The sequence below is a fragment of the Oncorhynchus keta genome, unplaced genomic scaffold, assembly GCF_023373465.1.
Source record: "Oncorhynchus keta strain PuntledgeMale-10-30-2019 unplaced genomic scaffold, Oket_V2 Un_contig_12340_pilon_pilon, whole genome shotgun sequence".
In the NCBI taxonomy this organism is placed as follows: domain Eukaryota; kingdom Metazoa; phylum Chordata; class Actinopteri; order Salmoniformes; family Salmonidae; genus Oncorhynchus; species Oncorhynchus keta.
The window spans coordinates 1-72,089 of record NW_026277836.1 but is presented as its reverse complement, the minus strand read 5'-3'; the positions used below and the strand labels follow the sequence as shown (position 1 = coordinate 72,089).

The window sequence follows — 72,089 nt, the reverse complement described above, 5'->3', positions numbered from 1 at the left end:
GTTTGGTGATAAGATGAACAGTTTTCTTTTGCTCAAATTTCTTGACAAATAAAATATTGGACAAACTAACTCGCTAATTCTGAATACAATACAATTTATTATTTTCAAATATATGCAGGGCCATTTAGTTAAAGAATTATCCAGACATGCCAATAAAATGCACTAGAGGGCAGTGTTGGAGTGTTGAGAAAAGAGGGCTGAGTAGAGGAGCTCTAACACACACTTGGAAAATACTGATATTCTGTTCTACTTAGTGATAGTTTGCCACATTCGTTATAAGGATCGGATCAAGGTGCAGCGTGAATAGAGTTCCACATATATGTAATCAACTGAAACTCACCGAAACAAAACAACAAATAACCAAACGAGCCGCTACTAGTGTGCACACAGGCACCTAGTTGTAGACAAGATCCCACAAACACCAAAGGGAAATGGCTACCTAAATATGATCCTCAATCAGAGACAATGATAAACAGCTACCGCTGATTGGGAACCATATCAGGCCACCATAGACATACAAATCACCTAGACCTACAAAAACCCTAGACATACAAAAACTAGCGTTCCCACCCTAGTCACACCCTGACCTAACCAAAATATAAAGAAAACAGAAATATCTCAGGTCAGGGCGTAACATAGTTGTTGTAGAAGGACCTTTTACAGATCGGTCCGAAAAGACACTAGGCTTCCCCTTGTACTCTGTACTTATCTGAGGGTGTTGGGCTACTGACCTCAGGATGTACCCAACTTCAGCACCATGGACAGAGTTAGAAATTCAGCTGTTTGAAATCCCAGATGCCAATCAGTGTACTCATTAATTCCCTTATGAAATAGCATGTATTTAGTATATCTGGCTCCAACTGTACTCTGAGAATAATAAGAAGCAGGGATCATGAAAGTGTTTTATTTTATATAGCTATGTTTTGTTACTGTGAAAATGAATCTGTAATGAAAAAAGGGATAATGATCTCAGTGACTGTAATGATCAGTGGGTTCCTCTATCTCAGAAAGCCACTTCTGAATCTCACTGCTCTTCTCTGTCTCCTCACTGCTCTTGTTCCTCAGCTCCTCTGCCACCCTATTTCCTGCTGAGAAGCGATTGACTCTCTTGGCTGTGGTCTCCAGAGAGATCACCTGTATCCTCTTCATGTCGTTCCTGCAGCGCAGCTCCTTCAGCTTCCTGTAGTAGACCCTGCAGCTGAAGCCCTCCATAAAGCCCAGGGTGATGTGTGTCTGCAGAGAGGACAGACTGGGGTAGTACCACAAGCAGCTGGCACACTTATACAGCAGTTCCCCATTGAACTTCTCTAGAGCAGAGGAGGCTCTGAGGAAGCAGAAGTCCAGCTGGTCTGTGTACGACGGCTCCTTGGGCTCCACTGACCTACTGCCTCCCTTCCTCGCCGTGTGTCTGATGTCTGCTGGCTTCAGGGGAGGGCAGAGAGTGTGAGGTGTTTTGGAGCCAAGTATACTAGGGGGTTCTGCTGCTCTTAATGCCTGAGCATGAGAAGGACTCCACTGGGTACCTGGTGTTAGAGAAAGAATAGGGTCCTGCTGTCACGCTATGGCAATCCTAATTCATATTTACTGTAAATCAAATGGGATGTAAATAAATATGTAATGATAGTGCTACGTTTGCCAAAAATACTTCAGAGCGCTTACCCGTTCTCTTCCTTAGCCTTTCAGTGACAAAAGGTTCTCTTAAGAAAACTTGTGAGGACTTCATTTTTTACAATAAATGGATCATGGAACCATGGAATAGAACCTAGCTAAGAAAATGGGTCAAGTGGTTTTACAAATGTTCTAGAATGGATTGGAATTCCAAATTCCAAAAGCAATGATGTCATAATGATCTCTTTGTGTATTATTATATTATAACGATGAACTTCAATTCATTCATGGTTCTGGAGATTAGTAATAATAATATAACATGTATTTAACTGTTATAGTGCTATTCATTACATAAATACATCTCAAAGCGATGCAAAGCAACAACAACAAAAACAAGCAATTTAAAACAATCAACATCATTAATCATCATGAGTAGATTGACATCAAGATACTGAAGAATTATTAAAATGCTTTAGTTTAATTTATTAGGATCCCCATTAGCTAGCTACTGCACATGTAGCAGCTATTTTTCCTGGTGTCCACATAAAAGTGTACAAATACATTACAAAGTACACAACAGAAATAGACAGGAACAACATAATATATTTCTTTAAATTAAAAATATTTGTTTACAAATAAAATAAGAGTTTTATATAGGAAAGATACAAAGAGACAACAAAAATACTATCTACACACTATTTATATATCCATATTCATTCTTATATACAGTATAGTTAAATTACAATATATCTTTAGAAAGAGGAGAGGCACTTTGATGCAAGATGTTTTCTGTATCTGTTTTTTAAAGCTGAACTTGCTTTTTGCCTGAGTAACCTCTGGTGGCAGGGCATTCCACCATGACATGGCTCTATACAAGCCTTTTGCTACACCCGCAATAACATCTGCTAAGTATGTGTATGTGACCATACAATTTGATTTGATACATAACTGAGCGATGCATTACATTTGTTTTTCGTTTGGATACTGTGAAGATACACCATAAAGGCATGTATGGTGGGGTTTGTAAGTCTGTTTGAAGTATATGAAAAAATATTATACAAACATAAATGTTTCTTAAGAAGATTAGAAGAGAAGTAGTCCATTTCTCCTCAACCCTTAACCATGAAAGACTATCATGGTATCCATCTGCAGAGTGGTATTCTATAATGGTATCCATCTGCAAAGTTGTATTGTATAATGGTATCCATCTGCATAGTGGTATTCTATCATAGGATCCATCTGCAGAGTGGTACTCTGTCATGCTATCCATCTGCAGAGTGGTATTCTATTATGCTATCCATCTGCAGAGTGGTATTCAATCATGAGACCCATCTGCATAGTGGTATTCTATTATGACACCCATCTGCATAGTGGTATTCTATCATGAGTACCCATCTGCATAGTGGTATTCTATCATGATACCCATCTGAATAGTGGTATTCTATCATGATACCCATCTGCATAGTGGTATTCTATTATGATACCCATCTGCATAGTGGTATTCTATCATGATACCCATCTGCATAGTGGTATTCTATCATGATACCCATCTGCATAGTGGTATTCTATCATGATACCCATCTGCATAGTGGTATTCTATCATGATACCCATCTGCATAGTGGTATTCTATCATGACACCCATCTGCATAGTGGTATTCTATCATGATACCCATCTGCATAGTGGTATTCTATCATGATACCCATCTGCATAGTGGTATTCTATTATGATACCCATCTGCATAGTGGTATTCTATCATGATACCCATCTGCATAGTGGTATTCTATCATGATACCCATCTGCATAGTGGTATTCTATCATGATACCCATCTGCATAGTGGTATTCTATCATGATACCCATCTGCATAGTGGTATTCTATCATGATACCCATCTGCATAGTGGTATTCTATCAAGTTTCCCATCTGCATAGTGGTATTCTTGGATCACAAACCTATAAATAGGCAGCCAAGACACATCAGAAACACATTTGGCAAGATTACATTTTAGGACAGAAAATCAATCCTGTAATATCCTTTTCTGACATTAAATTGTAGTGTTGTGTAATCACACAAAAGGATATATCCCGTTATCTAACCCGGAAACACGGAACAGAACATTTCAACAGAACAACAAATCAATTGTTGTTGATGTAACACTGACAGCTTGGTTCACTTGCCAAGATTATTCAGGTTCAAATAGGACAGCCTGTTCATAACCCTATTGGTTTTGTGTGGGGGTTGTTTCAGACCCTAATCCACAGTCTAGAGTATAGATTATGGCTGTAGGCAGGAATCATGTATTGGTGACATCCTTAAGAAGCAGTGGGCTGAGATGTCATTTATTTCATCGCCCCTGGCTCCACCCACATGTAGGATGACAGAGCGTTTTGTGTTAGAGGGACTGTCACACATTGTGACTCTTGTGAAGAAGAACAGAAACAGCACAGCATGGCAGCCTTTGTCTCGGTGAGTTCCTCTCTTCCAGGCATTTACACAACTTTGTTGACTCTCAATGCTTTGATACAACATTGTTTGTGAGTTGATCATTTGGGAGTGTGGTAGCAGATTGTTGATTTGTGCTCGGTAAAGAATGTATACTTTGTTTGATCGTTTCCATGGTAAATTTAAGGAATGTCTGATAGAAGAGGGAATCATTTAGGGCTAGTCTTATAATTTAGCGGTGTCTTTCTCTTTCCACAGAGACAACATATTACTGTTGGCTACTGTAACAGTTTCTGAATGTATCATGCTTATCCTTGCTTAATTTATGTGTGACACAAATACTATGCATAGAACCAAAACATATAGTTATTATAAAAACACAAGTTATTGTCGCTACTATTTTTATAAACTAAGCAGAAAAAGAGTGAAACACTGTTCTCCATAGAAATGTCATAAGAAGATTTGTGGATAACATAATGTGATGATAGCCATTAATCCAGTGTGCGACATACAATAGATTCAATGTACTTACTATGTTGTCCCACCTAGCTATCTTAAGATGAATGTACTATCTGTAAGTCACCCTGGATAACAGAGTCTGCTAAAATATTAACTTGTAAAATAAATAAGCATGTTCTGGTTTAGAAGTGGGGCTATGATGCGCTTGATGCTCTCAGACTCTAGAGAGCTGTCCTGATATCCTATTGGTGGAGGGAAGTAATTGACAGTGTGCTAGGGCCAACATGTGTGTTATCACATCTGAATTTAGCCTTGTGTTCTTTATGGAGAGAGGCCTCTAGGGTCTTGGTTTACTTTTAACCAGGTCTACATGACTTTCATTATTACAGGGAGTAGCGTGGCCTGGTTTTAATGATTTGTTTATCATCCTTACTCACTTACTTTCCTCAACGTCCTTCTTTGAATCTCTTTGGGAATTGTCTCAGCATGTCTGTAACGTTGAATAGCTAACCCCTATGGCAGTGTCTTTTACATTGACCTCTGCCCTTATTTTACCTCTCTCTCAGTTGGCCACGTGTCACCACTGCAGCATATCTTCCAGACATGGCCTTGTCTACAGGGAGTCCATGGCAGCTCTATCCAGGAACGTCATGGCTCCCAGTTACACCAGGAGGCATAGTTCACAGGCTAGAACCCTGCCACTGCGAGCTAGGGGAAGACTCATCACCCAAAGGCCTGTCGGAGAGGCCAAGAATCGGCCTAGAGCTCCAAGGTAAACATCTTACTCTATTACCTAGTAATATACAGATGTTTGGAGTTAATGGCGCATATTTTGAATTGTTAAATGTAATAGAACTCATTTACAGTGTATCTTTAATATCACCATTTTTTGTCCACCATTAAAATGGCATCAAACCTTTAAACTCTCTCTTCACAGGCCCAATCCTCCAGAGTTCATTGCCATATCTTCCTCCAAGCTGGCCGGTGTGAAACATTTTGTATTTGTCCACCTAAGGAAGCTCTTTTCATTGGGTGACACCCATAGGCGCAGAAAGAGTGGCCTGAAACTTTTCTCCTGAAGTTTTGCAAATATAATTTGATGGTAAACATCAATGGGCTTGATGATCCACAAGGTGGCGCTCCAGTAATTCAGTAGGAAGAATCAGTGATAGAGGAGTCAGCAGGAAAATGCTCACTTGTCAAGGCTAAGACATGCAGGTACTCAGACCTCCCTCACCTGAGAGATTGAAGAGGTCTATCTATACCTTTGGCAGGAGTCTCTATGGCGACCAGTAGCCATGTGGGTGAGATGGTTCTGGGTGGAATGCAAGGCAATATTTTTGCAACACTTTTTAGCTTTCTACATATTTATTGTTCTGAGGTATGATGTGCAAAATCAGACATACTATTTAATTTAGTCACATGGTACAACACTTGTATCAGTATCAACTTTTAATGTGATTAGGTTTTTGAAATACAATTTAAAGTCTGTAGAGTCATATGATATTGTTGCCTCCAGCTCAGGCCAAGAAGGAGCCATTGCATGTCCTGTTTAACAGTAAGTTGTATTGGATCAAGTGTGAGCTTAATGACTGTATTATTATTGTTGTCAAATGTTTAATGCAATGTTATAAACATGTACAGCAGTATAATATACTCGCTTGTTTAGAAATAATATACAGAAACTAATCTAATAAAGGCTTAAATGCTATTTGGGTAAAAATATGTTTTTAAATGTTTCAAGTTTTGTTTCAAATTATTACTGAATCTATTCAGACAGGAGGGGGAGCCATAGAATAGATGCTAAAACATTGATTTGGCTCAACCAAAATCATAAAATCAAATCAAATGATATTTGTCACACACACCGAATACAACAGTGAAATGCTTACTTATAAGCCCTTAACCAAAAATGCAGTTCTAACAAAAATAAGTCTTAAGTAAGTATTTACTAAATAGTCAAACAAAATTAAATAGAAAGATATCAAATAAATAAAGAGCAACAATAAAATAACAGTAACGAGGCTATATACAGGGGGTACTGATAGAGTCAATGTGCGGGGCCACAGGTTAGTCGAGGTAATTGAGGTAATATGTACATGTAGGTAGAGGTAAAGTGATAATAAATAGAAAGTAGCAGCAGTGTAATTTGGCAATTCTTAGGCCCTTCCTCCTGACACCACCTGGTATAGAGGTCCTGGAAAGAATGAAGCTTGGCCTCAGTGATGTACTGGCCGTACGCACTACCCTCTGTAGTGCCTTGCAGTCAGAGGCCAAGCCGTTGCCATACCAGGCTGTGATGCAACTCGTCAGGATGCTCTCGATGGTGCAGAGGTAGAACATTTTGAGGATCTGAAGACCAAATATCTTTTTTTTTGCATGTTCAGAAATTATATTTTTCCTAAAATGTTAAATAATTGTTTTAACTAGGGTCAACAGGTGGCTGAAATATACATTTTGATCCAACTAAGGTCACCTTTGATGTTCAGAGAGCTAGCAGGTATTAAGTCACCTCCAACCCCTAGTGAGCGTTTCTAATGCCACAGCATCACTTCCAGTAACAGGCTATAGAAATAACCTGAGACCAAATTAAGGGGATTACAATGTTTAGACTCTGAACCTTTGGTCCCTAGAGGGTTGCCCTCCAGCAGTCTTATTAATCACACACACACACACACACTTGTTTTGCCATCCTGATTGATCATTGGGAATGCATGTGGCAGCAGACATCTACGTCTGACACGTCTGAAGTTCCATGTCAGGGGTTAATGTAATGACGTTCTTTTTCCTTATCTGGTGCAATGGAATGGAACCCTATATCACAATATCTAAACTACTCTGTTTACAATGTCCACGAGAGGAAGATGATGATGACGACAATGATGAGGATGATGATGGGGATGACAACAATGATGATGACGATGATGGGGATGAGGATGGTGATGATGATGAGGACTGATGACAATGATGAGGATGATGACAATGATGATGGCGATGATGATGAGGATGGTGATGATGATGATGAGGACTACGACAATGAGGATGGCGATGATGATGGTGATGATGATGATCAAAAGTAAACATGCATGTCTTTTCATGGGACTGAAAATGCTCAGATGACTTTGATATGTAGGCCTATTTTATGCACCTACCTTTTAACTTTCTTAGAACAGCTGTGTTTACTCTGAGGTGACACAGCAATTGATTGTTTATTTGTAAGCCACTATGAGCAGATATTTCATAACAGAGTTTAAAAATAAAAAAAATTCTAATTTAAACCTTGGGAACAATAATGATCTTGAAATATTGAGGTAATCTGTCAGAATTATGCTGCCAACACAAACATCAGGGGGCAAACTCTACATGAATATGAATCAGTTAATCTCTAATAAGCTCCTTACAGGCACCACATACATGTAGTTACTGATGACAGATTCCCACCATACGCACCTTGTTAGAGTGGCTTTAGGATGCATACTTACAATAAATTCAATGTCAATCTTGGAAAATCAAATCAAATTAAAGTTTATTTGTCACGTGCACCGAATACAACAGGTGAACCTTACAGTGAAATGCTTACTTACAGGCTCTAACCAATAGTGCAAAAAAGGTATTAGGTGAACAATAGGTAGGTAAAGATATTAGACAACAGTAAAAATACAGGCTATATACAGTAGCGAGGCTATAAAAGTAGCGAGGCTACATACAGACACGGGTTAGTCAGGCTGATTGAGGTAGTATGTACATGTAGATATGGTGAAAGTGACATTACTTTTAATGTATATAAGAAAACCAATATGAGTTCACTATTTTGCTTACCTTCAGATAAACTCATGGGCCAAAAGGATTGACAGTAAAACCAGAGATAGGCTATATAGCTAAATCAATAGCCTTGGCATGGCTTTGGTGAAACAATGCTTTTGATCAAGCAAGAAGACCATTTGTGGTTATTTGCTGGCAGAATTCTATTAATCTGTTGAAAGTTCACAGATACAGCATCATACCTTTGGCGCAAAGTAATGGCCAGACAATCAACACAGCATCCTTGCTCTTTCACCAGCCCCTCCGGAATAGGCGTGTCGTACACGCCCATTTGTCTTTTCTACTCTTATCATTGGTCAAAGGAAACCGGCTGCTTGGATATGAAAGGAGAACATAAACTGTCAATCAAAATAGGGCGGGTTATGCTCTGTATGTAAAAATCGCTACGTTAGGTTAGTGAAAATGCCAGTCAGTCGAGTTAGTGTCGGTGACACGTCAAAAAGGTTATTTCGGTATTCGATATTCAAATTCTCCCAGAGGATAGGGGACAGAAATTTGGACAAATGGAAGAAGAGGCCAGTGAACAGATGCGACCCCTCTTGACATCCGTAAGTAACAAGTCGTGGTCACGTTTTTGTTTTGTTCACCTTTTTTAAAGTTTCTGTAAATTACTTGTTAGCTTGGTGGCTAGCGGTTCATTTGAGGGCGCATTTCTCAAGAGAAAGGAATGGGTACGAAATGGGGTGGGGGTTAATTTATGCTTTGCTACCAAGGCATATCGAGATGGAAGTGACAATAAACATGTAGTTAGCTAACTTACAATAGGAAACAACTTCATTGCTGTTACTTAATACGTGGTATAAACGTGAGACAGGTATGCACATACGTTTTCCTTTGTAACTGTTGTTGGGTACCATGTGTGTGCCAGGAAGTAGCCTATATGTCCCCGGTCTCTCTAGCGATGATTCAGAGGGTGTTGAAACTGAGAGGAAAACCTTTTATTGTTAAGAGGACATGTGCGCCCGCCCGGGGTGGTCAGAGGGTATCACCTCGTGGACTCCCAATGTCTCATGTCTCCCCCTCTCTACCGTAGCTACAGGACGTTTACTGTAGCTAAAACTTTTATGGTTTTTATTTCAATGATTAAATCCACAGTTTCATCACTATTGGATCCCTGATCCCTTATTTTATTGAAGATACTGAGTTCTCTTGAATAGCAGTTTACCATTGTGTCACACGGGGGTATTTCCCTGTTCTCCTCCTGACATTCGAGTTCAGCAGTGTCATATTCATTAATCGTTTTCTGTTGCAAAAACGTTTTGCTAGTGTGCCCTAACGAATAAGACCCTGACGATTGTGCAGTTGGGAGAGATGGTAGTCCATATCCGGGCCAGAACTTTGTTGAGCTGACTGGACCACATATGCGAGCCTCAAATGGATAATTGTCTGTGCCCTTCTTTTCTGTCCCCTCAATATCAAGGCTCAATATTTCCCAAACTCTGTCATGAGTCTGTCTGTCTGTGTGTGGTCATGAAGTTAACCTACCAAATATTATCTAGATTTACAGTTTTCTAACAGGGAACTAGTATTCCTTTAAGTCCTCTCCCTCTTGCTCAGCCTGTGTATTTTATTGCTTGGCTGTATCACAAACTGATGTTTACATTTAAGTCATTTAGCAGACGCTCTTATCCAGAGCGACGGACATTCATAAAGCCTCTCATAGAACAACACATATAACATCTCCTTAACCTGTGTTTGCAACAGACCCTTCGGCGTTTATTCACAAACCCTCTAAAAACGCCATTCAATTCCCTTACAGGCTTTGTTGAACAAACCAATGGCAGAGTTAGTTCCCACAGAAAGATGCAATTACCATTTTTCTAAGTACAGCCACATATGGGCTCTTTTTTTTTTGGGCTATAGCCCACCTGGTAACATAACCCCACTTGTACTAAGTAAGCCAAGGCCTAGATTGTTTCACCTTTATTTAACCAGGTAGGCAAGTTGAGAACAAGTTCTCATTTACAATTGCAACCTGGCCAAGATAAAGCAAAGCAGTTCGACAGATACAACTACACAGAGTTACACATGGAGTAAAACAAACATACAGTCAATAATACAGTATAAACAAGTCTATATACAATGTGAGCAAATGAGGTGAGAAGGGAGGTAAAGGCAAAAAAGGCCATGGTGGCAAAGTAAATACAATATAGCAAGTAAAACACTGGAATGGTAGTTTTGCAATTATAGGGTCTGATGCAGAACAGGACCAGACTTGTTATAGACAATAGACATTTTATTTTCACATACAAGGTGCAATTGCAGTGAATTGTGTTATCAGGGTCAGCCATAGTAGTATGGCACCCCTGGAGCAAATGTAGGTTAAGTGCCTTGCTCAAGGGCACGTCCGACATATTTTTCATGTTGTTGGCTCGGGTATTCGAACTCGCAAGCTTTTCGGTTGTGGGACCAACCCTCTAAACGCTAGGCTAGCTGAGTGGGTGTGGTGGGAAATTATAATCCCATTTCCAACACTTTGCCATGTGAATGATGCAGCACCTTTCTTAGAGTATATATTCACCTGGTTTGAATATAGGATGCTATTGGTACAGTAGGCTGTTGTATAGGTGGCAGGTAGCCTAGTGGTGAGAGCGTTGGGCTAGTAACCGAAGGGTTGCTAGATTGAATTCCCAATAAAAATCTGTCGTTCTGCCCCTGAACAGGCAGTTAACCCACTGTTCCTAGGCTGTCATTGTAAATAAGAATTTGTTCTTAACTGACTTTCCTAGTTAAATGAAGGTTAAATAAAAAACATTGCAGACATAGATAGTAAAACAACGCTGTAGAGTACAGGTAGTTGGTGAATAAGTATAGAAATCCACTGTGTTCTGCCTTCATGGTGATGCTTTCTGATGATGTTTTGTGGGATGCTTCCTGGCTGTGTAGACTCTGGAGCGTCAAATCTTTCTTATTGCGTGTGGACCCTGACCTCTAAACAAAACACAATAACATGACAGCGTGTAGGGCATGTTATGTCGTATCACGGTGATTGTCTTTAAAGTTTGAAGTGCTGAATTCTGTCACGTGTAAGACAAGGTTCCATTACAGACACTGTCTGGACTAGAAATTGAATTATCAGACTAACTCTGAGATTTGAAGTAGTCCATCTCTTGACATTTTTGATATGCTGACTAGTTACTAGCTAATTACTAGGCACAAGGCTGATTTATTGTAGTGGGCATAATCTGTGAATGCTAATCCTATACTACAAAATTGACCCTTTACACCTCTGATTTGGGTCAAAGGTGTTGATGTAAATGGTTGGGTAAGTGGGCACATGTCTAGCCCTTTCTAAAGGGAGCTTTGACACCAGGAAGCATCATTGTGTCTGTCTGGAGACTCAGCAGCTCTGGTGCTGGCAGGGCTGAGCAGACAAAGGCAGGGGTAAAGCCGGCTGACTGACACAGGCACACACTGGGAACGTCAGAACTCACTCCCACACACTGGGACTGGTGGACACAGTCATGAGCTCAGCAGGTTGAGGCCTACCGCAGTCTGGTACCCTGGGCTCTGGGACCTCCCCTTGCAACTTGTGGCTGTTAACAGGATAATAGCAAGGACCTCCCCCCTCCTGGTTCAGCTACACTCCTGACTGCACTGGAGCTGCTCTATTCGTCACCATGAGAGAGAACAGCGAGCCAGAAGCCTACCATTTGTGCATAAACTGTCATAACATAGGCTACACGCTCAGTCACAGACAAGTCATATTAGGGGTCAAGTCCTCTGTACTGAACCATGAACCATTTGATAAGCATTTGTGTTCTTAGTCCACACTTCCATGTCAAGGAGCTAGTGAAATGTGAATGAGTTCTTAGTCCTGTGTGGAAATGGAATGATCATGACATCACCTGTTTACCATTTGAACACTTTGTTTTCCAAGCCTTCCAAGTTCCAACCCCTTCTGTGAGGACAGCTAGGGGTTCATGAACTTTGATTTCTTGTCCAGTCTTTTCTGCCTGAGAGCTTTCAGGAAGGACACTAGAGCAGGGCTATCCAACCTTGTTCCTGGAGGGCTACCCTCCTGTATGTTTTTGCTCCAACCCTGTTCCTGGAGGGCTACCCTCCTGTAGGTTTTGCTCCAACCCTGTTCCTGGAGGGCTGGAGGGCCCCTCCTGTAGGTTTTTTTTTCTCCAACCCTGGGCTACCCCAGTTGTAACTAACCTGATTCCTCTTAACAACCAGCTAATTATTAGAATCTCAGGTGCGCTAGATTAGGGTTGGAGAGCCCTGCTTTAGAGAACTTAACTGAGACAAATCAAAACCAAACATTAGTCTACTAAAAGGTCATTTGTGTAAAAAAAAATAAAAGCTTTTTCAGAAAAGTGAATGCACAGAATAATTTCTACAATTACATCTATCTTATCAGATGTAAATTGGCTCTAATGGAATTTCTCTGACTCACACAGACATGCCTCATTCAGGATGTCGCTATGATCGGAGGCCCCTTGACCTGTTATTACACTGTAGTAGAGGGCTGAAGGGGACATGTTTGTCTTTTCAAGGTCTATTGAGTTACGCCTGGTGTATTAAGGTTAGGCTATGTTTCCCACGGTGGAGGCTGATCTCCATCTGTCTCATTTGGTTTTTCATCTGACTGTTTTCACTTCCCTGTTGAGTACAGTGAGTCATGCAAATGAGTCTTACTGACTTCCCTCTCTCGCAGACGGCATACAAACACTTAGAACAGAGTGGGAGATCGGTAGCAATTGTATGGTTTTCTGTACGACTCATCAGCAAGTTACCGAACCTGCTAGAAGATGATTCACTGTATTTCTATTTTAATCCCTTTTTTTGATGCGTTGGCAGTGTTTAGACAGGCAGCTAATTCTGACCTTTTTTTTCACTAATTGGTCTTTTGACTAATCAGATCAGCTCTGAAAACATGTGAAAAGATCTGTGATCAGTCAAAAGACCAATTAGTGAATAAAATATCAGAATTGGGCTGCCTGTGATATTTTTGCTCCTTTCAAAACACCAAAAAGAGCTGTTTCTGACTCTTTTTTTTTCTGCATGGTGTTGAACATCTCCCTCACACATACTGTGTGTCTGCCGGTCGGTATGACCGTCCCTGCTATCAGGAACTGAATAATTAAGCTATTGAGACTGGACCCTGAGGAACTCCATCAACCCTCCCCTCTCTCTTGTGCTTTCTCTCCCTTTGACTTCCAAAGCCCCCCTCTTTTCATCTACCTCTTTTTAATGGCCAACCCCCACCTTTATCTCTCCCTCTTTCTGGTGTGCCAGACCGACAGCGATTGGTTGACGGGGGACATTAGTAAATCATAGAGCCTGACTGGATTGGTTGCTGAGCGAGCAGCCGGTTAAGTGTGCATCAGTCTGTCCCCTTTTTTCCATGCACCTCTCACTCTTTCTTTCTCCACTTCTTCTTCGCACTTGTGGGATGGTCTTTGGGAGATACATGGCTATCTGGAGATGCATAGATTCTGAAACGCACTGTGGAAGCTTAAAACCTAGGATACCCCTCCAGTAAGAACAGAAGTTACCCTGCCTGCGGTGATTCTTCCAAGTTATGGAGAAGGGGGAAGGAGAGCATGTGCTGCAGACGGTAAGTCTGTTTACATCTGTGAGGAGAGATGAAGAGCAATCGGGGGAGACAGGAAGTAAGATGGGAAGATTAACAAGAGGCAGTAGTGTGAAACGGAAAATAGTTTCTATTCAGCGTTTGGTAGGTTTAGCTACATCCTTGAGTCTGTTTCACTACCTTTTTTTTTAAATTTCACATTTTATACTCTGTGGGTGTCCTCACAAGGATAGTAAAACAAGGACATTTTTTTCAGTCCCTATGAGGAAAAATGCTAATTTAGGGTTAGGCATAGTGTTAAAGGTTAGTTAGGCATAGATTTAGGGCAAAAATGATTTTAGATGGGAATCAATTCTTTGATCCCTACAAGGATAGCAATACCAAACTGTGTGGCCTCAATGTATTACTTTATAGGTCTAGATTGCAATCTACAAGTAGCCAGGGGTTTAGTGGGTTCATGTTGCGTTTGTATCCATTTCTTTTCAGCTGGTTGTCCTAAAATGGAACAGGGGATTGAGTGAGAACAAGAGAAGCAGTTTTAGGAACTTGGTTGGTTTACTGACTAGCGTGATACACCACTTGTTTCACTGTGAATGGTTCAATGTGAGAGTTTGAGGATATTACAGTAGAGATGACAGGTTGTGTGTTTGTGCTCGCCATTTGTTCATAATCTGATATCTCAGATGGCTTGGTGGTGATGGGGTTTTTCTTTGCGTGCCTGTATATCATTATCCTGATCAAAACTAGGTTAAGTGGCGGGTTCACAGAACGTTCAGATTAGGCATCAGGAGACTGTCATCAGAAAATGGAAGGGATAAGGACACCTAGTCAGTTGCACAACTGAATGCATTCAACCGAAATGTGTCTTCAGCATTTATCAGAGAGGTGAGGGGGCTGCCTTAATCAACGCCATGTCATCAGCGCCCGGCGAGCAGTTGTTGGTTAATTGCCTTGCTCAAGGGCAAAACAGCAGATTTTCTTCCCATTTTGCTGGCTCAGGGATTCAAACCAGCAACCTTTCTGTTACTGGCCCAATGCTCTTAACCATCAGCGTAGCAGTAGAGTAGAACGACTTTCCTGTTTTCTTCTGCTGTTTTTTTAATCAGAGGGGTTTAGACCTACAGTTTTGTGTATAGGCCTCTTCAGTGTAATTGCGATATGGGTGTGTGTAGGCCTATGAGTCGTATATCACCCAGGCCTACCCAGAGCGGATTAAGTGTCAGCAATAGCAGCACCGGTGGGTTGTAGCCTGGAGACAGAGCTAAAGAAAGCCCCATGGGTTGTCCTCCTGACTACTTAACTGAAACAGAATAGAGGGATGTTACAGGGGCTAGTATCTCATTCATAGGATGTTACATACACTTTATAATCTCTCATTCGTATGGCACTACATGCACTCATTCATAGGGCGCTACATACACTCATAATCTCTCATTCATAGGGCGCTACATTCCCTCATTCATAGGGCGCTACATACTCATAAGCTCTCATTCATAGTGTGCTACATACACCTCTCAGCACGAGGACTTTACATAACATACGGGAACCAATGGGCACTAAAGTGACATTCATAGCAGCACATCAAATTTGGTGTCAAGTGGAAGCTGAGTAATTTATTAAGGTATATATTAATTGTTTGGCCATTTTCCGCCCTGAAAATGTGGAATAGGCAAAGGATCTGATTTCTGGTGAAACAGATGGAAAATGGGTCTTAGAAAACATCTACCAGGAAGTCTTAAAAAGGTATTAAAATACTGTGTGTTGCATTCAAAAACTATTCAGACCCCTTGACTTTTTCCACATTTTGTTACGTTACAGCCTTATTCTAAAATGGATTAAATGTATATATTTGTATCGTCAATTTACACAAAATACTCCATAATGACAAAGCAAAAACAGGTTTTTTGAAGTTCTTGCAAATGTATTCAGACCCTTTGCTATGAGACTTGAAATTGAGCTCATGTGCATCCTGTTTCCATTGATAATTTTTTATTTAAATATTATTTAACTAGGCATCATCCTTGATGTTTCTATAACTTGATTGGAGTCCACCTGTGGTAAATTCCATTGATTGGACATGATTTGGAAAGGTGTGCACACACCTGGTGTGTTTGCATACACACACAGACAGAAGTATGTGGACACAACCCTTCAAATAAGTTGATTTGGCTATTTCAGCCACACCTGTTGCTGACGGGTGTATAAAATTGAGCACACAGCCATTAATTTCTCCATAGGCAAACATTGGCAATAGAATTGCCTTATTGAAGACCTCACTGACTTTCATCGTGGAACCGTCATAAGATGCCACCTTTCCAACAAGTCAGTTTGTTAAATTTTTGCCTTGCTAGAGCTGCCCTGGTCAACTGCAAGTGCTGTTATTGTGAAGTGGAAACGCCAAAGGAGCAACAATGTCTCAGCCGTGAAGTGGTAGGCCACACAAGCTCACAGAACGGGACCGCCGAGTGCTTAAGCACGTAGCGCATAAAAATCGTCTGTCCTCGGTTGCAACACTCACTACCGAGTTCCAAACTGCTTCTGGAAGCAACGTCAGCACAAGAACGGTTCCTCAGTAGCTTTATGAAATGGGTTTCCATGGCCAAGCACGAGCTAGCATGATCCCATTGTAGCATGTATTTGCATATTTCCATTAGGGAGCGCCTCCTCTGAAGCACGTGTGTGCACAGATTCAATTTGACCTTGCACTCCAATACGATGCCATTTTTTTATTACTTTGGCAAAGCGACAAGTCTATACAACTTAGTGCATTTTGTAACAGATTTTGGTTTTGGCAACAGAAAATGGTATTGTGATCGGATGTTTCATCAATGAGAATCTGCATACTGGCAGCCCAGTTTCACCTAGTTCCATCCTCTCCCACTACCTGCAACTGGACTTCCTCTCACTATCATTTGATGAGAAATCTAAATGAATGCTTCAGCCTTATAGCCCCTGTGACATGTCTGTGTTTCTCCTTCTGTCTGTGTTTCCCCTTCTGTCTGTGCTGATGGTGTGTGTGGTTGCAGTCATGTCTTTACACACAGGGGAGAGCGCATACATTTGCACATCCATATAATGGGAGTGAATTTGCTCGTCCCATATAATGTGGTAACGATGAGTCTCCTGGGCTAGACTTTTCAGTGTATTTTTGCATTCCAGTTAAACATTTACCTGCTCTGCTGCAGTCTACCATTGAAGACTAGACGTGTAAATGTCATGCTATTTGTATTTGAACAATATGATTGGCTGTTCATTTCAAGCTCCAGCGAGTCACAACTTCTCGAGCAGTCGGCGTCTTGATTAGTACATGAGTACATTTCTCTACACTCACAAACCATGTGTATGAACCAATAACATTTGAGTTGATGCCTTCACACAGCACATGCGTGCTCTCCAGAGCAAAATAAGTGCCCATCAATCTACTTGCTGAGTTTATTTATTTTAAGGAAAGTAATTTACAAAAGTAAATTTAATAGTGAACATACTAGCGATACACTTGCCACTGTTGAGTCTACAAAAAGGAAGTTACAAAATACACCTAGCATTCGTCTTGGCTAGCCTACTGTGGACCTGTGGCAACATCTCTTCTGGAACATCTGTATTAAAGGGGTAGCGTCCTATTTTCAAATCTCCTCAATTACACTTCAGAAACAAATGCATGCAATTACTTCAATGCAATTATAAAGAATAGAGTAATGATTTGCATTGCTAAATTATACTACACCGCTTTTTAATACAGGTCTTAATAATCCCCAAAAGGCCAGTAATAGCTGAAATACAGAGAACATACCAACCTATAGGCCCTGCATGACCTCAATGTATTGAACTACACCATGTCCAGGACAGTATATATTCTGTTCGGGACAGTAGATGTTTGACCAACAAGGAAAAAGTAAACGGCTGTTTACAGTGCTTTGATTGATGAACAGCAAGCTTGACTAGTTTATAAAAGGTGACGAATTAACTGATTAAAGTTGATCTTGTGTATATCCCTGCCATTTATAAATCCTATAACATAGTTCTATATCTATGGTATTGCATCGGGACAAGTCAACTAAACATCTTGTTTTTATTATCAATATGAAGTCCATTAGGACTTGCCAGGCAGTGACGTTTAAAGCGAGTGACACGTCAGTATCCTAACAAATTGCATTGTTAAGAGCGCTGCTCATTTGTCTCCCTAATTTGCATACTGGTATGCTTTTTGAGATGTATGTTCAGATAAATTATGAAACATTAGATGGTGTATCCTCCTCACTGCAGGAACAATAGGCTAGTGGAGAAATGGCCTCACTCTAGTCCAAATGATAATAAAATCAAATGTATTAAATGGTTTTAAAAGTGAATGATACCTAAATGGTATTTTCTAAGATTCATTATAGGTCTATTAATTTGTGTCAACAATGGAGTCGTCGACTGCTGCTTTCCACTGCCCATGTTTAACACCTGTTTCATTCTCCAATCATACCTGTATTGAAGATGGCTGGGAATTTTCTAAAAACCTGTTTTCGCTGTGTGTTAATATATAATCAACATTTGGAAAGTCGAGGGGTTTGAATACTTTCCGAATGCACAGTATATCCACCAATCCCCCACATGTCAATTGCTAATGCTGACTAACCTTCACACAAAATACCCACCCCCAACAGACACCCATTAGTCACCCACACCAACCCCTCCTTACTAATAACTCTGCTTTTCTCCCATTTAGACTTAACAATCAACTAATCCTCCATAATACAGAGAACTACAGTAGAAGATGTAGCCTACTTCTAACACACCAACTATGACAACAAAACACAGACCATGTTTATGCCTAGCTCCAGTATATTTATTTTCCCATCATGGAGTCATGGAAAGATTTAGCAAAGGAGACTTACACTAGTTCCTTGTGCTGAGCTTGATGTTGTTGATGGGATTGGACTATGTAAATAGAACACACAGTGCATTTGGAAAATATTCAGACCCCTTCACTTTAGCCAGATTTTGTTACATTACAGCCCATCTAAGATGGTTTAAATCGTTAAAAAGATTCCTCAATCTATACACAATGCCCAATAATAACAAAGTGAAAACAGATTTTTAGAAATGTTTGCAAATGTATTAAAAATATGAAGGATACCTTATTTACATAAGTATTTAGACCCTTTGCTATGTGACTCAAAATTTAGCTCTGGTGCATCCTGTTTCCATTGATCATCCTTGAGATGTTTCTACAACTTCATTGGAGTCCACCTGTGGTAAATTCAATTGGTTGGACATGATTTGGAACGGAGCACACACGTGTCTATATAAGGTCCCACAGATGACAGCGCATGTCAGAGCATAAACTAAGCAATGAGGTTGACGGAATTGTCCGTAGACCTCCGAGTCAGGATTGTATCGAGGCATAGATCTGAGGAAGGGTACCAAAACATTTCTGCAGCATTGAAGGTCCCCAAGAACACAGTGGCCTCCATCATTCTTAAATGAAAGAAGTTTGGAACCACCAAGACTCTTCCTAGAGCTGGCTGTTCAGCCAAACTGAGCAATCTGGGGAGAAGGGCCTTGGTCGGGGAGGCGACCACGAACCCGATGGTCACTCTGAAGGAGCTCTAGAGTTCCTCTGTGGGGATAAGAGAACCTTCCAGAAGGACAGCCATCTCTGCAGCACTCCACCAATCAGGACTTTATGGTAGAGTGGCCAGACGGAAGCCACTCTTCAGTAAAAGGCACATAAAAGCCTGCCTAGAATTTGCCAAAAGTCACTTAAAGGACTCTGACCATGCGAAACAAGATTCTCTGGTCTGATGAAATCAAGATGTGACGCTTGGCATTCAGGCCAAAGAGTTCAATCTGGATGAAACCAGGCACCCATCATCACCTGCGGTGAAGCGTAGTGGCAGCATCATGCTGTGGGGCTGTTTTCAAATCAAACAGACACTTACTAGTCAGGCTTATGGAGGTAGTATGTACATGTAGGTATTGTTAAAGTTACTATGCATATATGATGAACAGAGTAGCATAAGTGTAAAAAGAGGGGTTGGTGGGTGGTGGGACACAATGCAGATAGCCCGGTTAGTCAATGTGTGGGAGCCCTGGTTGGTTGGGCCAATTAGGTAGAATGTACATGAATGTATAGTTAAAGTGACTGCATATAAGATAAACAGAGAGTAGCAGCAGCGTAAAGGAGGGCCTGGGGGAGGCACACAATGCAAATAGTCCGGGTAACGGCAGGGACTTCAGCGGCAGGGACTGGGAAACTAGTTAGGATCGAGGGAAACTTACCTTACAAAGCTTACCTTGGAAGAGTTCCATTGTTGGATAGCCAGCTAGCTAACATAGCTCCCGTCTTTGTTTGTTTGTTTGAGCCGGCTGTTTGAGTAGGCTAAACTAGCTAACTGCATTCGCTAGCTAACAAAATGAAAATGCAACAAAATATAGCTAGCGTACACTCTCTCTTGCTCTTCTCCTTCATTTTTGAAGACATTAATTTGTTCAAATGTCAAACTACTGTCTTAATCTCTACTTGAGTCAACTGCTCACCTCCATTTTATGCACTGCTATGCTAGCTAGCTGTAGGCTATGCTTTCAGTTCTAAATTATTTCTCTGATCCTTCGATTGGGTGAACATGTCAGTTCATGCTGCTAGCGCTCTGATGGGTTGGAGGACGTCTTCCGGAAGTTGTCATAATTACTGTGCAAGAACCATGAGCCTCCTAGGTGTTGTATTGAAGTCAATGTACCCAGAGGGGGATGGAAGCTAGCTGTCCTCTGGCTACACAATGGCACTACCCCAGAGTGCTGTTGAGGCTACTGTAGCCCTTCCTTCATATAATTTTGTGACGTGAATACATTTAGTATAGTTTTATCTAAAAAGGATAACTTAATGTTTCACTTTTTATTCGATCTTGACCCAAAACGTATAGCAGGTGAATAGCGCGCTATTGTCATGCTTAAGTTCAAGGTCAGAATACTCATAGAAAAAAGTGCATTAAATAGGGAATTGCATTCCATTTAAGCGCACTTCAGGTTGGAATCGGGCCCTAACGGAATGACTGCAATTGAATTGGCTACAATGGAAATTCATAGTAGTGACAAACCAACTGTGGGTCACCTGCCAACTGTCCTCCCTTCCACTGGCATACTGTTATGTTAAGCTCAAATGTTTTTTCTGTCACTTGGTGGTCAAAGCACGAGTGTGAAAAACAATCTGGACAACCCTCTCATTAATGCCACCTCTCCCAGCTCTTATTGACACCTACCCATAAGCCCCCCTTTCCATTCAATGTAACCAACCGTCTCACCCACTGCGGACCGATGTCAATGGACGTTGAAAAGTAGTTTTTAAAATTTGGTCAGTCTGAATCAATCAGATATCCGTTTTACATGTTTATAGAGTAGTGTACAATTTACTGTACTGAACTACACGGTGTACAAAACATTATGAACACCTGCTCTTTCCATGAGACTGACCAGGTGAATCCAGGTGAAAGCTATGATCCCTTATTGATGTCACTTATTAAATCCATGTCAATCAGTGTAGAAGAAGGTGAGGAGACGGGTTTAAATCATTTTGTTAAGCCTTGAGACAATTGAGACGTGGCTTGTGTATGTATGTGTGCCATTGAGAGTGTGAATGGCCAAGACCAAATATTTAAGTGCCTTTGAATGGGGTATGGTAGTAGGTGTCAGGCGCACCAGTTTGTGTCAAGAACTGCAAGGTTGCTGGGTATTTCACGCTCAACAGTTTCATGTTTGTATTAACAATGGTCCACCACCCAAAGGACATCCAGCCAATTTGACACAACTGTGGGAAGCTTTGGAGTCAACAGGGGCCAGCAACCCTGTGGAACGCTTTGGACACCTCGTAGAGTCCATTCCCCAACGAACTGTTCTGAGGGCAAAAAGGGTGTGCAACTCAATATTATGAAGGTGTTCTTAATGTTTTGTACACTAAGGTGTGTATACTGTACTGAAATATGCTGTGCTGTAGTGTGATGGCCAAACTTAGCCGTCTATGATTTGTACAGATTTGGGCCGGACCAACCAAATTTGGTCTTGTTTGGGGGCAGAGTTTATTAGAATAATAGTGTGTACAGTAATACCTAAACATGCTAAGGAGGATACTACATGTTTCTACCTTTTTGGTACCTATTAAGGATACATCACCATGAAGAATGGCAATTTATAATTCTACATTTCTGTATAGTATAGATCAGGGACTTTCATTCTGTTGCCGGGTGTTATTCCACTTCACTTACTGTAGTTGAAACTCAATGTATCATCAGAGCTGACAGCCCATTCTTTCTGCAGACATCTTTGAATATTAATTCTGAGGGGATATTTAACGTGAGTTTCTGGAAAACGTGGTAAAAATAAAGATTTTACTGTCATTCTGTTACTGACCATTTGCACTTTTTTCTCTCTCAATGTGTTTTTGTCAAATTGTCAGTGGAGATTAGGGATGTACAGGTATTCTTATCAAACCGTTCGGTCCGCTGTGAACCCGAATCAATACATTATTTTTTTGTTTATTAATAAGTACATTGAGTAAATCTGAGCTCAAATCGTTTCAGGCTCTTCCATTAAAACAACTAGAGCCTATATGCATGTTGTAATCAAAATTCTTATCTTAATTGGCGCATTTCAAACTGTCCTTTTGTGAAGCGCAGCTGGGGACTAGTTCTGTATGATGTTGAGTGGTGGGGTCAATTTAAACCTGAATCCTCCAGTTTGGGAACATTTTGGCTGTAAACGTTAAAGGTAAAATAATAAAAAGTTAACCGTATCTCACCACGCTCAACAAGAATAGCCTAGCTGCCAACACTTCATATGTTGACAAATGTATGCCTACATCACCCCAGTACACTGGAGCAAGACGGAAAAGGAAATAAACCACAACACAACATCGCTTCCCTTCTGTATTCAAGCAGCCCTTGGCAGCTGACTGACCAGGCTAAATAAATGAGAAGAGCCATAGGTAGGCTATGTTTATGTTGTCCTCGGTTTATAGCTGTGGATATGCACCCATTTTTGGTGTTTGAGAATGGGGGGTTTCAGCACCTTGTCCTCGACCCTTGTTGACCAACTTCCTTTTTTCCCCCGCCTTTCTGCAAACTGGTAGGCCTAGTACCCTCTGTATAAGCAAGCCAAAGTTTTCAATGAATTGGCTAATGCATTGTGTGTTGCGCTTACTTAACAGTGACAGCCCATCACATTACCCCGGAAAGGGTGCTTATCTGGCACTAATGGAGGCAGTGACATGGTGCTGGGGGGTGACATGGTGCATTTTGTAACCAAGATGGAAGTGAGAATTTGCCACATACGACTGGGGGAAAAATACACTTAAATGGCGCCGGACAAGAAGGCAGACGTTTTACGTGCCCCCAACGTGTTTTTAAAAAATATATATTTTTATTTGCGTTTAACTTATTTATAAAAAAAAAAACATTTTGTACATAATGTTGCTGCTACTGTCTCTTATGACCGAAAATACCTTCTGAACAACAGGACTGCAATTACTCAACACTGACTAGCAGAATCCTTTTTTTCCTTTAACGAGTCTGACGATATATTGCTTTCTTGGGAACAGACCCAGATCCCCGTGACTTGTATGAAGAAGAGGCAGAGAAAAAGGGGCCAGAGGGCGGGCTGCCTTCTGAGAATTCATAGGTGATCGAATAAACCCCCACTTCCTTCCATTCTGCTATCAAATGTGCAATCAAATGTGCAATCTTTGGACAATAAAATGGATGACCTAAGCAGAAGATTAAGCTACCATGGGACATTCAAAACTGTAATATCTTATGCTTCACAGAGTAGTGGTTGAACGACGACATTATCAACATACAGCTGGCTGGTTAAAAGCTGCAGGATAGTACAGCGGCGTCTGGTAAGACCAGGGGCGACAGACAATTTTTGTAAATAACAGCTGGTGCACCATATCTAAGGAAGTCTCAAGCTATTGCTCGCCTGAGGTAGAGTATCTCATAATAAGCTATAGACCATACTATCTACCTAGAGGCTTTTCATCTGCATTTTTCGGAGCTGACATACCACCACAGTCAGAGGCTTTGAATGAGCTGTATTCCGCCATAAGCAAACAAGAGAACGCTCACCCAGACGTGGCGCTCCTAGTAGTCGGAGACTTTAATGCAGGGAATTTTAAATACGTTTTACCAAATTTCTATTAGCATATTAAATGTGCAACCAGAGGGAAAACAACTCGGGACTACAGAGACAGAGACACAGACAAAGCTCGCTCTCCATTTGGAAAATCTGACCATTATTCTATCATCCTGATTGCTGCTTACAAGCAAAAATTAAAGCCGGAAGCACCAGTGACTAGATCAATAAAAAAGTGGTCAGATGAAGCAGATGCTAAGCTACAGGACTGTTTTGCTAGCACAGACTGGAATATGTTCTGGGATTCCTCCGATGGCATTGAGTACCACATCAGTCATTGGCTTCATCAATAAGTGCATCGACGACGTTGTCCCGACAGTGACCGTATGTACATACCAGAAGCCATGGATTACAGGGAACATCCGCACTGAGCTAAAGGGTAGAGCTGCCGCTTTCAAGGAGCGGGACTCTAATCCGGAAACTAAAAGAAATCCTGCTATGCCCTCCGACAAACCATCAAACAGGCAAAGCATCAATATAGGACTAAGATCGACTCGTACCTCACCGGCTCTGACGCTCGTCGGATGTGGCAGAGCTTGCAAACCATTAGACTACAAAGGGAGGCACAGCTGAGCGCTGCCCGGTGATACGAGCCTACCGGACGATAAACAGATCTTCTGTTTTAATGCCTTCTGTTGTGTGACTAAGCTCACACACACACAGACAGATTGCTGGGTCACTCACGCTGTACGTCGTTGAGTAAGGCCTTTCAACAGGTCAACGTTCACAAGGCCGCAGGCCAGACGGATTACCAGGATGTGTACTGCACGCATGCGCTGATCAACTGGCAAGTGTCTTCACTGTCATTTTCAACCTCTCCCTGTCCGAGTCTGTAATACCAACATGTTTTAAGCATACCACCATAGTGCCTGTGCCCAAGAACGCTAAGGTAACCTACCTAAATGACTACCGACCCATAGCACTCACATCTGTAGCCATGAAGTGCTTTGAAAGGCTGGTCATAGCTCACGTCAACACAATCATCCCAGAAACCCTAAACCCTCTCCAATTTGCATACCGCCCCTACAGAACCACAATCTCAATCTCTATTGCACTCAACATTGCCATTTCCCACCTGGACAAAAGGAACACCTATGTGAGAATGATATTCATTGACTGCAGCTCAGCGTTCAACACTATAGTGCCCTCAAAGCTCATCACTAAACTAAGGACTCTGGGACTAAACACCACCCTCTGCAACTCGATCCTGGACTTCCTGACGGGCTGCCCCCAGGTGGTAAGGGTAGGAAACAAGGATCAGCATGGCGGATGTGCTAACACGGGCCCCTCACTGGTGCGTGCTCAGTCCCCTCCTGTACTCCCTGTTCAATCATGACTGCACGACTCCAACACCATCATTAAGTTTGCCCGATGACACAACAGTGGTAGGCCTGATAAACAACGAGACTGCCTATAGCGAGGAGGTCAGAGACCTGGCCGTGTTGTGCCAGGACAACAACCTCTCCTCAACGTGATCAAGACAAAGGAGATGATTGTGGACAACAGGAAAAACAGGGCCGAGCACGCCCCCATTCTCAACGACGGTGCTGCAGTAGAGCAGGTTGAGAGATTCAAGTTCCTTGGTGTCCACGTCACCAACAAACTAGCATGGTCCAAGCACACCAAGACAGTCGTGAAGAGGGCACGACAAAACCTATTCCCCCTCAGGAGACTGAAAAGATTTTGCATGGGTCCTCAGATCCTCAAAAGGTTCTACAGCTGCACCATTAAGAGCTGGTTGTAATCATTGCCTGGTATGGCAACTGCTCGGCCTCTGACCACAACGCACTACAGAGGGTAGTGCAAATGGCCCAGTACATCACTGAGGCCAAGCTCCCTGCCATCCAGGACTTATATACCAGGCAGTGTCAGAGAAAGTTCCTAAAAATGGTCAGACTCCAGCCACCCTAGTCATAGAACAGTCTATCTGCTAAAGCACGGAAAGTGGTACCGGAGCGCCAAGTCTAGCCCCAAGCCATAAGACTCCTCCACACCTAATCAAATGGCTATTTGCGTTGCCCCCTCTTTTACACCGCTGCTACTCTCTGTTGTTATCATCTATGCATAGTCATTTAAATAACTCTACCTTCATGTACATATTACCTCAACTAACCGTTGTCTCCGCACATTGACTCTGTACCAGTACCCCCCTGTATATAGTCTCACTATTGTTGTTTTACTGCTGCTCTTTAATTACTTGTTACTCTTATTTCTTATTCTTCTTTTAAACTGCGTTGTTGGTTAGGGACTCGTAAGTGTGCATGTGACTAATAAAATTAGATTTGAATGGCCCTCCAACTGGTAATTACTAGTGTGAAACTCGTCTTTAATCCGGAGCACCCACTTACATACATTTTTGTCATTTAGCAGGAGCTCTTATCCAGAGCAACTTACACTAGTTGACTCCATACATTTTTCTCCCACATGGTGACCTCTGTCACCCAGTAAGGAAATGGCCTCTAACAGCATTTTTGGTAGTTAAGTAGATTGCTTTTTATTTTTTTTATGGTTTGGTTACAATCATAATAGCTGTAGTTTATGGTTGACGCAGCTTGTTAGCCAACCAGCTTTCTCAACCAGTTCAAATGACATGAATGCATTCAGCTGGTATTTACAACATCACAACTGATAAATTCCCCACCTCCCACATGGTTACAAACGCAGCATCACAGTGGAAACTTGAGAGGCCCAACATAACAATCCTGTCACAAGAGACAATGCCAAGAACATTGTGAATGGCATTTCATTTTCCTGCTTTACTGAAACCGATCCAAACCGTGACCCCCCAAAACCACAATACGTGTACCGAACCATGGGTTTGGTGAACCGTTACAGCCCTTATTGGAAATTGTTAAAAGTAGTCCTTGTGCATAGAGTTGTATGGTTTGTTTAACTTTACAATCAATTTCATTTTTTGGCATCCTTTTAAAGTAACATCCGAGTCTGTGTCACTATTACCGTGGCATTACCCAGACCCAGACTTGTCAGCCCTCCAGACATTATTCCCAGAAGAATGCTCTGATTCCTGGCCCTCGCCCTCCCATGGATTGTCTGACTGTTTGTTTTGTGCCACCATGGAGCCTAGAAATGTTTTTTTTCTTCTGTGAGATATTTAAAACCGTTGAATAGAGTCGCCTGTCTTGATTATCAACGCCATCTGTTTCCTTCTACATTGTGTTATATAAAATAAATGTTTTTTTTTTTTTTAATTTAACCTTAATTTAGCTAGGCAAGTCAGTTAAGAACAAATTCTTATTTACAATGACTGCCTACCTCGGCCAAACCTGGAGGACGTTGGGCCAATTGTGTGCCGCGCTATGGAACTCCCAATCACAGCCGGATGTGATGCATCCTGGATTCGAACCAGGGACTACAGTGACTCCTCTTGCACTGCGATGCAGTGCCTTGGACGGCTCTGTGTTTGGAGGATGACAGATGTCAGCGTCGGGTCACAGGGCACTTGAGGACACTTTGGATTCTGACGGTAGCTCACTGTAGCTTATTGCTTTCACTTTCCTCCTAGGGTTGGGTGGTATCCAGATGTCCATACCTTTATGCCATGCCTGTGCCATCCCGGGATGTATGGTATTACTGGTAGTGCACACAAGGGGCGGTATTTAAAAATGTACGTAGAAAAGACCCAAAACGTCACTTACCAGAAGGCTATAAGTACTAAGGAATTCTTATAGAGGATGCTAGGTAAGTGCTAATGAGCGCATGCAAACATTTACTACTAGGACAGACAACCCAGCTCATAAAGTTATTTTCAGCATGCACAAAACAAATGTTAGGGAGCAGGGATCTTAATCCCGGAGGAGATGTTCTCTGCTGCTCTTACCAAGAAGCTTGATCTTGCAAGCTAACATGTTAGCCACTTAGCTAACATTAGCAAGTTAGCAACGCCCAGCTGGAGAGACTTTATTTGGCACATATTAGTTAACTTCATTGTTATATATTGCACCAGTAAGTTTGGTCACACCTACTCATTCCAGGGTTTTTCTTTATTTATACTATTTTCTACATTGTAGAATAATAGTGAAGACAAGCTATGAAAAACATGTGGAATCATGTAGTAACCAAAAAAAGTGTTAAACTAAATATATTTGAGATTCTTCAAATTAGCAACCTGTTGCCGTGATGACAGCTCTCCATATGTGTTATTTCATACTTGTGATGTCTTCTATTATTCTACAATGTAGAATAGTAAAAATAATGAAACATCCTTGAATGAGTAGTTGTCCAAACTTGACTGGCGGGATGTGTTTAGGCTGATTGACAGACTCACTTTTTTATTTGACTGGCTCGCTGGTGTTTCATAGTTTACAGTGCCTTCAGAAAGTATTCAGACCCCTTTTTCAACATTATGTTACAGCTTAATTCTAAAATTGATTAAATAGTTTTTTCCCTCATCTACACACAATACCCCATAATGACATAGCAAAAACAAGTATTTAGATGTTTTAGTAATTTTTTTTAAATAATTTAATCAACCACATTTACATAAGTATTCATACCCTTTACTCAGTACTTTGGAGCACCTTTGGCAGTGATTACAGCCTTGTCTTCTTGGGTATGACACTACAAGTTGGCACACCTGTATTTTGGGAGTTTCTCCCATTCTTCTGGATGGGGAGCGTTCCTGCACAGCTATTTTTCAGGTCTCTCCAGAGATGTTAAAGTTCAGGCTCTGGCTGGGCCACTCAAGGACATTCAGAGACTTGTTCCGAAGCCACTCCTGCGTTGTCTTGGCTGTGTGCTTAGGGGTCATTGTCCTGTTGAAAGGTGAACCTTCTCCCCAGTCCGAGATCCTGAGTGCTGTGGAGCAGATTTTCATCAAGGATCTCTCTGTACTTTGCTCCGTTCATCTTTCTCAAATCATCAAATTTTATTGGTCACCTATATATAGTTAGCAGATGTTCATGCGAGTGTAGCGAAATGCTTGTGCTTCTCGTTCCGACAATGCAGTAATCTCTAACAAGTATTCTAACAATTCCCAACTACCTAATACACTAATCTAAAGGGGTGAATGAGAATATGTACATATAAGTATATGGATGAGCGATGACCGAGCGGCATGGGCAAGGTGCAGTAGTTGGTATAAAATATGTTATATACATGTGATATGAGTAATGTAAACATTATTTAAAGTGGCATTGTTTAAAGTGACTAGTGATCCATTAAAGTGTCCAGTGATTGGGTCTCAATGTAGGCAGCAGCCTCTGAGTTTGGGATTGCTGTTTAGAAGTCTGATGACTTTGCTATAGAATATCGATCCTGACTAGTTTCTGTCTCTGCTGCTGAAAACCACCCCCACAGCATGATGCTGCCACCATCTTTCACCGTAGGGATGGTACCAGGTTTCCTCCAGACGTGACACTTGGCATTCAGGCCACAGAGTTCAATCTTGGTTTCATCAGACCAGAGAATCTTGTTTCTCATGGTGAGTCCTTTAGGTGCCTTTTGGCAAACTCAAGCGGGCCGTCGTGCCTTTCTGAGGAGTGGCTTCCGTCTGGCCACTCTGCCATAAAGTCCTGATTGGTGGAGTGCTGCAGAGATGGTTGTCCTTCTGGAATCCCATCTCAACAGAGGAGTTCTAGAGCTCTGCCAGAGTGACCATCGGGTTCTTGGTCACCTCCCTGACCAACGCCCTTCTCCCCTGATTGCTCAGTTTGGCTGGGCGGCCAGCTCTAGGAAGAATCTTGGTGGTTCCAAACGTCTTCAATTTAAGAATGGAGGCCACTGTCTTCTTGGGGATCTTCAATGCTGCAGAAATATTTTGTTACCCTTCCCAAGATCTGTGCCTTGACACAATCCTGTCTCGAAGCTCTTCCGACAATTCCTTCGACCGCATGGTTTGGTTTTTGCTTTGACATGCACTGCCAACTGTGGGACCTTTATATAGACAGACGTGTGCTTTCCAAATCATGTCCAATCCACTGAAGTTGTAGAAACATCTCAAGGATGATTAATGAAAACCGGATGCACCTGAGCTCAATTTCGAGTCTCATAGCAAAGGCCTACTAATACTTATGTAAAATAAGGTATTTCCTTTTATTTCTAAAAACCTGTTTTCTCTTTGTCATAATGGGGTATTGTGTGTAAATTGCTGAGAAAAAAACAGAATTTAGTCCATTTTAGAGTAAGGCTCTAACGTAACAAAATGTGGGTTAAGTCAAGGTGTCTGAATACTTTCCGAATGCGCTGTACATAAGTGCACACATTTTTGATTCTGGCTAGTGGTCTAGCAAACTAGCATAAAACACCCTAAATATCCCTCCACGTTGGATTTGATAGGTACAAAACAGTTAACAATATTCCATGTACAAATGCTTTAAGTGCAACAATCTATCTTCCCGACGAATGTCTTACATTTTGGGTGCAGAAACCTACATTTAGTATAACCTAATGTTCCAAATCCCATGTAGCCTGGCTTTTTAACCTCTAGTGACTCCCCATCCCGGGTCCGGGAGCGTAATCGACTGACACTAATTAGCATAACGCAACGGACATAAATATTCCTATTCATGAAAATCACAAGTGAAATATATTGACACAGCTTAGCCTTTTGTTAATCACCCTGTCATAACCTAATGTTCCAAATCTCATGTAGCCTAGCTTTTTAACTGTAAAATAATTATGGATTGATTTTATTAGCACCCCAAATGTGGCACGTGGACTGATTTACATCTGACCTCCAGACCGGCTGCCCCCGTGCCCCACATGCTGTTTTTAATTTGTGTGAGTGCCCCCACCCTTTAAAGCAGCTCTCAGGACACACCCACAGCTAAAAATATATTTGGACCACACTCCTGAAAGCAAATGCAAATTGTGAACACGTGTACTTACACACATTCAAGGACTATTTGGACACTCACCCAGACTGTCTGCTCAGACCTGACTATTTGCGTTCACTGCCACCTCGATTCCCCACTCCAACCACCCATTCACCATCCAGTGATTACAGCAGGACTTGGGTGCTCTTTAGTTGGAGGGGGTTCCGCCACTCTGCGGAGTCTGCCAGCCATGGACTTCTGGGGTGATATTGTCAATTTGAAGACCACCACAGCAGCCAAAGCTCCATGTGTGGTATGTGTGTTCTGGTCTGTATTGGGAATAGGCATGTGCTTTTTTTCATAGCAGTGTGGTTTTTAATACGGATTAGTTTGAGAGTCTATTACTGTACCAGTGATGGAAGAGGTAGGAACCCAAATAACAAGCAAACTATCTCCAAAAGTTAAGCCCACTGAATTACTCTGAAACCATTTAGCCTTTTAGCTATTTCAGTAGAAGCAGCACTTGCTAAATAGGTAGTTCTCTAGAAGTTCCTTCCATATTGTTTAGCTAGCAGGCCCAGCAACCGTACCAGCTAAATCAATAACTCCTCACTTCATGAACGTATTGCTTTATGTTCTAATGCAGCACATTCAAGCTATAAAAACCATGAATGTAAAAGTGCCGTGGGGCAGACGTTCAGAGTGGTAGTCTAGGTAGTGGTGGTATTCTAGGTAGGCCCCTACTGACTGGATTGTTAGTGCTTTCCAGAACAGTAGCACTGACTGGACCACATGGCTTATTTCATCATCAGGAGGTAGCATATCTATTTAACCCTTTGTGTCTAATTATATTTACAAGGCACACCTTGGTTCTAGAAGAAAGCTTGGCAGCCATTTTTAAACTCTGAACTCTGCTGTAGTGCCCTGAAATAGTGCACCACGCCATGAAAATGACAGGTCGGTCAGTGGCATCTATCATATGTTACAGGAGGCTGATCTGCCTAGAAAGTTAGCAAAACGTTGTCAACTGCCACTTAGTTTAATATCTGTCTGTTGAGTTGGTCTCTAATAAATAGACCTAGAGTTTACTTCAATGAGTTCAATAAGTAGTAGACTAAACCTAATAAACCCAACAGGTTGGACTTGTCTTGGGTTCATAGCTGTTACAGAACAATTGTCCCTTGTTAGGAGGAGAATGCAGAGTGATGTAGAGACCAAGAGGGAATGCAAGCTGAAGAGCTGGATAACACAACTTGTAAAGTATAAGTGACTCAAATCTAAACACTCTGTCTGTGTTGTGTGGCTAAGACAGCCTGTCTTTGGACTCGGGCGTGCTGGCTTGTGCCCAACACAAATATTTACCTCTGCGCTTACCCCCGCAGGTGGTGTCCAGCCGCCTAGGCTTTATTCAGCAGGGACATCCCTCTGAGTCATTCCCCTTGGCTGTAGCGTTCAAAGGCCTTTCTCCTGTTTAGGCCAATACCGTAGGATACACTGTCTCTTATAATTAATCTAACCTCAGGCGTAAGAGAAACACCTGAAACTATATCCCCCTACATACTGGTCTTGTCAGGAGGTTCTCTTCTGCACTGTTCAACCAATCCAGTAAATATGGAGGAGTTAAGATGGTGTCACCTCGTTAATGTCCAAAAGCTGAAGTCTCGTCACAGGCTCTTTTTCCATTTCCCCTGAAAAGCAGTGGTAATGCATCTCCCATATCAACTGAACCATGACAGTTTGGAGTTGTTCTTGTACATGGTGTAGTTGTATGGAAAATGCGGGGTCTTTTCCATGACTGTTTAAGAGCCTATCAGAATATAGCTATGATTTCTTTGTTGGGTCCAGTCTTGAAGCAGATGAAGCTCTACTATTATACTATTGCCTGTGTGGTCTTATTGAGATGGCTGGATTAAGTAGTCCTATTGAATTTGACTGCTGTGTTAAAAGGTGTAACCTAATAGGAAGTGGAAGACCAAGAACAGGAAGTTAACTTCACACAGCTCCAACTGTCACCCAATGTGACCTGTATTACTCTCTTCCATTGTGTATCTCTGGTGCTGTGCTGCGTCGTCAATAGGAGTGACTACGTAGGCCCACTTTTTAAAGTACCTCATTATTTCCTTCCTACCCACTAGTGTCTAGGTTGTTGTACAATTCTTTCAATGCTTAAAGATGCATTATGAAGAAATCACTCCGCCATTTCCTGGTTGCTAAAATTGTAATAGTTTGCCTAATTTCAGTTTGTGATAAAACAAGCAAGTATAGAGAATCATTGTACCATCTAAACTGCTGTGAAATATATATTTTCCATAACCAGAAGTATTGTTTGCAGCTGGTTTGCAGCTGGTGTGCAAAACCGAAAGCAAAAGACGCAAAAATGACACTGAAGAACGGGAAGCATGGAGCACGTAGACAATATCTAATGCTTCTTAGACTAGACTTTTAGTGAGTGACAGATCTATAACTCACATTTCTATGTGAATTTTTGTCAGGTCTCTCAAACAGTTACATATTGCAGCTTTTAAAACGACTTGCTCTTTGGGAACTATGAAGATTTAGGCTATTGACTGAATAAATGTCCTTTCTCTCTGCATCTCCACCATGTGTACATTCTGTTCTCTTTGAAACAAAACAATCTGCCCAATGAATTTGTATTTCTCCTTGTCTCCAGGGGAACGATGATGAGGCGGTGGTGGACCTGGGGAAGACTAGCTCCTCCATTCACACCAACTTTGAGAAAGAGGAGCTAGAGAGTAAGTCTGATTTTAGTGTTTATATATACACACAAAGTATCACATGGGCCCGGATCCTACTCATGTTGACAGTATACATGGAGCAGTATCAAGGAGGCCCATGTGTAATGGCATTGTATGGCCATAGGACAGAGGGGATTCTACAAATGCATGCTCTCACACACACACACACACACACGTGTTTTTACTCATGCGCTGTAATATCGTGAGAAATTCAGTCACGTTTGTCTGGCTTGGTCTGGTGATTGAGGTATGCATTGCTTCCACCCACATTCCACTGAGCTCTGACTGCAGGGGAAAAGCCCTGGCACAATTTCCAAACTTTATAGGATCCACAATGGAATTCTTAACAATTTATCTTCCACACACACAAGCTGTAGCTGCATCCCCTCCCAAGAAACTGTGTTTGGGGAGACCAGGCTTTGTGAGGTGAACTTGAACAGTAATAACTTGTAACCCCTGGTTAATGAGGTAGAGGACCGTGTAACTTGGAACCCTGGTAACTTTGAACCCTGGTTAATGAGCTAGAGCACAGTGTAACCCTGGTTAATGAGGTAGAGAACAGTGTAACCCTGGTTAATGAGCTAGAGCACAGTGTAACCCTGGTTAATGAGGTAGAGAACAGTGTAACCCTGGTTAATGAGGTAGAGCACAGTGTAACCCTGGTTAATGAGGTAGAGCACAGTGTAACCCTGGTTAATGAGGTAGAGCACAGTGTAACCCTGGTTAATGAGGTAGAGCACAGTGTAACCCTGGTTAATGAGGTAGAGCACAGTGTAACCCTGGTTAATGAGCTAGAGCACAGTGTAACCCTGGTTAATGAGGTAGAGCACAGTGTAACCCTGGTTAATGAGGTAGAGCACAGTGTAACCCTGGTTAATGAGGTAGAGAACAGTGTAACTTGGAACCCTTGTTAATGAGCTAGAGCACCGTGTAACCTGGAATCCTGGTTAATGAGCTAGAGCACAGTGTAACCCTGGTTAATGAGGTAGAGCACAGTGTAACCCTGGTTAATGAGGTAGAGCACAGTGTAACCCTGGTTAATGAGGTAGAGCACAGTGTAACCCTGGTTAATGAGGTAGAGCACAGTGTAACCCTGGTTAATGAGGTAGAGCACAGTGTAACTCTCTGGTTAATGAGGTAGAGCACAGTGTAACTTGGAACCCTGGTTAATGAGGTAGAGAACAGTGTAACCCTGGTTAATGAGGTAGAGCACAGTGTAACCCTGGTTAATGAGGTAGAGCACAGTGTAACCCTGGCTAATGAGGTAGAGCACAGTGTAACTTGGAACCCTGGTTAATGAAGTAGAGAAGAGTGTGAGAATGTAATGTTAGCTGCCCCCCCCCACCCTGGTTCTAGCTCTAACAGCATTACTGAGGATTAGCCTGCAGCTCTAGCCTCCACTAATTTAATATAGCCTTCTCTTTCACTCCCCCCCCCTTCATTCTTTCTCTCACTCATTCTCTCTAGAACACTACCACTCATTCACATAATCACATGGTTGGTACAGGCAGACCCAACCTCCATGTTCCCCTTCCGCTTCTCTGTCCCTCCTCTCTCCTAACCTCCATACTTCTCTAAAGTAATATTTACTTGTGTTTTGTTATACATCATGATCAATGTTCCCCTTAAGCTGTGTGTGGGTGCTCCACTCCCCAGGACTGCCTTGCAGAAGAAATACCAGCCCGCGCAGAGACTCGCGAGATTGAACGTCACTCTGCTAGTTTCCCTGTTAGTTTACACCAACATTTCCCTCTACTGTAGGAATTGTGACCAAATCGACATTTTTAAATGCAACATAATGAAATAAACCTAACTACAGTGCCTTGCGAAAGTATTCGGCCCCCTTGAACTTTGCGACCTTTTGCCACATTTCAGGCTTCAAACATAAAAATATAAAACTGTATTTTTTTTGTGAAGAATCAACAAGTGGGACACAATCATGAAGTGGAACGACATTTATTTGATATTTCAAACTTTTTAAACAAATCAAAAACTGAAAAATTGGGCGTGCAAAATTATTCAGCCCCCTTATGTTAATATTTTGTAGCGCCACCTTTTGCTGCGATTACAGCTGGGGGTATGTCTCTATCAGTTTTGCACATCGAGAGACTGACATTTTTTCCCATTCCTCCTTGCAAAATAGCTCGAGCTCAGTGAGGTTGGATGGAGAGCATTTGTGAACAGCAGTTTTCAGTTCTTTCCACAGATTCTCGATTGGATTCAGTTCTGGACTTTGACTTGGCCATTCTAACACCTGGATATGTTTATTTTTGAACCATTCCATTGTAGATTTTGCTTTATGTTTTGGATCATTGTCTTGTTGGAAGACAAATCTCCTTCCCAGTCTCAGGTCTTTTGCAGACTCCATCAGGTTTTCTTCCAGAATGGTCCTGTATTTGGCTCCATCCGTCTTCCCATCAATTTTAACCATCTTCCCTGTCCCTGCTGAAGAAAAGCAGGCCCAAACCATGATGCTGCCACCACCATGTTTGACAGTGGGGATGGTGTGTTCAGGGTGATGAGCTGTGTTGCTTTTACGCCAAACATAACGTTTTGCATTGTTGCCAAAAAGTTCAATTTTGGTTTCATCTGACCAGAGCACCTTCTTCCACATGTTTGGTGTGTCTCCCAGGTGGCTTGTGGCAAACTTTAAACAACACTTTTTATGGATATCTTTAAGAAATGGCTTTCTTCTTGCCACTCTTCCATAAAGGCCAGATTTGTGCAATATACGACTGATTGTTATCCTATGGACAGAGTCTCCCACCTCAGCTGTAGATCTCTGCAGTTCATCCAGAGTGATCATGGGCCTCTTGGCTGCATCTCTGATCAGTCTTCTCCTTGTATGAGCTGAAAGTTTAGAGGGACGGCCAGGTCTTGGTAGATTTGCAGTGGTCTGATACTCCTTCCATTTAAATATTATCGCTTGCACAGTGCTCCTTGGGATGTTTAAAGCTTGGGATATCTTTTTGTATCCAAATCCGGCTTTAAACTTCTTCACAACAGTATCTCGGACCTGCCTGGTGTGTCCCTTGTTCTTCATGATGCTCTCTGCGCTTTTAACGGACCTCTGAGACTATCACAGTGCAGGTGCATTTATACGGAGACTTGATTACACACAGGTGGATTGTAGTTATCATTAGTCATTTAGGTCAACATTGGATCATTCAGAGATCCTCACTGAACTTCTGGGGAGAGTTTGCTGCACTGAATGTAAAGGGGCTGAATAATTTTGCACGCCCAATTTTTCAGTTTTTGATTTGTTAAAAAAGTTTGAAATATCCAATAAATGTCGTTCCACTTCATGATTGTGTCCCACTTGTTGATTCTTCACAAATAAATACAGTTTTATATATTTATGTTTGAAGCCTGAAATGTGGCAAAAGGTCGCAAAGTTCAAGGGGGCCGAATACTTTCGCAAGGCACTGTATGCAAGACCGTCTGAGATTGTTCAAAGATCAAAGCGAAGAACCGCATGTAGCCACGTGTGCACATTTGTTAATGTCCTTTGCTAATTAGTGCATTATTAGCCCAGTTATAGCAATTTCTGCTCAGTGATAAGTGATTGCTTCCTACAAGAGCACAAAACATATACACTTATAGCCATCTTTGAAAAGCCAGTCAGGTAAAGAGCTTTTTTATATCTTAAAGGGGCAGTGAAGTATTTTGAGAAGGGCTTGAATAAGCAATGTAGTCAATAGGCAGATGGTAGCATACATTTTTTTTGTCTGACTCTCTGTGATAGTGGTATGCAAATAATGATTTGTAAAGTGGTTTCCTCATCACAAAGCACAATAAAACATTTTCGGTCACCACCTCGTCTGAAGGACAAGTTGCTAAACAGGTTAATTTCCAGCGCTGCACAAGTCTCACGGAATGTAGGCTGACATAGAACACCACACAGTGGCTGCTACTGTAGGCTGTAGGTGGCTGCTACTGTAGGCTGTATTGTAGAACACCACACAGTGGCTGCTACTGTAGGCTGTAGGCTGTGACTATAGAGACACCACACAGTGGCTGCTACTGTAGGCTGACATAGAACACCACACTGTGACTATCATAGAACACCACACAGTGGCTGCTACTGTAGGCTGACATAGAACACCACACTGTGACTATCATAGAACACCACACAGTGGCTGCTACTGTAGGCTGTCATAGAACACCACACAGTGGCTGCTGAGGCTGTATTGTAGAACACCACACTGTGACTATCATAGAACACCACACAGTGGCTGCTACTGTAGGCTGTATTGTAGAACACCACACAGTGGCTGCTACTGTAGGCTGACATAGAACACCACACAGTGGCTGCTACTGTAGGCTGACATAGAACACCACACTGTGACTATCATAGAACACCACACAGTGGCTGCTACTGTAGGCTGTAGGCTGTGTGACTATCATAGAACACCACACAGTGGCTGCTGCTTCTGTAGGCTGACATGAGAACACCACACTGGCTGCTACTGTACTGTATTGTAGAACACCACACAGTGGCTGCTACTGTAGGCTGTATTGAGAACACCACACAGTGGCTGCTACTATGTATTGTAGAACACCACACAGTGGCTGCTACTGTAGGCTGTATTGTAGAACACCACACAGTGGCTGCTACTGTAGGCTGTCATAGAACACCACACAGTGGCTGCTACTGTAGGCTGACATAGAACACCACACTGTGACTATCATAGAACACCACACAGTGGCTGCTACTGTAGGCTGACATAGAACACCACACTGTGACTATCATAGAACACCACACAGTGGCTGCTACTGTAGGCTGACATAGAACACCACACAGTGGCTGCTAATGTTGGCTGACATAGAACATAGTCCTATGTACTCTGTCACACAAATCTAAAACCTTTGATAAAGGACCAGACATGGTTTATGAGAAGGACATTTATTTATTGATGATAATGTTGGGCAGCGATGTTTTTTTTGTTGGTCGATCATCCGTGAATGAGAAGTAACAAGAGTTTTTAGTTTGGCGCATCGGGAATTGGTTTTTGTTTTCTCCAGATTTTTTACTTTTTTTAAAATATAGGTTCTTTCTGGTCATACATTTTGGTGATGCCAAGTTCTAGATACGATGTGATATTGTTTACTAATTAAAAGGTGAAGGTAGATGGTCAAATGTGTATGATTGCCTTGTATGTCCTCGTTTTGAAGGGTTCTGTTCATAGTTGATGAATGGTACGGGTGGCGCGGTAGGAGCTTAAACCCGGGGGACGTACATTTTTATATACTGATAGTATTTATGCTATGAAGCGGTGTTTCCCAGCCCGGGTCCTCCGGACCCCCAACAGTAAACGTTGTTGTAACCCTAGACAAACTCCTCATTCAGCTCTTTGAGGGCTTGATGATTAGTTGACTAGTTGAATCAAGTGTGTTTGTCCGGTGTTATAATAAAAAAGTGTACTGTTGGGGGTAGTGGAGGACCGGGGTTGGTCAACACTGCTCTAAAGCATGGGTTTATCATAGTTACTGAGGTGTGCTGGTATAACTACATGTTTATTATCTGAACGTGTATGTATGTATGGTACTGTATTTAATGTGCTCTGAATGTCAATTGACCAGATACGTGTAAAGGTTTCCGTTTAGTTGCATCATGGGTATTCTGATAAAGGCTGTATCACAACTGGCCGTGATTGGGAGTCCCATAGGGTGGTGCACAATTGTCCCAGCATCGTCCAGGTTTGGCCAGGGTAGTGTTCTTGCCTAGTTAAATAAAGGTTCCACATAAGAAGCCTGTCCTCTCATTGTTTGTGGGACAGGACAGGGGACAGGTCAGCATGCTGCTGGGTTTTGTTTGAAGAGCTCTATTTGATCCAGTTTATTATTTTCTAAATACTTGTACATTTCGTTGGTTGTTATTATCTTCACTTGCAAATAGAAAGTGTCACTCTGGGCAAGAAATAATGTTCTGCCTTGTTGCCTCCTCACTGTAAAATCCTACCGCCGGGTCTCACAGCCACTCTGGTAGGACTACATTATGATCGATTGGCCACGGTAGCCTACTTGGCCACGGTTAAAACTAACTTAAAGCGGGTACAGCCTCTGTGTTCACAGTAAATTCAAAACGTTCACGTTTGTGCTCAGCATAACTGAAATTTCCTCAGTGGCGGAAATAATTTGAGGCAGGGAACATTGATCATGAGCCTGCCTACGAGCCTAGTCTAACAAGTCAGACGATTGTTTCTGAAATGTGATAGACTGGAAATAGTGAGTTTTGGTCTCTAACTACTGGTTGTCTATAGTGGGAGGTAACAGGTGGGAGGTAACGTCAAACTGTATTGGTCACGTGCTACGTAGACCAGGTTTAGACTAACAGTGAAATGTTTAATTACAGGCCCTTCCTAACCACACAGAGAAAATAATAATAGAAAAGTAAAATACGTAATAATAAATCCACAATGAGTAACGATAACTTGTTTATATTCAAGAGGCAGCAGTTGTGAGTAGATATGCACGGGTACGGGGTAGGCCTACATAGTAATTGATGTGCACTGTGTCTCAGTGGAGACATTGGCAGCCTGCAGGAGACCTGACCCCAGCCAGCGGCAGTGTTATGGAGACAATTGTTTATCTACTGGCTGTGTGTGTGGCCCAGGGACTCCTCCTACTGCGCAGAACATTACAGCTGACAACCCAGAGGTGCTAATGGAAACCACAGAGGAAAACCTCTGAATGTTATTTATTCATAGGAACGCCCAGATATACAATACAGATAAAGGCCCAGAGATACAATAAAGATGTTAGCTGGAAGCCTGGAACAATAACGATTTTAGTTATATTATTAGGGCTGTTGTGTGTCTCTGTCATCCATGTAAATGGAAGGAACTAAGTACTTTTAGACAGGAAACCCTGCAGGGGTATCAGCTGAGTATCACAGACCTTTTTCAGCTGATCCAGAGAGGAACTGGGGGGGAATTAGGTCATGTTTCTCTCTATGCTATGCTTCCTATGCTAGGCTCACAGCTCACCTTTAAGCGTGGTACCCACAGCATGGGACACTTCTGAGGTCACAACTGAAGTATTCAGAGATTTATTACTGCTAAAAACTCCCACTGGCTCATAATAGGAAAAGCATTGGAAGACGCAGGCCCCCACTCACAAATACTATGTTTTTAGTGTGATTTAAAAAAATACAAAAATAAATGTGAAATCTATACTTTCCCCCTCATTGAGCTTAGTGGGCTATGACATATTACATGTATGTGACAGGGGCGTGATGAAGACCCACCATGCTGTAGTCCTCACCTCCCTCCTGGTCCATTTATCTGCTCTGTCCAGACTGACGTCAGTAGTATGCCATCCAGAACGGTTTAACGGTCCCAGCTCTCAAAAGATAAAGTGTGTTTATAAGCACAAAGAGCAGGCTACATGTCCTTCTCCTTTTTGAGCCTTCTCTCCTTTCCCCATGTCCTGACAACGAGCAGTGAGTAGAGAGCAGCGGGTCTTGGGCAGTGACGTCCTTTCTATCCATTCTTAGCTGCTGCCAGAACGGCACGGAACTCGTCCATTCATTTAACGCTTCTGGTATGGCCACTTGACACGTCAGAAATTGAGAGGAGGATAAGAGGAAGGGTTACCATTGTGTGTGACGTACGTAAACAACAGACAGGAAGACGTGTGTAGGGGGGGGCACAGTCTGTGATGGTAACTCCAGGGTGGCTGCAGTGTATGAAAACAACTGCATTTTTCTCATGCCATTTTGGGCCTGTAAAGAAAGTGGATCTAAAGATTGTAAAATGCTGAAATCAGACCATATGTATTACCAAGAACCGTATTGACAATTCAGATTTTTAAATGCACAGTGTATATATCCAGCCCAACTGCAGATAAGACTATTATACATGGTATACCGTGATTGACCAGGCCTCTCTCGACCCTGTTCCCAGGTCACAGAGCGGTCTATGTGGGTGTCCATGTTCCTCTGGGCAGAGAGACCAAACGGAGGCACCACCGCAGCCACCGCGGCCACAGACACCACCGCAAGAGGAGAGACCGCTCGGACCATGAAGATGGACGAGAGTCTCCTTCCTATGGTAGCTAAGACCAGTTCACTCTCCCACCTCAACATCTGCTTCATTCACTGTCCTCAGATCAGCTCTATTGCCATATCTCCATTCTCCAGCCCTGTTTCCTATACCAAACCATTTACTGTCCTTTTTCTACTAATATTCCCCTTGGTTGTACTACATTACCCATCTTCCACCTGTACCCCCTCTGTTTCAGACACCCCGTCCCAGCGTGTCCAGTTCATCCTGGGGACAGAGGATGATGATGAAGAGCACATGCCCCACGACCTGTTCACTGAGCTGGATGAGCTGTTCTTCCGGGACGGACACGTCTACGAGTGGAGGGAGACAGCCAGGCATGACGCACACCCTTCCTCACTACTCCTAGTGGATGTTTCCTCATCCAACCACATCAACAGCTCCTTTCATCTGTGTGTGTGTGTGTGTGTAGGTGGTTAAAGTTTGAGGAAGACGTGGAGGATGGAGGGAGCGTTGGAGTAAGCCCTACGTAGCCACGCTGTCTCTCCACAGCCTCTTCGAGCTCCGCAGCTGCATCCTCAACGGCACTGTCATGTTGGACATGAGCTAACACCATTGAGGAGATCGCAGGTGAGTGTGTATGTATGTCTCTGCAGACATTTCACTGTGTGTGTGAGTCTGAAAGTTGAATGTGTTGAATAAAGCATGTAACTGTTGAGTAAAGCATGCAGTCTACCCTGTACCCCATAGACATGGTGATAGACAGCATGGTGGCGTCAGCTCAGCTGGAGGAGGAGTTGAGGCAGAAGGTAAGGAGGCCATGTTGAAGAGACACCACCACCAGAACGAGAAGAAGCTCAGCAACCGCATCCCTCTGGTGCGCTCCTTCGCTGACATCGGCAAGAAACAATCTGACCCACACCTGCTTGAGAGAAACGGTGAGGGCCCTCGCTGCACCTCTCCTTTTTCCTCTTCTGCTCTTCATCCCCTCATTTCAGCTCTTCTACAAAATAATGGTTTATTTACACCCTTTTTTGTTGTGTTTTGACAGATTGAATGAATGTACTATGCACATGTTGTTTTATGAAGTGGGTTGGGTCATTCAAAGAGGTGTCAATTGGCTGAGGTAACTGAGTGACAAGACGATGAGCAAGATCTGATTGGTGCATGAGCCTTTTACTGGCATGTGATTTTCCCATCATGACTGTTCTTGAACACTGCAGTGATAAGTCTGAGAGTTTGTTTTGTGTGCTGGATTGTGTTTTCTCCTGGAAAGATGTTTTTGTGATAAGGATTTTGTGTTGAAATGTTGTAATAGGCTAATAGTTAACTTAAAACCAAAGTAAATCTGTGCACATGCCATCATGTAGCAATTAAATCACAGTTGAAGATTATTGGTCAGCTTCCCCTTGCTTGTGATTGGTCCGTTTGAGTGACCTATAGTATATCCTTATTAAAGTGTGATGTAACCGCGGCATTTATTGTGTTTTTGTAACATTGTTGCAAAAGGTTGCTAAACAGTGTTTTTGTGTGTGTTCTGAACATGTTCGCTGCTGTTTGTGGACAGCATTATGACAGATGTTAATTGATCTTGACTTAATCTCCTGGTTTACTGTGGCTCCATGTACGTTGTGCAAATGTTCCCTGTGACGTTTTGGGATGTACTGAATATGCCCCTGCTCTTTGTCTTTGACTTCCACTAACAAGACACTTCCAAGGCCTGGGCTTTGCAGCATGAAGAGCATTGTTCCCAACACACATTTAGTATTCTTACCCTTCCTGATGTATTTTTCCTCTCCCTCTTTCCTTTTTCCATCCTGTCTTCTCTGCTTTCCCAACTACCCTTGTCCCCTCCCATAGGAAGTCTATCCACCTCCCGCCCCTCCCTCCTCAAGGGAGTCCAGGGGGTCTCAGTTCCTCAGTCGCTTCCTGCTCAACGCCAGCACCCCCTCCTCCCCCCTTAGCACCCCCCAGAACACCCATCCCTTAGCCAGATGCAGATCCCCCACCCCTCCCTGCCTGTCCCCCACTCCTACTCTGATTGACCCAGACCCACCCCTGAGGGTAGGACCTGGTCCCCCTACTATCCCCAGTGTGGAGGTCCATGCTTCCCCCAGATGGGGAGGAACTGAAGCTCCCTGGTCCCCCTAGTCAAGGACCACCCCTCCCTGGAGACTGAGACCCACCCCTCCCTGCCTGTCCCCCACTCCTACTCTGACTGACCCAGACCCACCCCTCTGACTGACCCAGCCCACCCCTCCTCCCCCCCACCTCCAGCCAGGTTAAATATCCATGCAATGGGAGGAACTGAGCATCAAGAAACCCCCCCGTCCAGCTCCTCCCCCCACCTTTAAATATCTTCACCTTTCACATAATCTGACCTCTCTCAGTCCTTAACATTGTATGTGTCTGTCTGTGTGCTTTATGACTTGTGAAGCACTTAAAGAGTACATTTCATCAACATAAACCAGATGTTTTAGACTTAGTGAAACATGTCAATTCTGGTCTTCATTTCCACAGTTGGTTGCGAAAGGGCTATATTTTGTTATTTTGATTTACTATTAATCTCATTCCCCCCCAGCGGTTACATCACACCTTGAGAAGGTTCCTCTACATCTCAAGCGAGCAGTTGGGTATGAAATGCACTCCCTTCTGGATGTGCTTGGTGGTACCACCTGGTGGATTACTATAAAAACAGGTGACCGCACGCCTTATTTGGCAACGGTCTTGGTAAGTGGAGTGCCAATATATATTTTGCATGACACTTCCTTGACCAGACTACTGGCGTTACACAAAATTCTAAAGGCAGGAAGGCACATTTCCGCACATGACCAAATTCAACGTTTTTGCTTACCGTTTCATGCATCTTTAACGAAGAAAAAAAAACATGGAGGCTATGAGGATTATACATTTATTTGTAGCTACATCCATCGTTACAAGAAATAGATGACAATGGCTCATAGTTCAATGGTTTTGAGTTCTAATCCCACATGGGGCAGAGATGTGTACAGTTGAAGTTGGAAGTTTACATACACTTAGGTTGGAGTCATTAAAACTAGTATTTCAACCAGTCCACACATTTCTTAACAAACTATAGTTTTGGAAAGTCTGTTAGGACATCTACTTTTTGCATGACACAAGTAATTTTTCCAACAATTGTTTAAACACAGATTATTTCACTTATAATTCACTGTACCACAATTCCAGTGGGTCAGAAGTTTACATGCACTAAGTTGACTGTGCCTTTAAACAGACTGGGAAATTCCAGAAAATTATGTCATGGCTTTAGAAGCATATGATGGGTTAATTGACATAATTTGAGTCAATTGGAGGTGTACCTGTGGATGTATTTCAAGGCCTACCTTCAAACTCAGTGCCTCTTTGCTTGACATCATGGGAAAATCAAAGAAATCAGCCAAGAAGACTTCCACAAGTCTGGTTCATCCTTGGGGGCAATTTCTAAATGCCTGAAGGTACCACTTTCATCTGTACAAACACTAGTATGCAAGTATAAACACCATGGGACCACACAGCCATCATACTGCTCGGGAAGGAAGGGAAGTTCTGTCTCCTAGAGATGAACATACTTTGGTGCTAAAAGTGCAAATCAATCCCATAACAACAGCAAAGGACCTTGTGAAGATGCTGTAGGAAACAGGTACAAAAGTATCTATATCCACAGTAAAAACGAGTCCAAATCGACATAACCTGAGAGGCCGCTCAGCAAGGAAGGAGGGAGAAGCCACTGCTCCAAAACCGCCATAGAAAAACCAGACTACGGTTTGCAACAGCACATAGGGACAAAGATTGAACTTTTTGGAGAAATGTCCTCTGGTCTGATGAAACAAAAATAGACTGTTAATGACCATTTATGTTTGGAGGAAAGGGGGAGGCTTGCAAGCCGACGAACACCATCACAACAGTGAAGCACAGGGGTGGCAGCATCATGTTGTGGGGGTGCTTTGCTGCAGGAGGGACTGGTGCACTTCACGAAATAGATGGCATCATGAGGGAGGAAAATTATGTGGATATATTGAAGCAACATCTCAAGACATCAGTCAGGAAGTGAAATCTTGTTTGCAAATGGGTCTTCCAAATGGACAATGACCACAAGCATACTTCCAAAGTTTTGGCAAAATGGCTTAAAGACAACAAAATCAAGGTATTGGAGTGGCCATCACAAAGCCCTGACCTCAATCCTATAGAAGATGTGTGGGCAGAACTGAAAAAGCGTGTGCGAGCAAGGAGGCCTACAAACCTGCTCAGTTACACCAGCTCTGTCAGGAGGAATGAGCCAAAATTCACCCAACTTATTGTGGGAAGCTTGTGGAAGGCTACCCAAAACGTTTGACCCAAGTTAAAGGCAATGCTACCAAATACTAATTGAGTGTATGTAAACTTCTGACATACTGGGAATGTGATGAAAGAAATAAAAGCTGAAATAAATCCTTCTCTCTACTATTATTCTGACATTTCACATTCTTAAAATAAAGTGACGATCCTAACTGACCTAAGACGGGACATTTTTACTTGGATTAAATGTCAGGAGTTGTGAAATTGAGTTTAAATGTATTTGGCTTAGGTGTATGTGAAACATCCGACTTATGGATGGATGGATAGATAAACATTTTTATTTACAATATTCATCATGTGCCCACACACTTGTAATTCTGAAAAGTGAAAACATGCCTGTGAGAGGGGTGGCCCTGGTAGTAGTTGTAGGTTTTTATACAGTACCCAAGACTATTGAGTTAATTTGACCAAGAGCTACAGCATGAATACTGCAATGTGGGTTGGATTGAAATGAGCCCCTAATCTTCATTATCAAGGGGATGACTCACTTTTTTCTCTAACACAATACTGCAATAAATGTTAGTCCACATTTCATTTTTTTGCACCACATTGGGGATTTTAATTTACACTGGCAGTAGATGTCAGGAACCCATCACCTTTCCACTGAGAGTTAACTGTCCAGAGCCATATTTGCTTGAGAAGCACATAAGTTTATTATCAGCACGTGCCAGTGGACTTCTGAGAATGCTTTAGTGTTGGGATCAGGTACTACTATGTTTACCCACCCACAAAAATGTATATTTATGAGCAATTTCCCCGCTACCCACAACTTCTCACCTGAAAATGTGAGCAGTTTGGGCAAAGGCTGGAGTTGAGAGTTACCCTTATACGAAGTTTGGTAACTGTTTACATCAGGTGTGTGCCTGATTACGATAACATAGGGCCAACTTCATGTAAACTTTACATGAAGTTGGCCCTATGTTATCGTAATCAGGCACTATTACCCCCGTTACCACTGTCTAATAAATGATATCAGGGTTTAATGTGAGGCGTGCTCAGGTTTCACCCCCATATGCACACAGACGCTGCACAGTATTACACAGAGTGAGTTCCATAGCAAGTCCTAGTTTCAATTGGCAAGGTTCTTAGACCGTGAGATGATGGGTCAAAATATGTTTTTACAGCAAGAGGCTGAGGCCATGCCGTGTGTGTAAATACCAACACGTGAGTGTGTTCTGTTTTTCCCAGCTTTAAATGTGCTGTCTTATTGGACCATGTGGTGTATCTTGGCTGACTGGTTCAGTAAGAAGCAGGGGATTGATAGGCAGGGCCCCATTGGTGCACATTCCACCACTAATCTCCCTCTGAAACCTTTCTGTCCAACTCCAGCCTCCGTAGGGTCGGTCCTGTAAACACAGAGGATGTCTATGGGTGTCTATTGACCCCCCACTGTTTAGTTATTTCTACCATCTCTGATTACTTTGTTGTGATACGTGGAGTTTCTCACCCAGCATGTACAGAGCAGCTGCATGTCTGAACAAACTCTCAAACTCACGGAGTCACACATGCATAGCCCCCCGCTCTCCTTCTCAGACACATATAATTGTGTACGTCTACAAATTGTACCAATTCCCCATTCATATCGGCCATACACACAGTTCATTTTTTACTGTTCAATTGACCACTGGTTTCTTCTACCCCCTTCCACCCCTTGGGCAGGCCTCCTGGCATCCCCCAGTCAGCTCCTGGGAACCTGGAGAACAGTAAACCGAGTGAGAGCCGCATCAACGGAGGAAGCAGAGAGAACAGCACTGTGGACTTCAGCAAGGTAACGTCTCTCCTCCCACTGCTGAGCAGTGTGTAGACCCACGGTCACGAGGACAGACAAGTAGAGCTTTGCTACCCGACCCGGGCCCGACATTATACATTGGGTCAGGGCGAGTAGGGCCTTTTTTATCAATATCTAGGGAACATGCAGGGCTTGTGTATCACTAAATTGATCACAAACATTTTGAAGCTGAGCCATTTGCTCATGCTCTCCTGCGCAATAGTCATATCTGACAACGATCATAACATGGTGTCAGAAGTGCTTCAACCTCGTCAAATATAAAACAGGAGAGATTATTTCACAGAAAATAATGGTCCTTGAGTTTTGTTAGTGACAAAGTAGTTAACTGCTCTGTCATGTCTCGTCATTGAGCAGAGCAGCCCTAGCAGGGCCGTTGCTATGGATACTCGCTCAGAGCCGCCATGAGTAGAGTGCATGCAGAGCGAGCTGCGCGCAGGGTGAGACTGACAGAGCAGCTAATGGATTTACTAATGGAGGAAGTTATTTTTGGTTTCGGTCAGGGACGGGGCTTTAATTTGGTTGAAGCAATCGGGCCTGGGTAGGACCTGAACATCACAGCATAGGTAGGGCTCGGGCTTAAAATTCATGCCCATGCAGGGCTCTACAGAGAACTCAATATGGCAGCCGCTAGCTTCAAAGCCTCTGATTGGCCAATACATAGCATCAGAAATCCAGGGTTTATACAGTGCATTCAATAATATTTCAGATCCCTTTTTTTCCCCACATTTTGTTACGTTACAACCTTATTCTACAATTTATTTATGTTTATCCCTCAATCTACACACAATACCCCATAATGACAAAGCAAAAACAGGTTTTTAGAAATAAAATAATAACTGAAATCACATTTTATTTAAGTATTCAGACCCTTTACTCTGTACTTTGTTAAAGCACTTTTGGCATTGATTATAGCCTCAAGTCTTCTTGGGTATGACACTGCATATCCTCTCAAGCTCTATTTTCAGGTCTCTCCAGAGATGTTAGATCGGGTTCAACTCTGGGCTCTGGCTGAGCCACTCAAGGACATTCAGAGACTTGTCCCGAAGCCACTCCTGCATTGTCTTGGCTGTGTGCTTAGGTCATTGTCCTGTTGGAAGGTGAACCGTCACCCCAGTTCAAGGTCCAGAGCGCTTTGGAGCAGGTTTTCATCAAAGATCTCTTTCCTTCGATCCTGACTAGTCACCCAGTCCCTGCTGCTGAAAAACATCCCCACGGCATGATGCTGCCACTCATGCTTCACCGTAGGGGATGGTTCCAGGTTTCTTCCAGACGTGACACTTGGCATTCAGGCCAAAGAGTTCAATCTTGGTTTCATCAGACCAGAGAATCTTGTTTCTCTTTGTCCTTTAGTTGTCTTTTGGCAAACTCCAAGCAGACTGTGATGCCTTTCATGAGGTGGAAGATAAAGGCCTGATTGGTGGAGTGCTGCAGACATGGGAGAACCTTCCAGAAGGACAACCATCTCCACAGAGGAACTCTGGAGCTCTGTCAGAGTGACCATCTGGTTCTTGGTCACCTCCTTGACCAAGGCCCTGTTCCCCCCTGATTGCTCAGTTTTGGCCGGACAGCCAGCTCTAGGAAGAGTCTTGGTTCCAAACTCCTTCCATTTAAGAACGATGGAGGCCACTGTGTTCTTGGACCTTCAATGCTGCAGAAATTATTTGGTAAACTTCCCAAGATCTGTGTCTCAACACAATCCTGTCTCGGAGCTCTATAGACAATTTCTTCCACCTCATGGCTTGGTTTTTGCTCTGACATGCACTGCCAACTGTGAGACCTTCTATAGACAGGTGTCTGCCTTTCCAAATCATGTCCAATCAATTGAATTTACCACAGGTGGACTCCAAGTTGTAGAAACATTTCAAAGATTAATTTCTAAAAACATGTTTTCGCTTGGTCATTATGGGGTATTGTGTGTAGATTGAGGTAAATAATGAATTGAACGTGACAAGTGGAAAAGTCAAAGGGTCAGATATACAATGCATTCGGAAAGTATTCAATCTCATTTGAAGTAACACATGCTGGATACTGAACAAAGTGACTGGTTTCTGCTCCTTGGGGGACTGATGGGTATGAGAACAGTGTATTAAGAGGATGATATTATAATAAGAGGTGACATCATGGATCCAGATTGGACCCTAGCTGAGTGATCTGCGCTTATGGTGTGATCTGAATTAAGTTGTGCCCCTGTTTGTCCTACTCTCAGCATGCTTGCCACTGTAGTTGTGGTTCCTGGGGCGGGGTGCCAGGAGGCCTGCAGTAAGTCTTCTCTCCTGTCAATCACTGGCCCCGGCCCATCAGTGCTGTTGTGTTGATCCATGAGACTGTGTTCCGTGACGTGACTGTACATAACATGTTACCTGCCAGTGCCGTGTGTGTGACCGTAGTGCTGTGACTGTGTTGGTCTGTCTGTAGTGGTCCGACCGTGGTTCAGAGAATCTGATGTTTTCATTATCTTTTTTGTGCAGCAGTACGGCTGTCGGCAGCACAGCAACCACACATATTCTATGTGATTTATTATTTATTAGGTGTCCTGTTTGAGGTCATCGCTTCTGACGGAAGCATCCATAGTACAGTGTAAGTGGGTAGTGTCCATGGTGTAGTGGGTAGGGTCCACGGTGTAGGGGTAGTGGGTAGGGTCCACGGGGTAGTGGGTAGTGTCCATGGTGTAGGGTGTAGTGGGTAGTGTCCATGGGGTAGTGGGTAGGGTTAGTGGGTAGTGTCCATGGGGTAGTGGGTAGTGTCCGCGGTGTAGGGGTAGTGGGTAGTGTCCGCGGTGTAGGGGTAGTGGGTAGTGTCCATGGGGTAGTGGGTAGGGTCCATGGTGTAGGGGTAGTGGGTAGGGTCCATGGGGTAGTGGGTAGTGTCCACGATGTTGGGGTAGTGGGTAGTGTCCACGATGTGTGGGTAGTGTCCACGATGTAGGGGTAGTGGGTAGGGGTAGTGGGTAGGGTCCACGGGGTAGTGGGTAGGGTCCACGGGGTAGTGGGTAGGGTCCACGGGGTAGTAGGTAGGGTCCACGGGGTAGGTCCGGGTGTAGGGTAGTGGGTCCACGGGTAGGGGTAGTGGGTAGGGTCCACGGTGGGGTAGTGGGTAGGGTCCATGGTGTAGGGGTCCACGGTGTGGGTAGGGTCCACGTAGTGGGTAGTGTCCACGGGGTAGTGGGTAGGGTAGTGGGGTAGTGGTCCCACGGGTAGTGGGTAGCGGCGGTGTAGGGGTAGTGGGTAGTGTCCGCGGTGTAGGGGTAGTGGGTAGGGTCCACGGTGTGTGGGTAGTGGGTAGGGTCCACGGTGTGTGGGTAGTGGGTAGGGTCCACGGTGTGTGGGTAGGGTCCACGGTGTAGGGGTAGTGGGTAGTCCACGGTGTAGGGGTAGTGGGTAGTGTCCACGGTGTGTGGGTAGTGGGTAGTGTCCACGGTGTAGGGGTAGCGGGTAGCGTCCGCGGGGTAGTGGGTAGTGTCCACGGTGTAGGGGTAGCGGGTAGCGTCCGTGGGGTAGGGTCCGCGGTGTAGGGGTAGGGTCCACAGTGTAGACGTCGTGGGTAGGGTCCATAATGTAGGCGATAAGGTACCCCGTCTCCTTGCCTGGTACATGTGATTAATGGTGTACACGCCCTGGTTCTTTTGGGGGGGGTAGTTCAACCCTCAAACTACCCATCTATACACACATTCTCAGTAACTGACCATGTTACCAAAACACACCTTATATTTTCCACAGTTTATAACAGTTGAGAATTTTGTAGAAATTTGGCAAACACATAATGTAGGGTTGGTACGGCCTTAAATCTTGGAAGTCTTTTTAAAAAATAAAAAAACATTTACAACGTTTTCCAGTCCTGGAAAAGTTTAGAAAATTGTAAAATCTGAAAAGAATACTTTTTCCCGTGTATTTTATTTGGGCACATATTCTTTACCAATCACATCAAAATCAACTTCAGTGCATCTGTGTGTCCATCACCTGCATGTATACCAGTGGGCCATTGCTCAAGGAGAGGCCTATAAAATATGAACAGAGAACAGAGTAGGTAGCCAATTCAAATCTTGTATCCTGGCTAGTTCTCTCTCTCCCTCTAGTTAACTGTTCAGTGTTTCCTCTATGCCTTCCCCCTATATGATCTTTGATATATTGAATGAGCTAATTATTGGACAAAGCCAGAGCAACATTTCCACCACGTATGTTTTACATCCAGGGAGGTCAACCATTCTTCAGGAGAGCTAATGAGTGTAGGCTTGTATTCCATGTATTTATTTTAGTCCTCTAACAAAACATTTTAGAAATGAGTTGCTCAACCGGACCTTGATAAACTGACTGCAACGTGTTTGAACAGGGCTGTATCAAAAGCATGCACACCCATCAGCTCTCCAGACTGAGGGTTGACCACATGTGTTTATACAGTTGCCTAACAGGGATTCTACTTTGTGGGGGGTTAAGTGTCTTTCACAACGACAGGAGATGGTAGACTACATGGGATCAGCCTCCAGCCTCCAAGTGTTGATACCACATTTCTGCCCAAAAATATATACTTCTATTTAAACACCACCAGTTGTTGTCATGGGAATTTAGTTTAAAGTCCTGAAATTCAATCTGTCTAAATGTCTGTGAACCCTGCATGGCCAATACAATTCAACTTCAGGAACATCCAAGCATGTATACTTCCTGCTTAACCCTGTGACCTTCAACCTCACAGGTGGACATGAACTTCATGAAGAAGATCCCTCCTGGGGCGGAGGCGTCCAACGTGCTGGTGGGAGAGGTGGAATTCCTGGAGCGACCAATCATAGCATTCATCAGGCTGTCCCCCGCCGTGCTGCTCACTGGTCTCACTGAGGTGCCCGTACCCACCAGGTAAGTGTGTACACACACTTATCTGAATCGCATGACAGGCATTTAGTTATTTTGACTGTGAAGGAGTTATTGCAATAGACAACCATTTTTGAAAAACATTGTGTGTTGAGGGGGACGTGCGGTGGTGTGTGCTTGGATGGACTCTGATTCTATCCTGCTCTCCTATTGGTCAGGTTCCTGTTCCTGCTGCTGGGTCCGTTTGGAAAGGGTCCTCAGTACCACGAGATCGGCCGCTCCATCGCCACGCTGATGACAGACGAGGTGAGGAGCACTACAACACAGCTCTGGATTGGTCCAATTTCAACCTTGGCCAATCACCAATTGGTCCCATGCTGTGGCGTCAGAAGCAGCGACATGTCGTTTGAGAGACTGCTGTTGTCGTCCTGTGCCAGGTCTTCCATGATGTAGCGTACAAGGCCAAAGACCGGAACGATCTGCTGTCGGGGATAGATGAGTTTCTGGACCAGGTGACCGTCCTACCCCCAGGAGAGTGGGACCCTACGATACGAATCGAGCCCCCCAAGAGTGTCCCATCTCAGGTGAGGGATCTGGACCAAGATGTTGGTTGGCTGCTATTGAACGTGTGAGATGCTGATGGGTAATATTGTAAGAGAACTGCTGTGGACACGTTGTGTACAGTACGGATGGTTAGAATGTTGAGGGCTGTGCAGTAACCTGGCCTGTGGGGGGCTTTTCTCTCTACACAGGACAAGAGGAAGATGCCCTCATTGCCCAATGGCTCTGCCCATAATGAGTCCTTCAAGGAAGACCAGCACCAAGCAGGACCAGAGCTACAGAGGACAGGGAGGTGGGTCTCTCTCACACAAACACACACAATGGGTTTTCTTTAAGTCCCTTTTGATGAAAAGGAGCTGCCAGACTGAGTGGTCACCTTGGCAGCTCATTATAAAAGCATTATAAACATGAAGAGAGCTGTTCACTAGAGGTCTGGAAAGTCTTTCATGAGTCTGATGTAGAAGCTAAAGAGGTCTACTGCAGCCTTTCATCTAACAGCACTTCACCAGTACCTCACAACCCCCCACACACCGTCTACACACCGGTACCCCACACACACCGGTACCCCACACACACCGGTACCCCACACACACCGGTACCCCACACACACCGTCTACACACCGGTACCCCACACACACCGGTACCCCACACACACCGGTACCCCACACACACCCCACTACACACCGGTACCCCATACACACCGGTACCCCACACACACCGGTACCCCACACACACCGTCTACACACACCGGTACCCCACACACACCGGTACCCCACACACCGTCTACACACCGGTACCCCACACACCGTCTACACACCGGTACCCCACACACACCGGTACCCCACACACCGGTACCCCACACACACCGGTACCCCACACACACCGTCTACACACCGGTACCCCACACACACCGTCTACACACCGGTACCCCACACACACCGTCTACACACCGGTACCCCACACACACACCGTCTACACACCGGTACCCCACACACACACACAGTCTACACACCATTCACTCTCCAATAATACTGAAACCACACCATAGTGTATTTCTAGTTCATGAAAAAGACCAAATATATACTAATTTCTTTTTTATTTTACTAACTTGTCTTCAATTGTAGGTTATTTCATGGGAACTACTAAGTATAGTTGTATATTATTGAGCAGCAGTTACTGTGTAATGTTGAGTAATGACATTCTGCTCAGTGAAGAAGTTAGTTAATAACTATGGCATTAAGGGCGACATCACTTTAAAGAGTCTATGCAGGCTTTAGACATGCTGTTCTTGACCCCTCTCTGAAACATGACCTGAAGTGGCCTGTACAGGATGTGTGTCTGTGACAATTATTTATGTCCCCTCAGCTGGCACGGTTTCCATTGCTGGCTATATTCCAACTGCCTACTACATTTAGTCTGTCCAGTTTTTTGAGTTGGCTTTGATTTAGAGTTGTCCCCAATACTAAAGGTGCAGAGATGATATCACATCTCTCTAGCAATTAAACTATTATTAAAACTCCCTCCCTCCCCCTCACTGGCTTCCCTCCCTCCCTCACTGGCTTCCCCTCCCTCCCTCTCCCCCTCCCTCCCTCTGGCTTCCCTCCCTCCCTCCCTCCCTCCCTCACTGGCTTCCCTCCCTCCCTCCATCCCTCCCTCACTGGCTTCCCTCCCTCCCTCCCTCCCTCCCCCCCTCCCTCCTCACTGGCTTCCCTCCCTCCCTCCCTCCCTCCCTCACTCTCCCTCCCTCCCCCCATCCTCCCTCCATCCCTCCCTCACTGGCTTCCCTCCCTTCCCTCCCTCCCCTCCCTCCTCACTGGCTCCCCCTCCCTCCCTCCCTCCCTCACTGGCTTCCCTCCCTCCCTCACTGGCTTCCCTCCTCCCTCCCTCCCTCTCTCTCCTCTGTCAGGATCTTTGGGGGCCTGGTGATGGATGTAAGGAGGAAAGCTCCGTTCCTGTGGAGCGATATTAGGGATGCTCTGAGCCTGCAGTGCCTGGCCTCTGTGCTGTTCCTCTACTGTGCCTGCATGTCCCCTGTCATCACTTTCGGAGGCCTGCTGGGCGAGGCCACCAAGGGAAACATCGTGAGTGATGTCACCAGAAACTAATGGGAGATATTGTATTTGTCTACAGTTATTGATGACTTTGTGATAAAAATGTTTAATTGCTCACCGTCTTTGCCTAATCTCCCCTCACTCTCACTCACACCCAGAGTGCGATCGAGTCGTTGTTCGGGGCGTCTCTGACGGGCGTGGCCTTCTCCATGTTTGCGGGCCAGCCACTCACCATCCTGGGCAGCACCGGACCAGTCCTGGTCTTTGAGAAGATCCTCTTCAAGTTCTGCAGGTGAGTGTGCAGGCTACTGCTGTAGCAGTGTCCCAACTGTCTCAAACACCTCCTCAGGGTTCGTATTGTCATGAAAGTCCTGGAATTTTATTTAACCTTTATTTAACTAGGTAAGTAAGTTAAGAACAAATTATTATTTACAATGATGACCTACCCCTGGCCAAACCCTAAACCGGACGACACTGGGCCAATTGTGTGCCGGCCTGTGGGACTCCCAATCACATCCGGTTGTGATACAGCATGGAATCGAACCAGGTTCTGTAGTGACGCCTCTACCACTGAGATGCAGTGCCTTGGACTGCCACTCAGGAGCCTAATGAAAGTTGGAAAATTTTGGGAAAATGATAAATTCCCAAAACGTTTTCGAATGTCATGGAAATTCATTTAATAATTTCTGTTAATGTAATTTTTTAGGCACCGTGTTAAAATATTTTATCAATAAAATAAAAATCTACATATCAGCCAGGATCGGAATGACACTAGCGTATCGGTGTTTGCGAGCATCATGTGCGTAGTGCTAGACTAGTGGGCCGTTGCTCAAGAAGAGCGAGACAGTGGGAACATTACAGCAGCAGGTAGGCCTAGCCTACAAAATATGATAGAACAAATTAACTAGGTAGCTAATGCAAAACATGTCTTCTATCCTCTAGTTAACTGTTTAGCTATTATTAGCATGTATGAATGTTCTCTGCCCAAAAACTTTCCACCGATACTCGTCAATAAGGCCAGACAAAGTTCATTTAACTTTTTTGAACAATTCATGATTCATTTAAACGATTCCAGTTTGGCTAAATAAATGATTCACTTTGCTATTGTATTAGTTGGGATTCGGTTCAATTGTGGTGAATTGGATCGTGTGAATCAAAGTAATTATTTGTGAATAGTGAATATTAATTTTAGGGAAAAATATTCTATGTAGCCTTTTTTCCCCCTGTTGATTTGGGTATCCAATGTATGAGACATTACAACTCAATAGATACCAGTCAGCCTGCAAAGTAAACACTTCTAAGATCAATATGACTGAACAGCTGAATAAAATATTTGTAGCCTTTTGATCTTTTGATATATTGAATTAATGATTTCAAAAGGCATAACATTTATTTGGTGGTAATGTTGCAATGTTTTACATCAAGGGAGGTCAACCATCCTCCAGGATAGCTAAGGAGAGTGCAGACTTTTATTCCAGTCCCCCTCTAACAAACCATTAGAAATGAGATGCTCCATCGGACCTTGATAAACTGGCTCGGATGTGTTTGAGCAGGGCTTGATCAAAAGCCTGCACTACCAGTGGCTCTCCTGTCTTAAGGGTTGACTACATGTTTAATACAGTTTCCTAATAGGTATTCTAAACTCAGCAAAAAAATGTACGTCCTCTAACTGTTAACTGGGTTTATTTTCAATAAACTTAACGTGTAAATATTTGTATGAACACAAGATTCAACAACTGAGACATAAACTGAACAAGTTCCACAGACATGGAATAATGTCCACCATGAACAGGGGGGCAGAATCAAAATGAACAGTCAGTATCTGCTGCATTAAGTACTGCAGTGAATCTCCTCATGAGCTGTGCCAGATTTGCCAGTTTTTGCTGTGAGATGTTACACCACTCTTCCACCAAGGCACCTGCAAGTTCCCAGACTTTTCTGGGGGAAATGGCCCTGGCCCTAGCCCTCACCCTCCGATCCAGCAGGTCCCAGACGTGCTCAATGGGATTGAGATCCGGGCTCTTCGCTGGCCATGGCAGAACACTGACATTCCTGTCTTGCAGGAAATCACGCACAGAACGAACAGTATAGCTGGTGGCATTGTCATGCTGGAGGGTCATGTCAGGATGAGCCTGCAGGAAGGGTTACCACATGAGGGAGGAGGATGTCTTTCCTGTAACGCAGATTGCCTGCAATGACAACAGGCTCAGTCTGATGCTGTTACACACCGCCCCAGACCATGACGGCCCTTCCACCTCCAAATCACCAAGTCCTCGGTGTAACGCTAGACCTTCGCCGATAAACGCCAATTCCACCATCACCCCTGGTGAGACAAAACCGCGACTCGTCATATGAAGAGCACTTTTTGCCAGTCCTGTCTGGTCCAGGGACGGTGGATTTCTACCCATAGGTGACATTGTTGCCGGTGAGGTCTGTTGAGGACCTGCCTAACAACAGGCCTACAAGCCCTCAGTCCAGCCTCTCTCAGCCTATTGCGGACAGTCTGAGCACTGATGGAGGGATTGTGCGTTCCTGGTGTAACTCGGGCAGTTGTTGTTGCCATCCTGTACCTGTCCCGCAGGTGTGATGTTCAGATGTACCGATCCTGTGTAGGTGTTGTGACACGTGGTCTGCCACTGCGAGGACGATCAGCTGTCTGTCCTGTCTCCCTGTAGCGCTGTCTTAGGCGTCTCACAGTACGGACATTGCAATTTATTTCCCTGGCCACATCTGCAGTCCTCATGCCTCCTTGCAGCATGCCTAAGGGAACATTCACACAGATCTTTCTTTTGGTGATTTTCAGAGTCAGTAGAAAGGCCTCTTTCGTGTCCTAAGTTTTCATGACTGTAACCTTAATTGCCTATTGTCTGTAAGCTGTTAGTGTCTTGACGACCGTTCCACAGGTGCATGTTCCTTAATTGTTTATGGTTCATTGATCAAGCATGGGAAACAGTGTTTAAACCCTTTACAATGAAGATCTGTGAAGTTATTTGGATTTTTTCGAATTATCTTTGAAAGACAGGGTCCTGAAAAGGGGATGTGTCTTTTTTTGCTAAGTTAAGTGCCTTGCTTAACTACAGGAGATGGTACATGGGATCAGAGATCAGCCTCCCAGTGTTGCCACATTACGCTGACGACAGGAGATTGTTTATGGGATCAGAGACTGATTTTTTTATACATATAGACGCCACCAATTGTTGGTTGATGGAAATGTTAAAAGTCATGGAGACGTCATGGAATTCCATGTGTCAGAATGTGAACCCTGCCTCTTTCTTGTCACCTTTTCTTGTCTCCTTTCCCTCCTAAGAACACCTTCTCTTGTCTCCTTTCCTTCCTTCATCTGGAAGGATTTGATGAGCAATATGATGGGAACCCATACAGCCCAGCACTAACATCAGATTTAAAGGTGGCCTACAACTTGAAAGCCTGTTCACATTGTAAAGGGACAGGGCTGGTGGCCAGACTACTGTAAACCAGATCTGGAAATGGTGTTACTATAGCGCATCTGCTGGTAAAGAGAAGACTGACACCTACACTCAACTGAAACAGAAGTGACCGTCTGTAATCAAGTTGTGGTGTATTATTGTATTAGCCCCAAGTACTCAATGAGAAAAGATCATGCCAGGGGTTAAGATAAATTATCTACTGGACAATAACTGATGTTCCCACTGGAGGTAAGAGGTATAAGTTAAAATCCCAGTCTAATATGCAGAATATTTTATTTATTTTTAAATATATTTTTAACATTATTTTACCAGGTAAGTTGACTGAGAACACGTTCTCATTTACAGCAACGACCTGGGGAATAGTTACAGGGGAGAGGAGAGGGCTGAAGGAGCCCATTGTAAGCTGGGGATGATTAGGTGGTCATGATGGTATGAGGGACAGCTTGGGAATTTAGCCAGGACACTGGGGTTAACACCCCTACTCTTACGATAAGTGCCATGGGATATTTAATGACCTTAGAGAGTCAGAACACCCGTTTAACGTCCCATCCGAAAAAGACTGCACCCTACACAGGGCAGTTGCCAATCACTGCCCTGGGGAAAGAGTGCCTCCTACTGGCCATCCAACACCACTTCCAGCAGCATCTGGTCTCCCATCCAGGGACTGACCAGGAACAACCCTGCTTAGCTTCAGAAGCGTAATCTTATTTAACTAGGCAAGTCAGTTAAGAACAAATTCCTCAATGTTATTTTTAATTCAGTCAATGATTTAACAACAGTTGAAAACAATGCTACTGTGTATGTACACCTCTGTCTCTGGTTGCTGTGTCATGGAGAAGAGGAGGGATGTAACCTATTGCTTCAGCTGCTGTGGCATGGGGAAGAGGAGGGATGAAACCTATTGCTTCAGCTGCTGTGGCATGGGGAAGAGGAGGGATGAAACCTATTGCTTCAGCTGCTGTGGCATGGGGAAGAGGAGGGATGAAACCTATTGCTTCAGCTGCTGTGGCATGGGGAAGAGGAGGAAGCCGCTGAAGGTGCTGTGGTGGTTGGCGTTGTCCCAGACCTGGGTGTTGGCCCACAGCATCATTTGCAGACTGTCTCCCTCCTCCAGCAGCAGAGTGGCTCCGTTAGACGCCGTGTCGCTGCCCTCGCCGGACGGACTCTCGTGAGCGGCCAGAATGACTTTGGCGCCGTTCTTATACAGCATGGAGCTCAAGGTGACGTCTGTAGGAGCGTTGGCCGTGAACCGGATGTAGTAGACTCCACGAACCGGAGCCGTGAATTCACCTGTGAGGACAGGGTTGTTTTTAACAGGGGAAGAATGAGGAGAGGGTTAAAGTGTGTGTGTGTGTGTGTTACCTGTCTCTACGTTGTATGCACCACCAACATTTGTCAAGACCTCTCTGTAGACCAGCTTTTTGTTAAAGTCTCCTGCCTTTTGGAGTCCATTGCCTCCCAGTGATGCTGCGAACGCCACCTTAGGAATGTCTGTGGAATGCACATTTCATTCATTTATCAACACACATCAATATTCCAGATCACACACCATTGGTTGTCATGTAATTGTCTACGCATCTGCGTGTGTGAAACCTCACCACAACAGATGATGCTTTCTCACCTTTCAGTGCCTGCAGCTCTTTCTCCATGGATTCCATTCTCTCTTTCATAGCTAGAAACATGGAGAATACACAGCACTTTCACTGTAGTAACATCTATCTTTATACACAGCCCCACTCTCTCTTCCACTGCACATACAGTGGCAATTCAGGCTTACACACACACACACACACACACACACACACACAACCTAAATTGTCACAGCATAATGTTTTCCAGGTCCATCTTACCGAGCACGCTGGCTGTTAGGTCAGACTTGGCCTGCAGCTCTGCCACAGTGTCCATGATCTGTCTGAACATGGAGGGGATGTCCTGGTCCCCCCAGGTGGGCTGAGCTGTGACCAACAGCGACAGGCAGGCCAGGGCCAGCAGTGGAAGGCTGCAGGGTGCCATTATCGCTCGCCTCTGTGTGTGTGATCAACAGGGTCGCAGAGAGAAGAGAAAGAATGTAACACGGCTCACACTCTCCTTAGCTCTTATAGAGACAGACACCCACTCTCTGTCATACATACACCCACACACACAGAGATGTTGCAAGCAAACAGGGATTCCCGGGGTCATTGCTTTTTCTAAACCTAGTTCTTCAATAAGGTAAATAGTGTATCTCCCGTCCCCCCCAGTCTGGAAATCCAGACCTTGTGTACCTGGTCAGGGTCCAACAGGTGACCTGATCTAGTATTGCTTTTCAGGATGAGGATTGTTGCTTATTCAGTTTTAGGATTCCTACTTCTGTAAGTTTGAAATTATTTTTCATTTTGTGAAATATCGGGGTTGTATAGGACCAAAGCCAATACTTTAAGTTGTCCATATACATTTAGTATTGTGTGTGTGTTGTCTCCCTAACCCTGTGTCCCCATCTCCCCTTGTCCAGTGACTACGACCTGTCCTACCTGTCCTTGAGGACCAGCATCGGCCTGTGGACGGCCTTCCTGTGCCTCGTCCTGGTTGCCACGGACGCCAGCTCCCTGGTCTGTTACATCACCCGCTTCACGGAGGAAGCCTTCGCAGCGCTCATCTGCATCATCTTCATCTACGAGGCCCTGGAGAAGCTGGTTCACCTGGGGGAACTCTACCCCATCAACATGAACAACAAGCTGAACAACCTCACCTTCTACATGTAAGAACGCTGCGCTACGACCCCACCTTCTACATGTAAGAACGCTGAGCTACGACCTTCTACGTGTTAGAACGCTGAGCTACGACCTTCTACGTGTTAGAACGCTGAGCTACGACCTTCTACGTGTTAGAGCGCTGAGCTACGACCTTCTACGTGTTAGAACGCTGAGCTACGACCTTCCACGTGTTAGAACGCTGAGCTACGACCTTCTACGTGTTAGAACGCTGAGCTACGACCTTCTACGTGTTAGAACGCTGAGCTACGACCTTCTACGTGTTAGAACGCTGAGCTACGACCTTCTACGTGTTAGAACGCTGAGCTACGACCTTCTACGTGTTAGAACGCTGAGCTACGACCTTCTACGTGTTAGAACGCTGAGCTACGACCTTCTACGTGTTAGAACGCTGAGCTACGACCTTCTACGTGTTAGAACGCTGAGCTACGACCTTCTACGTGTTAGAACGCTGAGCTACGACCTTCTACGTGTTAGAACGCTGAGCTACGACCTTCTACGTGTTAGAACGCTGAGCTCCGACCTTCTACGTGTTAGAACGCTGAGCTACGACCTTCTACGTGTTAGAACGCTGAGCTACGACCTTCTACGTGTTAGAACGCTGAGCTACGACCTTCTACGTGTTAGAACGCTGAGCTACGACCTTCCACGTGTTAGAACGCTGAGCTACGACCTTCTACGTGTTAGAACGCTGAGCTACGACCTTCTACGTGTTAGAACGCTGAGCTACGACCTTCTACGTGTTAGAACGCTGAGCTACGACCTTCTACGTGTTAGAACGCTGAGCTACGACCTTCTACGTGTTAGAACGCTGAGCTACGACCTTCTACGTGTTAGAACGCTGAGCTACGACCTTCTATGTGTTAGAACGCTGAGCTACGACCTTCTACATAGTTTAAAGGAAGTGTACTCTGCACATCCAAACTACCTCAGGCGTTTTGGTTAGGTCAGTTGTAGTAGGCGTTTTGGTTAGGTCAGTTGTAGTAGGCGTTTTGGTTAGGTCAGTTGTAGTAGGCGTTTTGGTTAGGTCGGTTGTAGTGGGCGTTTTGGTTAGGTCGGTTGTAGTGGGCGTTTTGGTTAGGTCGGTTGTAGTGGGCGTTTTGGTTAGGTCGGTTGTAGTGGGCGTTTTGGTTAGGTCGGTTGTAGTGGGCGTTTTGGTTAGGTCGGTTGTAGTGGCCGTTTTGGTTAGGTCGGTTGTAGTCGGTGTTTTGGTTAGGTCAGCTTAGGTCAGTTGTAGTCTGTGTTTTGGTTAGGTCGGTTGTAGTCCTTGGGTCTTGTAGTCGTTTTTGGTTAGGTCGGTGTTTTGGTTAGGTCCGTTGTAGTGGCGCTGAGCTGGGCGTTTTGGTTAGGTCGGTTGTACCGTTTTGGTTAGGTCGGTTGTAGTGGGCGTTTTGGTTAGGTCGGTTGTAGTGGCCGTTTTGGTTAGGTCGGTTGTAGTGGCCGTTTTGGTTAGGTCGGTTGTAGTGGCCGTTTTGGTTAGGTCGGTTGTAGTGGCCGTTTTGGTTAGGTCGGTTGTAGTGGCCGTTTTGGTTAGGTCGGTTGTAGTGGCCGTTTTGGTTAGGTCGGTTGTAGTGGCCGTTTTGGTTAGGTCGGTTGTAGTGGCCGTTTTGGTTAGGTCGGTTGTAGTGGCCGTTTTGGTTAGGTCGGTTGTAGTGGCCGTTTTGGTTAGGTCGGTTGTAGTGTTTTGGTTAGGTCGGTTGTAGTGGCGTTTGGTTAGGTCGGTTTGTGGCCGTTTTGGTTAGGTCGGTTGTAGTGGCCGTTTTGGTTAGGTCGGTTGTAGTGGCCGTTTGGTTAGGTCGGTTGTAGTGGCCGTCGGTTGTAGTGGCCGTTTTGGTTAGGTCGGTTGTAGTGGCCGTTTTGGTTAGGTCGGTTGTAGTGGCGGGTTGGTAGTGGCCGTTTTGGTTAGGTCGGTTGTAGTGGCCGTTTTGGTTAGGTTTTGGTTGGGTCGGTTGTAGTGGCCGTTTTGGTTGGGTCGGTTGTAGTGGCCGTTTTGGTTGGGTCGGTTGTAGTGGTCGGTTGTAGTGGGCGTTTTGGTTGGATCGGTTGTAGTGGGCGTTTTGGTTGGGTCGGTTGTAGTGGCCGTTTTGGTTGGGTCGGTTGTAGTGGCCGTTTTGGTTGGTCGGTTTTTGGTTGTAGTGGTGTTTTGGTTAGGTCGGTTGTAGTCGGTGTTTTGGTTAGGTCAGTGTCTTGGTTAGGTCAGTTGTAGTGGGTGTTTTGGTTAGGTCAGTTGTAGTGGCCGTTTTGGTTAGGTCAGTTTAGTGGTTTTGGTCGGTTGTAGTCGGTGTTTTGATTGGGTCGGTTTAGTCGGTGTTTTGATTGGTCGGTTGTAGTGGGCGTTTTGGTTAGGTCGGTTGTAGTGGGCGTTTTGGTTAGGTCGGTTGTAGTAGGTCAGTGTCTTGGTTAGGTCCGTTTTGGTTTTGGTTAGGTCAGTTGTAGTGGGCGTTTTGGTTAGGTCAGTTGTAGTGGCCGTTTTGGTTAGGTCGGTTGTAGTGGCCGTTTTGGTTAGGTCGGTTGTAGTGGCCGTTTTGGTTAGGTCGGTTGTAGTGGCCGTTTTGGTTAGGTCGGTTGTAGTGGCCGTTTTGGTTAGGTCGTATTTTGGTTAGGTCAGTTGTTGTCGGTGTTTTAGTTAGTTAGGTCAGTTGTAGTAGGTGAACGGTGTCGGTTAATGTTTAGTCTCTGTCTCAGATGTCAATGTTCTCCGCCGGTTAACGCCACGCCTGAGATCCAGCAGGTCTGGAACCACAGCGGGGTCGCACCAGAATCCATATCTTGGACCCAACTGGATGTCAATGTAAGTTGTGTGTGTTTTTATGCGTGTCTGCTTGCATGTGTGTGCTTATGGGGCGTCCATGGTACCTTCTTATTTTTGTAATCTGTCTCGTACTGGTTTTCCATTTCAATAGTAAAATTACATTGATTTCATGCATGGACATGAAGTTGATTTTGACAACCCTCAACTGTCCTTCCCCCGGTCTGTGTTGTAGGAGTGTTCTAGGCTGCGTGGGGAATTTATTGGGCCAGCTTGCGGCCACCATGGTCCCTACATCCCAGACGTCCTCTTCTGGTCCGTCATCCTCTTCTTCACTACCTTCTTCCTCTCCTCCTTCCTCAAGCAGTTCAAGACCAAGCTCTACTTTCCCACCAAGGTTTGGCATTAGAGTAGGAGTGATGTGTCTGTCAGGGTTATGTACTAGTGAGTTTAGGTCCTACCACTCTGCTCTCTCCCTTGGTTTGATCCTCTATACGTGAACCTTTACCTCTTTTCTTTTCAGCTGTGCACTCTTTCTCACTCTCTGTCCTTCTGTGTTCCAGGTACGGTCGACCATCAGTGACTTTGCGGTCTTCCTGACCATCATGATCATGGTCCTGGTGGACTACCTGGTGGGCGTTCCCTCCCCCAAACTGAATGTGCCTGACCGCTTTCAGGTATGGATTGGTTTCAAACAGTTAACTCTGAATTTCATTTAGTTTGGGCCTTTAAATTGTTTAAAATAAAATAAAAAGTCTAAATGATTATATCCGAATACATTATTATTATTATTGTGTTGAGTGACACGACATACAATGGACATTATGCGAGAATTGTAAAAATCTGTTTGACTTAATGTCAATAATGTGGTCATCAAAATACATATTAAATCATTTGAACATTAACGTGGCAATCACAATACTGAATGTGACATTGCGGGGTATAGTGCCATGCTAAGGATGTTCAAAGACCTTTTTGTGAAACCCGTGAAATCGGTGTGTTCATATTTGCTCTTGGCAGAAGAGTATGATCGATGTGACAATGGAAAGTCCTGAGGTTGTTTCATGGTCATCAGACGTCTTTTCACTGAAATATCAGGAGAAACGTTTTTCCCTCACTTCTGTCATTCAGGTGTTTTCAGAGAAACTTTAAAAAAACACAGCCAGTTACAAAGTAGAGCTTCATAGCTACGTTCATGGGTTGTCAGGGATTGGTCCAAATTCCCCTTTCGCCACCCCCACTTCCATGATAGCTGTGTGGGAGTGGCTGACACAGTTCGCTGAGGTAAAAACCCAGGTGAGAGGCAGCGCTGCTCTGCAGTGGCTGTAATGTGCCAGCGGGGAATTTTGTGATTGATGGTTTTTATTCTTTCAAGTATAAACTACCAGAATTCAGTGGCAACAGCCTTTACAATCGATTAGAAACAGGCTTAGTTCTGTTATTTAGCTATGACTAGGCTAATAATTTGCTGCAGTTCATCCTCTCATCACCAAAGTAACTCGACACCAAAAATAACATGACTATTTAACCTAACTCCATTGTAGGCCTACCTTTTTTAAAAGTAAGCTATGTTATTACGCTAGTAGCCTTCTGTGTTACAGTTCAGTGTGTGTGATAAAGTACTGTCAAAAGTTATCATTTCATAAATGGTTTCAAATTGTTACTAAGTTTTGCATAAAGCATTAAAATGTGTTAATAATATGACCGACCACCTTACCTGAAAACATTTCAGATAATTTGCTTAATACAGCATTTTAATTGAATCGATTTGACTTGTATTTGAATCATCTCGGTGTTCTCCATCATCCTGAAAGTTCCTTAACAGTAGCTAGGTTTCCATCCAATTAGCCACATAAAACCAATCTGAGTATTTTCCCAGCAGTGGTATTTTCACCAAACAGCGTGTGATGACGTAGTGCACACAAACGGATCTCTTTCGTGTACTGAATAACACATCTAAAGTTCAATGTATTTCCATCGCATTGTCAACTCAACTCTACAAAAACTGTTGCGTAAAATAGCAAATGTGCTTTACTCTGGTCTTGGCACCTGCGCTCCAGCTAACAGCTCTGATACAGTCGGGGAAGGCGATGTGGGGAGGCTAGTCTACATTTATCGTTTCTGTAGAAGAACTAGTTTTTATTTGCAAGCGGCAGTCAAGGATTGACCATGTCACCAGAATAAGACCCTCTATTTATTGGAAAGGAGCATCAAGGTCATCACTGAAGTTAATCAGAATGTATTTCATCTGTAGCCTAATAAACTGCATGTTTTCCTGAGTTGTAGTGGGAGGATAACACACCATCTCATCGAGACTCCCAAGTTTACTTTGATATGATGGTTATTATATCAATATTTGTGTATAAAGGTGTTTCCCCCACCACTACTTGCATAATTAATTTTAGACACAAAATGATCCCACCATGTCAAACGAACAGATTATCTGTCAGCATTTATAAAATTGTACTGAAGCGTCCTGTTTCCATGGCAGCTGTCATGATCATTATTTTCAGACGTACTCTTTACTCGCGTAAAACCTGTGGATGGAAATATGGTTAATTTGACAAGCGTGAGACATTGAACAAAATGTGTTGAATCTAAGAATCCAGACAGGTGGTTTGTTGCCATTATTGACTAGGGATTAGCATCGACCTGTCCAACATTTTTTACCTTTTCCGATAACTTGAAAATAAGATATCTCAGCAATGGTCAGTCCTATCCTCATGAAATAGTGTTCTGTATAACACTAAAAATACTGGTTTACTGTGTGTGTTGTGACCTACTGGTTTACTGTGTGTGTTGTGACGTTCTGGTTTACTGTGTGTGTTGTGACGTTCTGGTTTACTGTGTGTGTTGTGACGTTCTGGTTTACTGTGTGTGTTGTGACGTTCTGGTTTACTGTGTGTGTTGTGACCTACTGGTTTACTGTGTGTGTTGTGACCTACTGGTTTACTGTGTGTGTTGTGACCTACTGGTTTACTGTGTGTGTTGTGACCTACTGGTTTACTGTGTGTGTTGTGACCTACTGGTTTACTGTGTGTGTTGTGACCTTCTGGTTTACTGTGTGTGTTGTGACCTACTGGTTTACTGTGTGTGTTGTGACCTACTGGTTTACTGTGTGTGTTGTGACCTACTGGTTTACTGTGTGTGTTGTGACCTACTGGTTTACTGTGTGTGTTGTGACCTACTGGTTTACTGTGTGTGTTGTGACCTACTGGTTTACTGTGTGTGTTGTGACCTACTGGTTTACTGTGTGTGTTGTGACCTACTGGTTTACTGTGTGTGTTGTGACCTACTGGTTTACTGTGTGTGTTGTGACCTACTGGTTTACTGTGTGTGTTGTGACCTACTGGTTTACTGTGTGTGTTGTGACCTACTGGTTTACTGTGTGTGTTGTGACCTACTGGTTTACTGTGTGTGTTGTGACCTACTGGTTTACTGTGTGTGTTGTGACCTACTGGTTTACTGTGTGTGTTGTGACCTTCTGGTTTACTGTGTGTGTGTTGTGACCTACTGGTTTACTGTGTGTGTGTTGTGACCTACTGGTTTACTGTGTGTGTGTTGTGACCTACTGGTTTACTGTGTGTGTGTTGTGACCTACTGGTTTACTGTGTGTGTGTTGTGACCTACTGGTTTACTGTGTGTGTGTTGTGACCTACTGGTTTACTGTGTGTGTGTTGTGACCTACTGGTTTACTGTGTGTGTTGTGACCTACTGGTTTACTGTATATGTTGTGACCTACTGGTTTACTGTGTGTGTTGTGACCTGTGTGTGTGTTGTGACGTTCTGGTTTACTGTGTGTGTGTTGTGACCTACTGGTTTACTGTGTGTGTTGTGACCTACTGGTTTACTGTATATGTTGTGACCTACTGGTTTACTGTGTGTTGTGACTAGATTGTGATTATTGGTTTAAAAGCAGATGCAGATTTTGAATAAATAAAAATAATACCATTTTTAAAAACAATGTATTTGTAATTTAATGTTACAAAAATACTGAATTAACACTTATTTTAACCTATAATACATCAAATTACCTAATTTAGCCTCAAGTAGATAATGAAACATGTTCAATTTGGTTTAAATGGTTTAGAAAAAAGTGTTGTGACCTAGAAAGTAAAAGGTTTGTGTGTGTGTTTAAGTTCCTGCTCAGAACATCTGGTTTACTGTGTGTGTTGTGACGTTCTGGTTTAACATGAGTCTTCAATATTCACTGGTAAGTGTTTTAGGTTTAGTTATTATAGTGACTATTTTTACTGTGTGTATTTGACCTAACTGGTTTTGTGATGTTCTTGATACTGGCACTGTGTAGTATTGACCAGTGGTTTACTGTGTGTTCCGTGACTCTCCTGGTTCATCTGTGTGTGTTTGACCTAGCTGGTTTACCGTGTGTGTTGTGACCTACTGGTTTACAGCGTTACCCATGTTCAGAGTTTACTGGGAAACAACCACGTTCTGGTTTACTGTGTGTGTTGTGACGTTTGAAATGTTTACTGTGTGTGTTGTGAACGCCTGGTTTACTGTGTGTGTCACACGCCTGGTTTACTGTGTGTTTGACCTAGGTTTACTGTGTCATTGTGACCTACTGGTTTACTGTGTGTGTTGTGACCTACTGGTTTACTGTGTGTGTTGTGACCTACTGGTTTACTGTGTGGTTGTGACCTACTGGTTTACTGTGTGTGTTGTGACCTACTGGTTTACTGTGTGTGTTGTGACGTTCTGGTTTACTGTGTGTTGTGACCTTTTACTGTTCTGTTGTGACCACTGCTGTAGATGTGTGATGTTGTGCCAGTCAGGTTTACTGTGTGTGTTAATACCTTGTGTTATCATCAACCATGGTTTAGTTGTGTGTGATTATGATTGTTTTGGTTTACTGTGTTGTTGTGACTAGCAACTTACTGTTTTACTGCATTTGCGTAACAGGCAGTCTCCTTGTGTGAGTGCTGGTTTAACGAGAGAGAGGCAGGTTGTTGTGAGCGTTGGACTGGTTACTGTGTAAGTGTTGTGATTCATTTGACTGTGTGGTGATGACCTTTCTGCCCCTGATGGTTTAAGAGTCTTTCTGTGTGTGTTGTGACCTAAAAATAAGAATGTGTTGTTAACTGTGACTTGCCTAGTTAAATAAAGGTGTGAAAATATATACTGGTTTACTTGTGTGTTGTGACCTACTGGTTTACTGTGTGTGTTGTGACCTGGTTTATTGGTTAATTCGGCCGACTGTGTGTGTTGTGACCTACTGGTTTACTGTGTGTGTGTTGTGACGTTCTGGTTTACTGTGTGTGCTCCTCTGCCCACGGTGAGAACCTGGCTGGCTGATCTGTGTGTGGTTGTGACCCCTCTGGTTTATGTGTGTGTTGTGAGCCATCCCTGCCCTGTTCTGCACCATCCTCATGTTGTGACCTAGCTGGTTCACTGGTTGTTATGGTTTATAGAAGTGACCTACTGGTTTTACTCAGGTGATGTAACGTTCTGGTTTACTGTGTGACACCTATCTGGTTTACTGGTGACTGTGACAGACTGGTTTACTGTGTGTGTGTGACCTACTGACTGTGTGTGACTGTGATACTGGTTTACTGTGTTGTGACTGTGACCTACTGGTTTACTGTGTGTGTGTGTGTGTGTGTACTGTGTGTGTTGTGACCTACTGTGTGTGTGTGTGACCACTGTGTGTGTGTTGTGACCTACTGTTTACTGTGTGTGTTGTGACTGGAAGACTGATATATGTTGTGACAGAGGAAGACAGGCGATTATGGAGGACAAAAGACAGCAGATGCAGATTTTAAATAAATAAAAGGCTGATAATACATTTTTTAAAAACAATGATTTGTAATAATGACAATTACAAAATACTGAAAGACACTGATATTTTAACTTAATATAATACATCAATATTAAATTTAGCCTCAAGTAAGATAATGAAACATGTTCAAGGTTTAAATAAAGACAAGCTGAATATAAGTGTTGGAGAAGAAAGTAAAAGTGCATATATGTGTCATGTAAGAAAGCTGATATTTAAGTTCCTTGTGAACATGAGAACATATGAAAGCTGGTGGTTCCTTTTAACATGAGTCTTCAATATTCCTAGGTAAGACAGGCTGATATTGTAGTTATTATAGGAAGATTTCCCTCTATACTATTTGTATTTCATTAACTTTTGAATGTTCTTATAGGCACTTTAGAAGCCAGTGTAACAGTATAGCTTCCGATATATATACAGAGGGTTGAAGACCAGCATACATAAGGACAGACAGCCACCACATCGATATATATTACCCAGAGAGCAAGTGAAACATACCCCAAGGAAGACAGTGAAGTTTGAAATATATTAGTGCGCGCTAACTAGCCAGCCATTTCACTAGAGGAAGACAGCCTGATAGTTGATAGGTTTGACAGTCATAAACAGCGCAATGATACGCACATAGAGGTTGTGAAGAGGAAGACAGGCTGATAATGTTACAGAGGTATGCGCCTGCTTCTGCCTACCAGGAAGACAGATACTGATATATATCAGTCAGATTATATGCAACACAGGACACGCTAGATAATATCTTGTGATATCATCAACCATGTATAGTTGAGTAGTGATTATGATTGTTTTTATATAGAGGAAGACAGGCTGATATATTTACGTAACAGGCAGTCTCCTTGTGAGTGCATAGAGGAAGACAGGTTGTTATTGCGTTGGACTAGTTAACTGAGGTTGTGACCCCGGGGAAGACAAAGGTGAAATATGTCTTTCTGCCCCTGTGACAGTAGAGGAAGACAGGCTGATATAATAAGAGAGGTTGTGACATAGAGTTAAGATAGGTGTAAAAATATATATATAGAGGTTGTGACAGAGGAAGACAGGCTGATTGTGATTAGAGGCCGACAGACAGAGGAAGACAGGCTGGTTTACTGTGAGGTTGTGACATAGAGGAAGACAGGCTGATATATATACAGAGGTTGTGACATAGAGGAAGACAGGCTGATATATATACAGAGGTTGTGACATAGAGGAAGACAGGCTGATATATATCACAGGAAGGTTGTGACATAGGTGAGGAAGACAGGCTGATATATATACAGAGGTTGTGACATAGAGGAAGACAGGCTGATATATATACAGAGGTTGTAACATAGAGGAAGACAGGCTGATATATATACAGAGGTTGTGACATAGAGGAAGACAGACTGATATATATACAGAGGTTGTGACATAGAGGAAGACAGGCTGATATATATACAGAGGTTGTGACAGAGGAAGACAGGCTGATATATATATACAGAGGTTGTAACATAAAGGAAGACAGGCTGATATATACACAGAGGTTGTAACATAAAGGAAGACAGGCTGATATATATACAGAGGTTGTGACATAGAGGAAGACAGGCTGATATATATATATAGAGGTTGTGACATAGAGGAAGACAGGCTGATATATATATAGAGGTTGTGACATAGAGGAAGACAGGCTGATATATATATAGAGGTTGTGACATAGAGGAAGACAGGCTGATATATATACAGAGGTTGTGACATAGAGGAAGACAGGCTGATATATATACAGAGGTTGTGACATAGAGGAAGACAGGCTGATATATATACAGAGGTTGTGACAGAGGAAGACAGGCTGATATGTATATAGAGGTTGTGACAGGAAGACAGGCTGATATATATACAGAGGTTGTGACAGAGGAAGACAGGCTGATATATATATAGAGGTTGTGACAGAGGAAGACAGGCTGATATATATATAGAGGTTGTGACATAGAGGAAGACAGGCTGATATATATACAGAGGTTGTGACATAGAGGAAGACAGGCTGATATATATACAGAGGTTGTGACATAGAGGAAGACAGGCTGATATATATACAGAGGTTGTGACATAGAGGAAGACAGGCTGATATATATACAGAGGTTGTGACATAGAGGAAGACAGGCTGATATATATATAGAGGTTGTGACAGAGGAAGACAGGCTGATATATATATATATATATAGAGAGAGGTTGTGACAGAGGAAGACAGACTGATAT

At 43.5% G+C, this 72,089-nt stretch overlaps 2 protein-coding genes, 2 long non-coding RNA genes and 1 pseudogene across 12 annotated transcripts in view; 4 read left to right on the top strand and 1 right to left on the bottom strand.

Moving 5' to 3' along the window:
• The window catches only part of LOC127917851 (collagen alpha-1(VI) chain-like), a 63,095-nt gene extending 63,018 nt beyond the window's left edge, over positions 1-77 (top strand). The window contains exon 26 of the mRNA XM_052500965.1: positions 1-77. This exon is cut by the window's left edge and continues 1,013 nt beyond it. The gene's annotated coding sequence lies outside the window, so the exon portion shown is untranslated.
• A 30,831-nt stretch (positions 78-30,908) lies between these two features.
• Positions 30,909-65,401, top strand: LOC127917842 (sodium bicarbonate cotransporter 3-like; annotated as a pseudogene).
• LOC127917843 (complement C1q-like protein 4) lies at positions 59,310-60,643 on the bottom strand. The gene is made up of 5 exons (XM_052500911.1): positions 60,424-60,643; positions 60,195-60,245; positions 59,936-60,064; positions 59,562-59,863; positions 59,310-59,426 (listed from the first exon to the last, which is right to left on the bottom strand). Exons 1-4 carry the CDS (start codon positions 60,584-60,586, stop codon positions 59,562-59,564), a joined length of 645 nt encoding a protein of 214 aa, XP_052356871.1. The 5' UTR covers positions 60,587-60,643; the 3' UTR covers positions 59,310-59,426.
• On the top strand, positions 62,003-64,001 carry LOC127917844 (uncharacterized). Of its 3 annotated transcripts, none has more exons than XR_008097896.1 (3): positions 62,003-62,512; positions 62,723-62,992; positions 63,803-64,001. It is a non-coding gene; the product is annotated as an uncharacterized LOC127917844 (long non-coding RNA). The 3 variants fall into 3 exon arrangements; XR_008097897.1 differs by having other exon boundaries at positions 62,696-62,992; positions 63,830-64,001; XR_008097895.1 differs by having other exon boundaries at positions 62,696-62,992.
• A 5,615-nt stretch (positions 65,402-71,016) lies between the features above and the next one.
• On the top strand, positions 71,017-72,031 carry LOC127917841 (uncharacterized). Of its 7 annotated transcripts, none has more exons than XR_008097893.1 (4): positions 71,017-71,053; positions 71,380-71,419; positions 71,622-71,699; positions 71,812-72,031. It is a non-coding gene; the product is annotated as an uncharacterized LOC127917841 (long non-coding RNA). The 7 variants fall into 7 exon arrangements; XR_008097892.1 differs by lacking the exon at positions 71,017-71,053 and adding an exon at positions 71,143-71,179; XR_008097891.1 differs by lacking the exon at positions 71,017-71,053 and adding an exon at positions 71,170-71,299.
• The last annotated feature ends 58 nt before the right edge of the window (positions 72,032-72,089 follow it).

Excerpts from the sequence above, each read along its gene's own strand:
- LOC127917843 (XM_052500911.1), bottom strand. The coding sequence starts at position 60,586 with ATGGCACCCTGCAGCCTTCCACTGCTGGCCCTGGCCTGCCTGTCGCTG. Across the intron at positions 60,246-60,423 it reads CCTAACAGCCAGCGTGCTCG|CTATGAAAGAGAGAATGGAA; the intron begins GTAAGATGGACC and ends CCATGTTTCTAG. Across the intron at positions 59,864-59,935 it reads TGCATACAACGTAGAGACAG|GTGAATTCACGGCTCCGGTT; the intron begins GTAACACACACA and ends CTGTCCTCACAG.